This window comes from Heliconius melpomene, chromosome 10, assembly GCF_056956725.1.
Source record: "Heliconius melpomene rosina isolate 202511_hmr_F chromosome 10, ASM5695672v1, whole genome shotgun sequence".
Lineage (NCBI taxonomy): Eukaryota > Metazoa > Arthropoda > Insecta > Lepidoptera > Nymphalidae > Heliconius > Heliconius melpomene.
The window spans coordinates 7311145-7383233 of NC_140398.1; the positions used below are offsets into that span (position 1 = coordinate 7311145).

General features: G+C 33.7%; 7 protein-coding genes across 8 annotated transcripts in view; 4 read left to right on the forward strand and 3 right to left on the reverse strand.

The window, feature by feature from the left end:
- The first annotated feature begins 3549 nt into the window (after window positions 1-3549).
- shop (sulfite oxidase) lies at window positions 3550-9241 on the forward strand. 2 transcript variants are annotated; one of them, XM_085191938.1, is made up of 11 exons: window positions 3550-3799; window positions 4009-4169; window positions 4381-4489; window positions 4691-4869; window positions 5092-5245; window positions 5438-5639; window positions 5837-5977; window positions 6374-6566; window positions 6949-7149; window positions 7687-7856; window positions 8636-9241. In XM_085191938.1, exons 1-11 carry the CDS (start codon window positions 3774-3776, stop codon window positions 8762-8764), a joined length of 1665 nt encoding a protein of 554 aa, XP_085048064.1. In that variant the 5' UTR covers window positions 3550-3773; the 3' UTR covers window positions 8765-9241. The 2 variants fall into 2 exon arrangements, with proteins under 2 accessions (XP_085048064.1, XP_085048065.1); XM_085191939.1 differs by having other exon boundaries at window positions 5840-5977.
- A 243-nt stretch (window positions 9242-9484) lies between these two features.
- LOC146535371 (gamma-butyrobetaine dioxygenase-like) lies at window positions 9485-18234 on the forward strand. Its single transcript, XM_085191940.1, has one exon. The coding sequence runs from the start codon at window positions 9890-9892 to the stop codon at window positions 11126-11128; it is 1239 nt and encodes a 412-aa protein (XP_085048066.1). The 5' UTR covers window positions 9485-9889; the 3' UTR covers window positions 11129-18234.
- On the reverse strand, window positions 11227-11863 carry PolZ2 (DNA polymerase zeta subunit 2). Its single transcript, XM_085191944.1, has one exon. It carries the CDS (start codon window positions 11861-11863, stop codon window positions 11267-11269), a length of 597 nt encoding a protein of 198 aa, XP_085048070.1. The 3' UTR covers window positions 11227-11266.
- LOC146535373 (uncharacterized) lies at window positions 12361-17352 on the reverse strand. The gene is made up of 2 exons (XM_085191943.1): window positions 16714-17352; window positions 12361-12923 (listed from the first exon to the last, which is right to left on the reverse strand). The coding sequence occupies exon 1, from the start codon at window positions 17350-17352 to the stop codon at window positions 16726-16728; it is 627 nt and encodes a 208-aa protein (XP_085048069.1). The 3' UTR covers window positions 12361-12923; window positions 16714-16725.
- On the reverse strand, window positions 12361-20095 carry ND-MWFE (NADH dehydrogenase (ubiquinone) MWFE subunit). The gene is made up of 3 exons (XM_085191945.1): window positions 19925-20095; window positions 19586-19672; window positions 12361-18949 (listed from the first exon to the last, which is right to left on the reverse strand). The coding sequence occupies exons 1-3, from the start codon at window positions 20021-20023 to the stop codon at window positions 18923-18925; spliced, it is 213 nt and encodes a 70-aa protein (XP_085048071.1). The 5' UTR covers window positions 20024-20095; the 3' UTR covers window positions 12361-18922.
- A 345-nt stretch (window positions 20096-20440) lies between these two features.
- On the forward strand, window positions 20441-41413 carry TppII (Tripeptidyl-peptidase II). Its single transcript, XM_085191937.1, has 24 exons — window positions 20441-20644; window positions 20726-20857; window positions 21304-21490; window positions 22388-22535; window positions 23355-23518; window positions 23896-24139; window positions 24285-24415; window positions 24572-24805; window positions 25305-25444; window positions 26028-26205; window positions 26694-26859; window positions 27374-27534; window positions 32759-32937; window positions 33222-33436; window positions 33830-33941; window positions 34305-34427; window positions 34810-34965; window positions 35197-35285; window positions 36241-36458; window positions 36681-36792; window positions 36964-37036; window positions 37141-37226; window positions 37574-37742; window positions 38075-41413. The coding sequence occupies exons 1-24, from the start codon at window positions 20480-20482 to the stop codon at window positions 38282-38284; spliced, it is 3792 nt and encodes a 1263-aa protein (XP_085048063.1). The 5' UTR covers window positions 20441-20479; the 3' UTR covers window positions 38285-41413.
- Window positions 41414-70200: 28787 nt separating this feature from the next.
- The window catches only part of LOC146535376 (uncharacterized), a 2119-nt gene continuing 230 nt past the window's right edge, over window positions 70201-72089 (forward strand). Inside the window, exons 1-2 of the mRNA XM_085191979.1 lie at window positions 70201-70673; window positions 71629-72089. The exon at window positions 71629-72089 is cut by the window's right edge and continues 230 nt beyond it. Of these exons, the coding sequence (XP_085048105.1) occupies window positions 70553-70673; window positions 71629-71861 (354 nt within the window). The 5' untranslated portion in view covers window positions 70201-70552 and the 3' untranslated portion in view covers window positions 71862-72089. The remainder of the gene's footprint in view (window positions 70674-71628) is intronic.

Here is a 72089-nt window from a genome sequence, read left to right on the forward strand (position 1 = left end):
CTTTTTGAAAAGTTCTTTTAATTTTTGGCACTACTTGGTGCAGCGGCAAAGCGTTTCAAAACTCGGGGGAGCTAATCGTGGATTTTCTTTTCCTCGCTCTGGTAACAACACCGAGCGCGGCGTTGAGTTCTGCCGCTTAACACGCTGTGACTCGAGAATAAAATGGACAATGGAGAACCGAATGTTTATCTCCGCTTAACGAAAGGAAAAACCCAGTATAATATATTAAAATACTTATTTATTTACTATACTTATTGAGATCACTGCGGTGGGGTCTGACTGTAAACGCTACGGTTGTGGGTTCGATTCCGATTAAATGAATTATTTCATTTTCCTTTATCAGTTAACAAGATAAGCCGGGGCTTTGAATTCAGCCATTGTCTCAACATTGTATTTCCTCTGCCTACCTTTTTATAAGAAAACAAACGTAAAGCTGTTTTTTATACCTTTATATCTATAGAAATATAATAATATAATAAGAATATGTTTTATGCATTAATTCAGCCTTGTCGTTAACTTTTTCAATAACCAAAATCCCGGGATGCGGGCTCATGATGCCCGGGAATGGGAGCGCGGTGGCAGTGATAGCGGGGAAAATGTTAAATTAATAATCTTAGGTATTTTAATCAATAATATTATACACTAATAATGGTCGTTTTCAGACCATTGCGACGGATTAATACAGCGTCTGATTGCCTCGCTTAGGTAACAGAACAAAACGCGGCGTTGAGTTCCGCGACTAAACATGTAATATTGCAAATTGGGCGGGAAGTAGGGGAAGAAGTGTATTAACAATGTCCCTACCCTCTTATGTCCTCCTTAATTTACAAAAAAAAATATTTTTTATATATCAATAAGTAATATGTACATAAACGTGTATATGTAAAGTTACTTCAATGATTTACTAAATATACTACTCTACGTAAATTTGGTAAATAATTTAAAAACTTCGTCCCTACTGGGGCCACGCTACAAACTAATAAATAAGAGTTCGTTACCGAGCCGATTTATTCGTAACTCGAGGACTCGTGACTGAATTTTCTTAGACCTTCTATCGCGCCTTTAGCACAACTTTCCGCTAGTTACTTATTTACTAGACTTTTCTAACTTTAAGAACATTTTTATTAATGCCATCTTGGCGCAATGGAACAGTGTTTCATTGTAAACGCAACGGTTGTGGGATCGATTCCCACAAGGGAGAATGAATAATTTTCATTTATTTGCTCTAATAGACAAAATCTACGTTGAACTCCGCCACTCAACATACAATGCCCCGAATTTAGGCGGAAAGCGGAGAACGGAATGTGACAATAGGTTCTCTCTTATTGGCCAGCTATACTGAAATATTTAGTCTTGCCATAAATACTGTTACAATTAAAAATAAACAAAATATTACTTTTGACTCGGAATCTCTAATTTTTATACGATTTTTATATCATTGTCTTTTCTTATTTTCTCGCAAATATTTTGTGATATTAAAATGGAGTGGGAGAAAACCGAATCGCTGTAATGCATTACATTATATTATGTAGGTATGAAGCAAAATACAATTTTTAAAATCCTGCATACACTTGGTATTAGTCAAATGTTTGTGTACCGGGCTGTTGACAATGAAACCTCCTTTGTTTGTGGCAGAATAAGATCTGGTTGTCCACGTATAGTGTTAATACGAAAAAGGTAGTAAGAGAAAGAAAGAGAGACACTGTCCGAAAGCAAAGGATTTTATTATCTCGGGAGATAAAGATAGCATCACCATTTTGTGTATTTCAAAATATTACTTACGTAGACAGATGGACAAGAAAGTGATCCTCTAATCTTTCCGTTTTTTTCTTAAGTTACGTAGCCCTAAAAAACTACTTGTCGCACACGTAAAATAAATTCAGCCGTAGAATCATAAAAAAAATGTTATAAATCATAATAAAAATGTTATGTTTTCAATTTAACAGTGTTCAGTGATTGTTTATGGCGCTCTTAATTTCTCTTTTACGATCGCCGTCGACGGTTGGCGAAAGAATCTGTATTTTTTATATTATAAGCCTTAGAAATAATATAAAAGTGGTTATAATGTAACTTACATTATGACAAAGATAAGGTTAATTGCAAGTGTTTTTTAGCTTCACGATGTATTCCGCTTACATATACAGTGGTACACCATCTGACTGGTTATGGGTTCGATTCCCACTCCGGGAAATGAATTATTTTCATGTCCTCGCTCTAGTAACAAAACAAAACGCGGCGTAACACCACTCAACATCTAAGGACTCGAAAATTAAGACATAGAGTGTCTTGACACTAGGTTCCCTCTGCTTAACTAATGTAGGACCATTCGAAATACGACGTGATGCAATAGAGAGAAGGAAAGATAAAATGAAGAATTCAAAATACACCAGTTCCTTTATTTTATGCCATAAAAGATCCACTAGATTTCATAATAATTTTGATAATATATTCATGTTTGTTACTCTCATATGTATACGAATGTTGAAACTACAACTAATGCACTGAGTCTTTAAAAACTCATTAGGGTGAAAAAAGTACACAAGGTTTTTTTAATAAATGAGTCAAGGTAACTATTATATGTAAAACTTTTTTTCTAATATTCGAATAGTATTTTCATGTAGATAATTATACTATTTTTTTAAACAATATCCTGTACATCCAATATCCTGAGTATTTTTATGTTCACTACTTTAAATGAAAGCACAGTTGTAACTAATCTATGGAAGCCTAATACAATTAAAAAGAGAGCCAAAAATAAAAAAGTTGCCAAAGAGTTTGCCAAAAATAAAAAAGTGATTTTATGAAACAAAATAAATAATAAAATTTTCGTTGTAAAATAAAACGCCATTTGTACGTAAACAGTACTCTGTTCATGATGAGCGGACTCCTTTTTATCTTTTATGCCAGCAATGCTTGATTATATCTAAAAACAACTTAGATGTCAATGATATACCTTAATGTAATAGGCAAGATAAATGGCTGCTTAAAATTGATAAAACATCCAGAAATGATTCTTATGCATTTTGCTATTCATAGGGTAAATTTGGTAGCTCTAAATGCCGTTCTACATATAGTGTTTTAATGTGACCGTGAAAAAACGGTAGTTGCGCGGCAACAAAACGAAGACCAAGTGAGACTTTTACTTCGTATATTATGTATGTTACCATACATAATTTTTAACGTTAAAAAATATAACATAACGGGGAAATATTTTTTTTTAGAAAGGTTAAAAATGGGGCATGGCATAAAGGGGGATGGGAAACACTAGTGTATATGGCATTAAAATCTTTTGCATAATCGTAAGTAAGAAGAGGAGCTACATTGAGTGAGTGAGGAGGTACAGGTTGATCAATACAAACATAAATGTATTTAAATTTATATATATATGAATTTAAATATATTTCTTGTAATAATCCTTTTGTTTATTATCATGTAATAATTCGTTATCATATGTTCTCAGCTTATGGCGATCCGAAAGTTCAGAATGTTTTACGTTATAAAATATACTCCTACCTGACTGTCAATGTCAAACAATTACTCCAAAACGTCAAACATAAATGACAATTGACATTAGAAGGTCGATTTAAATAAACAATTATTTTATTTTATTGTTTTTATTAGATTGTTACTTAAAAATCGCTGAATATCGTCATTAATCAATATAAACATATGATAAGAAGAAATAACAAGGCCTCTTCAGACACATTACACTGTTACTACTGATGTAATCTATACATTATGCTTGTAAAATATAAAATTTAAACTTATACAATATGTACATAAAAAGTGTTTTGCTGAGGTATGTATAAATATTTTGGTTTAACACCTTATATATTTAATTAATTGAATTTGAAATTAAATATTATAAAAAATAAATTTGGTTACTCAATTTTTTCTGTATTTATTTCACGTAATTCTTGATAAAATTTATAGAACACGTTTGTCAATTCTCGATTTTTTTTAACTAGTAAATATACGAAGTATATATCGAAAAAAAAACTATTTCAGAAATGTAATTAAACAATGCAAAGTTACTACATCCTTTGCACCAATTATTGTTCAAAAATATGATTACAATAAGAGTAACCATACAAAAAATAAATGGAATGCTAGAAGAAATACTGCTGTGGCATTGTTGGGATCTGTTTTAATAGGGGCCTCTACCAAAGGTAAATTATTCAGTTAATTTAAATTATTAAGATTCATTATGGTAATGATAATCATGGTGTATCTTTTTGAAATCCTTGCATTGAGCTCTTGAATTTGGATGTTATACTAAACTGCATTTAGTAAATATTACTGATTAACATATTTCATTTTCATAGCAACAACCAAGTATTTTAATCTCTTATCAACTTAAACAATCATTAATGTTTATAGATAAGCAAAAGTCAAGTTCGGAAATACAAACGAAAATTATAGAGGCAGGGGAAAAGAGACCAGATTTACCTACTTACAGAGCGGAGGAAGTTAGTAAACATGATACTATGTAAGACATATTCATATAATTAATAATTATTTTATTTCATTTTTTTCGTTTTTTTCTTCAGTTTCACGCTATATCCCGCATATAGCAGGATAGATAGAGGGAACCTGAGAAGTTAGTGATAAGACACTTCCTTTCCCCACTTTTTGCCAAATCATTACCAGAGAGAAAAAAATAAATCTCTTTCAATACTTCCCTCCACAGACAAAGTTTTTGGGTAACCTATCGTCACGGAGTATACGATGTGACCTCCTTCCTACCGTCCCATCCGGGCAGAGAACAGATATTGAATGCCGGTGGACTCAGTATAGAACCATTTTGGAATGTATATGGAATGCATAAAACTGAGGAAATTTATAGCCTGCTTGAGTCTTATAGGATAGGTGAGGTTGTTTATATTGTAAGTCTTTTTTTTTTGTTAATTTGGCTCTATGTATTTTTATTTTGTAAAATAAATAGCATAAAGATTTTTTATAAAAAAAATATTTTTCTAAATTTGTAAAGATTATTAAAAGCTTTTTTTAAAAATATATTTATACCATACATTATAGTACTTTTGACATATATATTTTTAAAATATATTACTTATTATATTTTATTGCCAGGTAATCTCCACGATGATGATATAGTGGAACAAACTGATGACGAATTGTGGGCTAAAGAGCCATATCGAGATAAGAGGCTTCTTGTTAAAACAGCTAAACCGTTTAACGCCGAAATACCGCCTAAGTTACAAATTGAAAATTTTAATACACCTAAGTAAGTCAATCATAGTTTTTTTTTAAATTATGTTTATGAATTTCGTAATAAAAAAGTACTACTATGCTATGGAATAAGTCCTTAATGTATTATTTACTTAATTAAATTTACCGTTAAGTAGTTAACACATACTTCGCGCAGTATATTTATATCGCACAATAATATTGAATATATTTATAACCTTTTTCACAGTGAACTATTCTACGTACGCCAACACATGCCTGTACCAGACATAGATGTATCTACCCACAAACTGACCGTAATTATAGACGGAGAAGAAAACGGAGAAACCAAAGTGAAAGAATTCTCCTTGCAAGATTTGGAACAGTTTCGTAGTATCACTGTCAATGCGGCCCTCATGTGCGCCGGGAACAGACGGAGTGAGATGAATAAGGTTAGTATTAATTAATAGTGTGTTTGTGTTGTTTAATTAGTTAATAGTGTGTTTTCCCGGTATGATATATTGTAAAAAAAATTAAAAGCTTAACGCTGTCGCCCGTCTGCTTATTCTACTGTGTGTACATACAGCCGACCCATCTATATTGCGAGACTAAAACAACAGAAACTAAAAGAAATATCTATATTTCCAAGCAGGTAAAGCCAGTCAAAGGTCTGTCGTGGACGACTGGCGCTATTAGCAACGCGACATGGCGCGGCGTTTTGTTACGCGACGTGTTGTTACACTGCGGAGTCACACCAGAAATAGCTGATAGAGGGGACTTGCATGTGATTGTAAGTAGGTTTGAAGCCCACGCTTATTTATTTTATTATTAATTATTATTACCCTTAATTCATACTTTTAAATTCGATTCGATTCAATTCGAAAAATCGCATTTTTTACTTTAAATAAAAAAAAATGCAATTTTAACCTTTTAAATATTTTACCTAACCTGCTTTTACTTTTCACTTGAGCCTCGACGTGTCCAAGGGTCCACATGTCTTAAAACCTCACTGGATTTAGCTACAAACTACGGAATTGCTATACTTATGAATTTCCCATAATTAGATTAATATCCTGATGATTAGATCCATTAACACAATATTTTTTAGTCCTAAAAAGAGATGTTGCGTGAATTTTTGTCACGCGAAATTATAATAGTATTAAGCAAAATCATTATTATGAGCCAGCTAACGGGCGCGGACATGGACGCGACGGGCGTGCAGTTCTCGACGTCGTTCCCGCTGCACACGGCGCTAGACGGCAACGCGCGCGTTCTGCTCGCCACGCACATGAACGGAGCTGCGCTGCCGCCCGACCACGGGCATCCGTTGCGCGCGGTGGTGCCGGGCGCGCCCGCTGTGCGTAGCGTCAAGTGGCTACGTGAGTATGTTATACGCGCATACTGTGCATAGTACGGATGACAAGTCGTGGTCGCCCTGAACGTTAACTGTAAATGGCTGCGCTGACTTGAGTTTTGTTTTCATTTTTTTTTTGCTCAAAGTTCAGAAAACCTACCTGCAGGACCCAAAAAGCCTAATTGCAGTAACCAGGTACACAACAGATACGTACATACACACGTATGCGGCCATACACCTACATTCACACATATACACGCTCGCACGTACATTGAGCAGTCATTATTATTCAAAGAGTACCTTCTATCTTAATCTTTTTAATTTTCTTTAGTCACCTGTGGAGTCTAGTACAATATACATATACGTAAAAATAAATAAAACACTACTTCTTTAACCATTCTTAACAGAATCAATAAGGGTATCTAAAGAAGAGAGCTCATCACACTGGCACAAGAAGGACTATCGATCGTTCAATCCATCTAAGACTTGGGAGACTGCTGACTTTGAATCGGCACCTCCCGTCTACAGTCTGCCAGTTACGTCTGCTGTGTGCTCGCCTGAAGATGGAGATACTGTTGAACTTAAAGATGGATTTATTGAGCTTAAAGGTAACTACGTTATGATATTGAGATTTTAAGATAAAAATAATAATACATTTATGACTATTATTTTTGAAAAAGTCCAAAATATGCAAGGACCACGTGTTTAGTGTTTAATTCATTCATATATATTGTTAGCGTACTTGTGTAAAAGAAAAGAAAGATTTATGTGAAAAAGTCAATAAAAGCAGTGGTATTTTGTCAAACGGGTACAGTTGCTTGTAGATGGAAGCCCTGTTTGGAAGGTATCTAGTGTGTAGTGTTGTTATTAAGTGATACATGTCACTTATTGTAATTACGTGGAACCTCTGTCCGAGTACGTTGGAAACATATAGACGGTATGTATATATGGGTAGTTAATATTAGAGTCCAGGTCTGATTGGACACTCTCTGAGTAAGAAGATCAGAAACATAATTTATTCTAAAATAACAGATTTAAATCAATGAAAAATCTTAGGGATTTAATTTATCTGATTTTTCTTACAATGTTGTTTTTAATTTGGAAATACAAGAAATTATATTTAAATAAACATACACTATCTGCAGGGTACGCGTATTCAGGCGGGGGGGCGCGAGTATTACGTGTAGACGTTAGCTCTGATCGAGGAAAGACATGGCGTGAGGCAACACTCTATACAGACAAGGCACCGGCACCTATACATTATTCTTGGACTCTATGGACGTTAAAACTGCCCGTGGATAATGGTGATAATCAGGTAATAGGTTTTTTTAACTTCACGTTGTGTTGTGTGCAGTTAAGACACTCATCATCAACATCATCATCAGCCTGTCCTCGTCCACTGCTGGACATAGGCCTCTCCAATGGCACGCCACTAAGCTCGATCTTCTTCGCTCTTCGCATCCAGCCGCTACCCGCCACTTTGCGAATATCGTCACCCCATCTAGATGGAGGACGTCCTACATTACGCTTGCCGAGGCGTGGTTTCCACTCTAGAACGCGCTAAGACACTACGTTCCCTAATTTTTTAAATATCTCGAAAAGATTTTTTTTACATTTTTTTAAATATAGGTATTTAGATATTCTTACTAGAGAGGCGTAGGAACATTTTACTAACAAAAAATGTGCCCTGGAAAATGAATTGAAAATGAAAAACCCTTTACACGAACATGTCTGTTCAAAGCTAAGGTCAAAATCCTCTCAGAAAATATTTATAGATACGCTAATATGAGGACATGTTTAATATTTAACAAATATCTTTGCTCACTTGTTATATCAGGATTTTACCGAGTAATACATATAACTACTTATATTTAAATTTAGTACAGTTAGCGAGGCTTAAAGCTGAGCTGCGTTTGTGTAAGTGATTACTAAAAGTAGAGCTAGAAAAAAAGACATACTCACAAAATCCAAACAAGAGATGCGCCGCCGCTTACTGGCCTACGTCACACCTACACTGTATGAACACGCACACAAATGCAAAGCTCAGCTTATACCTACCAGGCCATAATATTTTTAGCAATCATTTTATTTCAGATGGAAATATGGGTTAAAGCGACAGACAGCAATTTTAATACACAACCAGAAAACTTTGACGATATATGGAACATACGAGGCATACTCAGCAACGCGTATCATAAGATCAAAGTAAATATTAAACATTAAATGTTTGCGAATATTAAGTTACTATGTATTATCTTTATCCTGACGAAATAAACAAATAATGTTGTTTTTATTACTCTATAAAACTACTACATCACTGAAGTAAAAAACAAAAAAGTCAACAAATTTCAATTTTAAGTATTATTAATAAACAGTATAAAAATGCATATTAATGTAGATAAAATACCTATTAAAATTCTATTTTACTATTTTCATATAGAAGGATAAAATCAGACTCATAAACCTTTTTTGCACAACGACTTAAGAATAACTGTATTTTAAATATAAACGTCAGTCTTATCTAAAGTAAGTACTTAAGTAAATTAGTAATAAACCAGGGGTTAAAACCTTAAAGTCATTACTTCTTAATGTTTAAAACATAAAATGTTTTTTAAAAAGTCAAAACTTAACTATATTATTTTATTAAAATTTTAATATTATGTTAGATCAAGAAATACATTTTTTTTATTTTAATTTGCAGTTTTATTTTTAAATCTGTCTTTTGATTACATTATAATTTATTGCACACAAATAAGAGAAAAAACAACCAGATAAATAAAAACATTTATGCGAAGGCGGCCTTATAGTTTCACGCAATCTCTTACAGGCAATCGTTGATAAAAACAAAGGACTTAAAATATAAAAAAGAGAAGAGTGAAATAACTACGTAACGTAAGTGCATCCAAGTTGTTCGATTCCCACTAGAGAAAATGAAATATTTAATTGGTATTTTCTTTCCCTCGCTGTGCTAACGACGCAAAGCGCTGCGTTGAGTTCTGCCGCTAACAAGCAATGCCTCTAGAATTCAGAGGAATATGGAGAACGGAAGTGTCTTAATGGGAACGGAGCGTCTTACCACTAGGTTCCTAGGCCTACCCTGCTATATGCGGGATACAGCGTGAAACAAAAAAAAATCTTATAGGACAACGACCGCTAACTTACACAATTACCAATTACGTCACCATGTCGATAAAATTACTTAAATTATTAAAACCGGGCCCATTATTCATTTAGGCATATACAAATAGTAAGAAGCGTTATCTAATAATATGTAAATTAGCGAATCTCACACAACCATATGAATACTTAATTCATCACATCACGTTTACAATACAAAGTCCACTCACTATGACCGCGATCAAACGCTTCTTAAGAAACTTTAAACCAATTTTGTATTTAAACAATGAAATTCAGAAAACTAATATAAATAAAGTATTTTCAAAAACGTATAGTGATTTTGTACAATTAGAAATTAGTGGGAAATCGTTGAAATTTCCTCATGTGTGGTTAAGAGACAATTGTCAGTGCGAACTTTGCTTCCATCGGTCGGCTAAGAGCCGAATTATCGATTGGAGTAAATTTAATTTGAATATTAAACCAAAAAATGTTGTTGAAAACGAAAATTCAATTGAACTTACGTGGGAAGACGGTCATGTGTCTAGATATGACTTGAAGTGGTTGGAATTTCGAAGTTTCTCATCAGAAAACAAGAGTAAATATGAAAAAGAATTGTATAAGCCAAATAAAATTACTTGGCATGGAGACGATTTTAACCAAATATTTAGTAAGCATCATTACAAAGAAATTTTAGAATCTGACGAAGCTCTTTACAATTGGTTAAAACAATTTTCAATATATGGTGTAGCATTAATACAAAACACACCTCATTCAGAAACAGCGATTGATAAAATCATTGAAAGAATTGGTTTCCCGAAGCAAACACACTATGGCAAAAAGTTTATTGTACAACATGTTACAAATACAAGTAATGTAGCTTATTTGTCTAGTAATTTGCAAATCCATACTGATTTACCATATTATGAATACTGTCCAGGAGTTAATTTATTACATTGTTTAGTTCAAACAAAGAGTACAGGAGGAGAAAATTTACTATCAGACTGTCATTATACTGCAGCTTACATTAAAGAACATTTTCCAGAAAAATATATACTATTAACTGAAGTGGATGTAGAATGGAGCGATATAGGTATTGAAAATGGCAATGAATTCTATAAACTATACAGATCACCTATTATTTGTTTAAATAAACATAAAGAAATTATAAGAATTAACTTTTCAATACCTCAAAGGGGTACTCATTTCGCTGATTCTATAGACAAAGTAAAGCCGTGGTATGAAGCTCATAGTTTATTCTTTGAATTGAATAAGAAATTTGCAGCCCAATTCAAAACTAAAGCAGGTGATATTCTTGTCTTTGATAATATAAGGCTTTTACATGGTAGAAACAGTTATGAAGACAAGAGTGGGAACATAAGGAAATTAATTGGAGCATATGTAGATTGGGATGAAATATATTCAAGATTGAGGTGCTTAAAAGTGAAACTATACCCAGAAGAGGGCATGTGAAGTTCAAATGTCTTTATCAAGTTTATAAAACATTTTTAAAATATTATATATATTTTTTTACAACTTACTAAAATAAAAGTGTATAAATAAAAAATATGTACTTTTGTAAATAAATATATTGTATGATAATTACAAATTCTAAGCTTGACTACCAATTATTTCAATATATGTATTTATATTACAATTTCTTACTGCAAATCTCCTTAAAGGAAGAATTTTATTTGATTCCTCAAATTTTTCCTCTACTTCTATTAAGGGAAAGTCTTCTAAATCAGGATTAGCTGCCATACAAATTGCTGTGGATTCATTTGTGTGAATGAAAATACTGAAACTTCTATCCTCTGGCAAGTTGTTTAATTTATAATTAATATTAGACAATTGTAGACAAAACGTACGAATATTTTGTTCAGTTTGTATTAAATAGGCATCTGCTGTTTCATCATAGCTATTAAAATAATCATAATCAAAGATAAATTTTACAAGTGGTCTATATTCACTATCAGTTATAGAAAATTCTAGTCGTTTCAACTGTCTACACTTAAGAGTTTCTGAGATTGCTTTTAAGCATAAATCAATGTATTGGTTAACTTCTGGATGTATGGAGCGGTAAACAACAATATTGTATTTTCTCCTACTTTCAAATATACTTTTTGGATAAACTGATGCGTAATACAGTATACTATGGAAGGCAACGGCTAAAAACTCCACTGTTACATCTACAAAACAACTGTCCATTTTATTTGGTTTTATTTTATTGAGAAAATTGCATTAATATAATAAGGCTCAATTCTTTAATTGTAAAACTGAGTGCGTTTTATTTACAAAATATTATAATTTATAATCAATTTCAATTATGGAATTGTTATTCTTATCTAAATTTTTTCTTATTTTATCTAATTTTCTAACACTCTCTGCGCGTTTTCAGAGATTCAAAATGACATTTTGACATTCATATTTCGTTACATTGATGACAGTTAGGTTCAGAATTGTGGGCCCTTTGGGTATATATGTTCTGTGATTGTGGTTCAGGACTTTAACCGAGCAAATTAAATAAGTTATTTTAATTAATTATTTCTACAGTATAGGGAAAAGTAAATGTTTTTTTTGTAATAAGATAATAAATAATAAGCTCATAACTTAAAAAAATGTTTTCAATTATAGTACATTGAGTACATCTATAATAGTATAATTAGGTTTCAGAAGTGAAATATGAAAATAAAACTATACAACACTAATGTTACAAATACAATCTTATTTATTAAAAATCTAAATAACTATAAACTGAAGTATAAATAACTAGAAACTTATATAAAACACCAACAACATTCGAAAACACATATAGGTATTTACTCAGTGTTAATTATAGCAGCTCTTTTAACCAATTCACATTATTTATTAATTGAAACATTTAAATTACTTTATAACTTGCTAATAATTATCTATTAACAACCTAGTAACAAATCACATCGACTACAACACGTGTAACCTCAAGTATATGAGGGCCAAATATGTCTTCCCGCTTAAATTAGTAACTTAATAACAAAATGAAAAGAGCGGGAGCGGAAGACATTGACAGTGACATTGACACATTGCAGTACTATATTTGACAGTTGACATTTGTAGCACAGAAGTCTCCTAAGTCGGCCATTCTGACCCTGCGTCGTCCCCGACGTAGCTGATCCAGTTGCCTGATCACATGCTGGTGCATCCCGATTAGCCCCAAAGTCATCGGCGTCGTTTCATGGCTGTATTGATGAAAATTCTACAGTAGTACCATATTCGCTGTCTTCATCATCTAAAATTTGAAGTTAATAAATGTCTAAACATTACAACATAAATGAATAGGCAATCAAAAGGTACAGACAAAAGATATAAAAATAAAAAGTTTTGAGAGCTCTCATTTTTAACCCTGTAAAATCTTCATATTCAAGTATGTTCAGTCCGGTGCAGCAAACTCCTGGAACCTGTGAACAGAACAGTCAGAAGGCGTCCCCTCTGTCTGCCAGGACCAAATGTCCACATAGACGTCACATGGTCCACAAAGACCAAACGTCAGCAAGGACCAAACGTCCACAAGGCCATAATGTCAGCAAGGACCAAATGTCCACCTTGACCACAAGGACCAAACGTCCTTCAGAGCCACATGCTCTTCACAAAATCTTTCAGGGCCACACACCCGTCAAAATTTCTCAGGCCATATGCCTCATCAGACCAAACGTCTGATACAAGTCAAAGTCAAAAGTCAAAGTCAAAACACCCAACCCAACCCCATGTCTGTGCCCAAAGGGACCACACATCCAATTGAACTCAATAAACAAACTGCCACATTACACCAGTATTGTACACTAAGCCCCACCTTGGTTGTCAGACAAAAATTAAACATTTAGAAAAAGAATTAATGGAGGAAGAGAAAAATAAAATGTCAGTCTGTATGTATGTAAGCATGTAATGATTTAGAAAGAAATTGTGCTAGACAACAAAGCAAGAATTAGTGCAATACAGTTAAAATAACTTGACAACGAAAAAGGCAGTACAAATTTCCAGTTATTAATCCCCATGCCATTGTACCATGTTAGAGCTCCTTGAGTGGTTTAACTACCACCACTCAATTATTAATTACCTCAGTCTTATAGGAGCTCGGCCTAACCTGACCTCTATTTATAATTCAACCAACATGTTCAATTTCCGTTGAAGTAATAAACATATTCGAAATTTTTAGAAAATCGGTTTTTTGTTTGAGTATTAATAGTAACTGAATCCCATCATAATGCATTATCAACACGTCATCAACATATTCTAAAACATGACCACATTCAATATGTGTTTACATAAAATATGACAACATTCAACACATGTTTACATAAAATATTCATAACCACCACCACCACCAAATTATCCGTGTGTGATCATCAATCAAAGGGAGAAGATAGCTTCCTCCGACATTCAACCCTTTCAGTGCCCCACAATCAACACATATCCAGTCATACACACTTTGGATTGCACCCTCCAACACACATACTACACTCCTCTCTTCAAGATAGCTGACAATTTCATGTACTTTAAGCTTTTCCCCACCCCATATAGAAGATAAGCATTTTCCCATATTTACCGTTGTTTGCACATTTAATGGCACCGGCGATCAAATAATGTGAAAATTTATTTATTATGTACATAAGAGAATCCAGCTAATAACTTAAGTGGTACATTAATATGTTGCCAAACGCTGAATTTGCTGACAGACACTTCAATACAGACACACACTTCAGACACACTTCACACTTCAGACCAGGACAGACACTTCAATAGACATTCCTAGGCATTGTTTCCTCCTCACTAATTAAGTTGTCTGAAATTGTCTCCTATATCATAAACAATAAATTATTATTTACTATAAACATTCTTCTGGTTTCAATTTCCCATTTTAATTTGTTTAAAATAATTCAAACTCTGTAACCTCATAATAGTAATACACAGAAATCTTTTGCTACAATAATCCCTCCCGCTAATTACTTATATAGCTATTAATAGAGGTAAGTCTAAATATTGTATCCTCAGTTATATAAGTAATAGTTGTAAACTTAGTCTTAGCAAAAATTATTTATGTAGTAATCTTAATGAACTTGATGTAATCGATAATCCTATTTGTGAAACTGAAATTATGTCTATGTACGTTATGGCTTTTAATTCACTTCCTACTATTTGTAAAACAAATTTTATTTTAGGAAATTTACATTTTTGTCAATCACTAGGTAATAACTGATGGGTCTTTATTTATTCAAATCTACTAAATTGCATGTTAATTGTAATAACAATGATTTCAATGTAACTTTATTTTACACTGGAATTTTAACTTTGAAGCTGAATTTATTTACTCAGAATGTTACCTACAACATATGTTACAGATGTAATTAATTAATTATTAATATTTAGTCTCCATATACATTCTACCATTAGGCATGAAAATATTACATTTGGTTTTATTAACATAAAATTTTCAATTTTTATATTTACTTGTTATGTAAAATTTATTAGTTCAATTAATCCAACAATTAAATTAAATTCTACTCATTCTGATTTCAATCTTATAGCAGACAATTGTTGCAATTGCACATAAATTAAAAATATTAATAATCCTAATTTGTTTAATTTAATAAATCCTAAGTTATATACAAGGTTTGCACCCTTATCTGCAGCATTGCATCACTTCAATACTATGTATGCATTAATAAGTCATTAGTATAAAACATAGTTAGTCTACCTGAAACTCTTCTAACAGCCACACATTTTTCTATTTCCACTGTGACTCAATTCTATTTGTTTTATGATTGAGACTAATTAATATGTTTTAAATTATTACCAAATCTCTTTTTGATTGATTAATCTTTTTTTTTTTTAAAACAACTTTAAGCCAAATGTACATAACAGCACACACATTCTACATACAATAACATCAGCATCTATAATAGCTAGAACAGGCATGCAAGATCTCGGAACACCTATCAAGTCAGTTCCAAGTGAGAACTCATCAATAGCCAAGGGCACAAAACCATTTCCTGCCAACAAAGTAACAATATTACTCACCCTCCAAGTGAGAGCTCATCAATAGCCAAGGAAACAAAACCATTTCCTTCCAACAAAGTAACAGTATTACTCACCCTCCAAGTGAGAGCTCATCAATAGCCAAGGAAACAAAACCATTTCCTTCCAACAAAGTAACAGTATTACTCACTCTCTAAGGTACAGTTTATTGGTTCTCCCTCACACAACTAATATTTCAAAACAAACAAAGGTTACAAGTCATACTGTTACCATTTCTAGGTTTCCTTATCCAATGTTACTCACACCCCCTTCACCAACCATAAAATTGTTCTAATCGAAAAGAATTGTGTAACGAATGCCCAATTATTAAGCTATGAATCTCTTCTTTCTTTTTTTTTTTTAGTCACTATGAATTATGCTCAACTGGCATGCTCGAAACGCCATATATCAAGAATCTAATTCAATTTCAAATTCACTAAGCCCTATATACATTGACAAGAATCATCTCAAGGCAAACTGGCACCCGTCTCTCCTCTAGCACACTAAGCACAACCACAGAACTCTTCAGAATCAGCCTGCATAAAACATCAACCACCTATGATCACCAGTAATCACTCACTCACTCATTCAACCATGAACATCACCCTTAAGGCGCCCAAAGTAATGTGATAAACATTCTGAATCATTCCAGTTATTAGCACTTCTAACCCTCTCCACCTCCTCACACTATAGCTCAATATTATTGATAACAGAGTCAGTTTGATATAAAATAGTTTTGTATTATTCAACTATTTAAAGATTTTATTGCATCAGAAAGATTATGGGCTAACTTGGTAACCCCTGAAGTACATTGAGAAGGTGATGAGGTATCAGAGGCTATACTTTCAGATAATGCACCTTTGGGAAAAGTATCAAATCTAACAGTTAATCATTTAAATTTGTTTTAAACAAACTAGCATGACAGGTTGAATTATGAGAAGAAATATTATTTTGTGTACCTTTTTCAAGTTTGTCTAATCTCCAAAGAAATGCATTGTAATGCTCACCAGTAGAGGCACTCAGATACCTGGAGACACACAGAGACGCGTCGCGCATTGCAAGCAGAAGCGCGCATGTGCAGCGCGCGCGCGCACACGTGCGGGGACGCGTCGCTCATTAGTATCAGAGGCGCGCAGACACGCTCGGGAACCGCATCGAGAACAGTAGCGCGCAGATATGCGCGGGGACCGCATCGAGAGCAGTGGCGCGCAGATATGCGCGGGGACCGCATCACAAGCAGTCTCGCAGACGCATCGCATATTGCGAGCAGAGGGTGTGCAGACGCACACCAAGATGCGCAGGAATGCGTCGCACATCGCTAGCTGAGGGCGTGCAGAGGCACACCAAGACGCCCAGGTAAGCGTCGCGCATCGCGAGCTGAGCGCGTGCAGAGGCACACCATGACGCGCAGGAAAGCGTCGCGCATCGCGAGCTGAGATCGTGCAGAGGCACACCAAGACGCTCAGGTAAGCGTCGCGCATCGCGAGCTGAGGGTGTGCAGAGGCACACCAAGACGCGAAGGAAAGCGTAGCGCATCGCGAGCTGAGGTCGTGCAGAGGCACACCAAGACGCTCAGGTAAGCGTCGCGCATCGCGAGCTGAGGGCGTGCAGAGGCACACCAAGACGCTCAGGTAAGCGTCGCGCATCGCGAGCTGAGGGCGTGCAGAGGCACACCAAGACGCTCAGGTAAGCGTCGCGCATCGCGAGCTGAGGGCGTGCAGAGGCACACCAAGACGCGCAGAAAAGCGTCGCACGTCGCCAGCAGAGGTACACAGAGACGCGCGGGAACGCGTCACTTGTCGTGGGAGCAGAAGCACCTCATAGCGGCACGGCGTCGGCATGAATGTCCTGCAACAGAACCATGAAAGCACCAGCACGAGCGCTTGAGACACCCTTAGCGCTCAAGCCTCGTAACATGGCTTTCAAATGACTTAACCTATCTCGCTAACCGCGACCACGTGTCGTGTCCGGTGATACGTGATTTGTTTTGTGATTTACTTTCAGCATCACCCATATTTAACACTGTATTTCTATATAGGCAATAAATAATTTAAGAAAAGAGAAATGATGAAACTGGTGTTTTATTTGCTTTCACAAAAATAACAAAATTATAAAGTACAAGGATCTGGCCTGATGGGCTTAGATAGGTATCCCACTTCTGAAATTAGGTTTCAGAAGTGAAATATGAAAATAAAACTATACAACACTAATGTTACAAATACAATCTTATTTATTAAAAATCTAAATAACTATAAACTGAAGTATAAATAACTAGAAACTTATATAAAACACCAACAACATTCGAAAACACATATAGGTATTTACTCAGTGTTAATTATAGCAGCTCTTTTAACCAATTCACATTATTTATTAATTGAAACATTTAAATTACTTTATAACTTGCTAATAATTATCTATTAACAACCTAGTAACAAATCACATCGACTACAACACGTGTAACCTCAAGTATATGAGGGCCAAATATGTCTTCCCGCTTAAATTAGTAACTTAATAACAAAATGAAAAGAGCGGGAGCGGAAGACATTGACAGTGACATTGACACATTGCAGTACTATATTTGACAGTTGACATTTGTAGCACAGAAGTCTCCTAAGTGTATATTTATTTTTAATTGGTTAAATTAGAAGCCCAAATTAGAGCCTGGATGATCATTTTCAATGAAGCTAACTATGGTAGCGTAAAGTGGTAGTTCTCCTAAAATTGTTTAGACAGGTCTAGGCAAAAAAAAATAGTTTTTGGTAACAGTCACATATATTTCATACTAAAGACTATAAAACTTCATCGACTATATCTTTGTGTTTCCCTGATAGCTCTCAAACTACAAACATATTTTTATATATTTAAAATGCTATTAACACTCAGGAAAGATTTTTTTTTGATAGATAATGTATATAAATTTTAACAATACACTATAAAATTTATACTATAAATGAACTGGAACAAGGGAATGACAATACCATGAGGCTTGATAAAATTGTAACGCTTCATGTATTGTTCAGAGCTTGGACTGTTTGCAAGAGGTATAGGCTGAAAATATTTTTTTAATCTCAGTTAATCTACCTGTGATGGTATTACTTAAATGTACGATTGAGAGAAGATTAAAGAAAAATATGAATAAAACAATTTTTAAATTTTTAACTTATGCAATCTATATTTTTAACAATATATTTTTATTAACAGAGCTAGTTTTTTTATTCATTTGTCTGGTAGAGCATCCAAACCCTGTAAAGAAACAAAAGTTATTAGTATTACAAAATATAAAAAATAAACAAATAAATATATATATTAAAAAAAATATATAGCACATTATAATAAAAATTTAAGAACTCAAAAGAATATTATAAGTCTACTTCTTACCTTTATATTTTTTACCTCTACTCTGTATCATGCATATAGCAGTATAGACGGAGAGAACCTAGTGTTAAGACACATGCTTTGCTCAATATCCAAGACATTGCATGTTGAGCGGTGGTGTGAGGAAATTAAAATAATTCATTCCCCCAAGTCATGATTGAATCCAATCTGTTGTAACAACTGTTGTTGTTGTTGAATATTTAAAATATTTAAAAAAAAAACTAAACTTTTTTTTTGTTGTATGTAAAGACAACTGTGTCAAGACACCTTGGTCTCCTCAAATTTGAGACATTGCATGTTGAGGCACAATATCATACCACTATTTATAAACATCAATTGTTAATTTTAACAATGATTGTGGGTTAAATCAATAGGGATGTGGTTACATTATTATTTTATTGTTTCCAATATTCAGGTAAGTTAAGGTGGGCTCCTTTTGCTTACCCGTGGCAGAAAGAAATAAAGTAAAGTATAGTATTATCACAAAATGACATAAACACATACATTAACATTGTAAGGATTTCCCGTTAACCTCATATCCCTTTGGTATGACATGCGGTCCCAGCGGTGATGGAGACTCCGTCTGAAATGCTAAAATAAAATAAAATAAAGTTACTAAATACTCATCTTATTATTTATCTTATAATACATGTAAATTATGAAGCACTTGAACTTATATGCAGAGTAAACCAGAGGGTAAGCAAAAAATTAAGAAAACCATAACAAGCAAATTATTTTTAGCATGAAATAGTGGAAGGATATTATTTTATCTATGGATTATTAGGCATCTTCAACACATAAGTGTATAAGTGTTACCTAATCAGTTTGTATTGTACAACTTACATTGCCTAAAGTCAAATTGTGAATGTGATAGAGACCCCATCCAGGCAATCCAAGACCAGCCGTGATAATGAAGAAACTTGGCAAAATTTCGTACCACATACTATTTAGTTTAAAAAGAAATTATACCCAAATAAGTTTAATCGATCACAAGAATGACAATGACATCTGCAACAGTGTTGTCTCAAGTTAATTATAAGTCTACAGAGAATATGGGATGTTTATGTATATGATTTTAGTATAATATTATTAAAACAATCAACGAAAACTTTATTCAATGAAATTTCGTGACAATAACATAAAATATATTTTTTAATATTTTATACATTAATATTTTTACGCCTAGTAGGTAAGGTAAATATTGGTATGGTATGGTTCTTTAAATCTGGCGTTCCGAGCATGCCAGTTGAGTACATATCACTTCTCCAATGTCGGTAAACGTTTACGGTAAATATTAGTAAAAAATATTTTTGACTTTTATGATGACATTAACCTTTCTCTGCAATTATCACTGATCACTATACTATAATCTGTACACAAGGTAAATGGTCATCAAATATGGCAGACGCACGGATCGATTGTGAATTCCCGGTTTGGGGTTTATTGCCGAAAAAAGAAACCGGGGTGGTTTCTTTTTTAAATAAATATCCTCATTACGATGGCAGCAATACTGTTATTGCAATATTTGATTCTGGCGTCGACCCAGCAGCTTCAGGGCTTAAGGTACAAAATTGACTTGTCACGATTTGTTTAGTTGCGTTTTTTTTTATATTTTTCATTATTAAACATAGACTTACATTTTAGGTGACAAGCACAGGAGAGACAAAGGTCATAGAAAGATTCGATTGCAGCGGTTGCGGAGATGTCGATACAAGTACCATTGTACGGAAAGTCGTCGATGGTTACATTACCGGCGCTTCAGGCCGAAAACTTAAAGTAATTCACCTAAATTATTAAAAACATAATATTTTCATATTTATCTCATACTTTTAATTCAGCAATTTCATGTTTATCTAATTCTAAATTTGGCGATGTCAACAAAGGTCATTGACTTTTTGTCATCTGGCTACAGCTGTTCTTTGTCATATTTTACCTTATTTGCTTTTTTTCTGTCAAATAATCTTTTATATGCGATTAAACTTAAATACCAATAATATAAATAAAAAAAGGCTTTCATATGACTATTCATAAAAAGTTTTAATATTTGAAATTTTTTCCACACTTAAAAAAGAAAAACCATTTCTTGAAAACATAAAAATATTAACATAGAGGAATTTCGATCCGGGCATCTGAAATCAATTTTATATGATGTTCCAAGAAGCATGGGTACTAATCCAGCCTTTTCAAATGATATTTATTACTGTTTTGTAAAAAAATTGTAGATTCCAGAATCATGGAAGAATCCTAGTGGGGAATGGAGGGTGGGTATTCTATACCCATTCAGTTTATATCCCACTAAAGTTAAAGAGAGAATGCAAGAGCATAGGAAGGAACATCTTTGGGATGTTGGATATAAACCAGCGTTAGCCGAGGCTACGAAGAAACTGCAAGATCTTGAAGATGAATTTGGTTAGATAACAAATAATTCTATTACTAATTTAAAAAGACTTATTTTTCTGCCGAATTCTAGAGGCACGGAATGTTAAGTGGTAGAACTGAATGCTGCACTTTGCTTTTTGAGCTGTTGTCCACAAGGCACAGTGGCATTACATCTCATTCTATATGTGATGAATTCATCTCTACTCTGAGGAAACAATTATTTTCATTTCCCGTTGATTTGGAAAGCATTCAGCTTCTGCCTGAATTCTAGGCATTGACAAATGCTGGGTCTAACATTAGGTTCATTCTCCAACTACCCTGCAATGTGCAGGATATAGGTTAAATATTTTGTACGGTTTTTTATTTTTTAATAAAAAAATATTTATTTACGAATAATAGAGGAAATATAGTAAGTAAATCTTGAATGTAGCAGGATTTGAATCTTCACTTGAATATTGTGCAAGTGCTCAACTTCAATCTCTTAGGCATGGGACCAAGTTCAATAACTTATTAACTCCAAGTTAGTGAATAATAAAAATATTATAAAGTAATTTAATATGTAGTTCTCAAGTAAACTATTATTATGTATCTTATACATATTATGCTATTTTATTTAAATTTATAACTAATAAAGAATAGTGTATGTGTAATTTATAGATAACTTTGTCATCTGTATTTTTAGAGATTGACATGTAAGTGTACATATGTAATTTGAGTGAAAACTACATTTAAATCGGTTAAGCTGTTTCTGATATAAATCCCACAGACAAACAGAAAAATATTTAAAAAAAAATTGTTCCCATAACAATTTTTTTTTAAATATTTTTTTTCTATTATATTAATAAATACCTCCAAAAATAAACAGCATTGAGCAGCATAAATTCCCTAAAATAGTTTAATTAAACTACTTTATAATATCATTTACAGCATCCAAATCGAATCTTAGTCCCGAGGAGAGACTGCAAAAAGAAGAGTTAGAAGCTAGAGTGGAAGTATTGAAAGAAACTGAAAAGAAATATAGTGATGTAGGACCCACTTATGACTGTGTATTGTTCCATGATGGTACAGTTTGGAGGTTAGTTTTTTATATTTAGGCTGAAATTTTTTGGCATTATTTGAAAAATAAGGAGTTTTATGAGGCAAAGCGTGGCGTTGCGTTCCGCTCAGAAAGTCGGGACTGAAAGTGTTCTAAATTAATGGAAATGCAGTGTCTTAACATATAAACAAAGAATTGTTATATATTGAGGCTGTCTTAGTGCAGTTAGACAATGTTTGTATATTTAATAGTTGTGAGTTCAATCTTAATGGGTTTATTTATATTTAAATTTACACAAAAATTTTCCTACTTAAACAAATGAAAAATTTTTAAAATGGAAAGTGAAAGACCAAAGTATATTAATACTATTTTCTTGTTGTCTAAGACACTAAAATAGTTTTCATAATTTTACCTGTATTTTACGACTTCATTCAACAGAAGCAATTAATAGCTTTATACCGTATCCTCCATATAACTAGTTAGGCAGAACAAACTTGGTGTTAAGACACTTCGTTCTCCACATACTGTAATTTTCATGACATTATGTGTTGAGTTACAGAACTTAACATTCCCTGTGTTTTCCCACTAGAGTGACAAAATGGAAATAATTAATTTTATTAAGTGGGAATACAACGCACAACTGTCGCATTTATGATGCTGTATTGCTGCACCATTAAAATAGGTATTTTTCTTAAAAAAAGGTTTATTTACCCTAGTCTCTTTAAAAATCTTTAAACATTTACACAATGTTTGAATTCCACCTTCATGCTGTATTCTGAAAACAGTAGGGTTAACAGGGGGAACACAGTGTTAAGGAGTTAAAATGGGTGTATAAATTCTGAATTCTTTACATTTCAGGGCATGTATAGACACATCAGAAACAGGAGATATATCAAGTGGACCTTTGCTAGGAGACTACACTATAACTCATGAACACTCCTACCTGACACCCATAGATGAAATGACAATTAGTATTAATGTACACGATAATGGCAATACTTTGGAAGTTGTTGGCATGTGTTGTAAGTAAAGTTTTGAAAGTAATATATAAGTTTGGTTGAATTTGTGCCTCATTGAGAACTATAGCAGTGTTGTTTTTTTTTACTTTTGGCAACGATGGCGGAACTGACCTTGCTTTGCCTTGTAACCAGTATAAGATAATCAATGTATATTTAATTTTCCTGAGTGGCCATTGAACCCATAATCGTCGCATTTACAATCATTTCCACTTGGATCAACATATTATTTTGATTTTATAAAAAAAAATGCTGTGTTGAGTTTCACCTCAATTTTATCACCAAAATTTTTACGTAGTACCAAAAAAACGTGCATAATACAACCATCGGAGCTCATTGTCTACTGCCCTACATAGTGCACTAAAACTGGTGTTCCTTTCCAGCATCCCACGGCACCCACGTAGCAGCTATAGCAGCAGGCTGCTTCCCTGATGAACCGGACAAGAACGGAGTTGCTCCTGGAGCTAAGATAGTGTCTCTTACCATTGGAGATAGCAGGCTTGGGTCCATGGAGACCGGCACTGCACTAGTGAGGGCCTGCATTAAGGTCATGGAGCTGTCTAAGAAAATGAAGATAGATGTGATCAATATGAGCTATGGAGAACACGCTCATTGGTCGAATGCTGGGTGAGTAGTGGGATCAAATTTTGTGTAATAGATTATTTGTAATAATGAATCTAATGAATCTATTACAACTGAATTGCTTCAGAAACTAAAAGAGTAGATAATATCATCAATATTAATACTTAGTGACCCATTTCTCTGTTCTTAGGCGTGTGGGCTCCATAATAAGCTCTGTGGTGAACCGCTATGCAGCTTCATGGGTAGTCTCTGCGGGGAACCATGGGCCGGCGCTCGCCACTGTGGGTGCTCCGCCTGATATAGCTCAGACTGTGCTGATAGGTGAGTGATTGTTTTATTTATGTGTCTGGGCAGCGCCTTGTACTCATTAATTGAATACAAATCATGTTTGATAACCTACATATAAATTTGTTTAGTTATATCCCAATTCCTATCATATTTCAAACTACATTCAACTTTTTAATTCTCTACCCACAGGCGTAGGAGCCTACATATCCCACGACATGATGCGGGCGTCATACTCCATGCGGTCGCCGACCCCGTCTGGCGCGTACAGCTGGAGCTCGCGCGGTCCATGCGCGGACGGCGCGGCGGGGCTGGCGGTGTGTGCGCCCGGCGGTGCCGTCGCGTCCGTGGCGCGCTTCACGCTGAGGGACGTGCACCTGATGAACGGGACCTCGATGGCAGCTCCGCATGTTGCCGGTGCTGTGGGTGAGTGATGTGTGCATATTATTGATACGTACATGGTAAATGCATGGATGGGTGAGTGACATTTGCATGTAACAAGGACATGTAGGTACAGGTACGACATTCCGTGCATCTTTTCGTGAGGTGCAGTAGGTAAGTAAAATATATGCATGTTGCAAGGGTTATTCAAAAAGGATTTAAAGGCCTCGTAACAGGTTTGATGTAAGTATATTGGTTTTTCATTTTCACTATATGAGAAAAAACTGAAATGATGCATTGCAAAAATAAAGGTCCAAGTCTGAATGCGAATAAGACAAGGGTTCTCGTATTCGTATTTATAAGAAATGAAGAAAGGACGGAAAACAATTTTAATAATGACGTTAATAGTTGTAGTCATCAAAATCAACCCACATTTAAAAATGTAAATTTCATTAAAATATATCACATATGGCGCATTGAAAAGTTAAATCAATTTCTGAAACAATATTTACCAAAATTTTATTATTTAATATCTATTTTCCAGCGGTACTAATATCTGGACTCAAAGCACAAGAACTGCCGTACTCCCCCTATTCTCTAAAGCGGGCTCTAGAAAATTCCGCAACTTATTTGGACAATGTGGAGCCATGGGCTCAAGGATGTGGATTGCTAAATGTTGAAAAGGTATTTCGTGTGTTAGTTTTATATTTTTTATTAGTTCAGCAATTGGGAGAATACATAGGGACAGTGCCTGATTGTAAATGTGGTAGTTGCAGGCTTGATCTCACTCAGGAAATTATTATTTTGCAAGTGTATATTTTTCCTTTTTTGCCAAGACAACGCTGCGTTCATTTCCGCCGCCCAATATATATAAGTCTTAGTGTTTAAAACAAATTAGTTTGTTTCATTTCTCTTTATTATGTGAAATAGATAGAAAGAACACAGTATACGCCAACTATCCATTCATTCATTTAAAAGACGTTGCAACAGTAGGTAAGTGGTTGCACCCCAACATGAGATTTTTATTTTCATTTATGCATGAATGAATATAAAAATTGAAATTATTTAAATGTTGTGTAAGTGTTTATCCACCCAAATAAAGATCAAACCTATAACCATCCCTGTACATGTTAATAATAAACATTTATGTTATTTAATAAAATAATGGTACTTTTAATATGTGTATAGTATTTTATGTTTAATAATTCCACATAAATATTCTCTTATGTTACAAATAATATATATTTATATTTCCCCACTTTTCTAGGCATTTGAAACCCTCACAAAATACCACGATCAACCAGAACGAGATATAACATTCAACATTAAATGCGGGAACAATAACGCAAAAGGCATCTTCTTAAGGCCCAAGCCCGGAGATCCATCAAAGGACATTGGTGTAACAGTTGAACCGCAGTTTTTGGAGAATTATATGGATGAGGAAAGTGAGTAATTATTTAATATTTTTTTTATTTATTGAAAGTAGTATTAAGAGATTCTGTTTTACATTTTTCGAATATTTCGAATGGAATCAAACTAGCAGCCATCAAAAAGAATCCTTCGTTGCAGCTTCTTATGTATTTATAATCAGACTTTCTAATTTCACCATGATGTGTTATATAACAGCAATAAATTTATTGTAAGATTGGTTTAAAGTTAATATTTAATATTAAATGTAGAACTACATATAAATTAACGTATATAATGCTTGTTTTTACCTAAATTTTAAAAGTAAGTGAGACGGCAACATTCCTATGTTTCTTCTCTTTTCTTCCAATAAAACCTTTCCCCTTATTCCTTCCTTCCTTTTTTCTTTCCATAAGAGTGAGTTCTTTCCATCTCCCTGATGCCAACAATCACATGTTCCTTCACTTTTCCTCCTATAAGTGTGAGCGAGACGGCGACAACAACGTAAACAGCTCGTGTCTTCCAGATAAAGAGATAATCACAAAGCAGATCTCATTCAGTATGCACCTCGCACTCTCGTGCAGCGCGTCGTGGGTGTGTCACCCGCAACACTTGCATTTGGCAAATGCACCAAGGACGTTGGCCTTGAGGCTGAGGACAGGGGATTTACCGCCAGGACCACATCACGCTAGGTGAGTTATTGTTTTATTTTTTTATTTCTTAGCTTCTCACTTTATTTGTAGTGATAGCCATAGAGTATGAACCGCTAAATACTATGGTCTCTGCAAAACCTTGTCCACGCACATACATTCTTTTTGATCTCCAGTATATTCGGTACTGTGTTCTCAAGAACAACCGATGTCTACTTACCTTGTTGTTATATCTCATTTCATTAGTGTATGTGAAAAAGTAAAGCTCAATTCCCACTCTGATCTCGTCATGAAATATTAAAAAAAATTATAATGAACTATTGTAGTCTGAACTATAATTTGTATTTTTCCAATAATATATTCTATACTCAGAATATAAATCTTGAAAAGAAATATACACACGCAGCTCTTAAAAATACTTTATGCTAGATAATTTTTATTTTGGATCGCCATAATTAAAGAACAACAACAACAATTTTTATTTTAAAAATGATTGATATATAGTATTTTATACTTCATTAAAAAAAATATACTCTATATCATGTGTTTTTTACAGTATAAACGCTTATGACGTTTCCTGTGTAGAAAAGGGTCCAGTGTTCCGTATTCCGATCACAGTGTTACAGCCGCAACCGTTAACAAGTATACACGCGCCACAGATAGACGAAAACGATGTGCTATTCAAGCCATCCACTATTAAACGACATATTGTTATTGGTAGGTATTTTCTTTCTTTATAAAAATGCTTTTGTTAGATTTGCTGTATGTCTGTTTTTCTTTTATTTATAAGCTTTTCTTGAGATATTTTTCAGGGGCGTTTTTCCAGTTGTTTTCATATACATGGATGACATTATGCAGAGGCCCTTTACCATGTATTGCTGGTTTTTGGGGCTTGTCTATGCATTTACTATATTTGGTACTCTCTCGATAACAATTCTGTCATTCCGGAATTTTTCTTTAACTAACCTCACTTCAGTGGGGAATATTAGTTAGCGCAGTCTGCATCTCTTTAAAGGCCAGATTTGGCATTCAAGTAAGAAAGAACATATTAATATTTGTGTACCGCCCATAAAGGTTGGAAGAGTAACAGCAGTCTTTACTTTCTTAACTTAAAAAGAAATTATAAACGACAAACCGCATAATGTTGCCATTATGATGTTTTAATTACTATCTACAAAAGTATAATGGTACTGCTAGAATCAAAGTGGTCAAGCACATTGTATCATTTCTTTTTAATTTATTCAATAAGTACCGTCAAATGATCTTCATTGATCTAAAAACTACCACATCTCAATAACTATGGTACGAAATTTCGCGGGCAGCAAGAACAAATGAATATTTTTGTAGTAGAATTATATAATATGAACGGACTTATGGACTAACCCTGTCAAAGGCCCGGGGCGGCGTAGTCGAATGAGGCCCCCCCAGCCCAGACAAGTTAAGTAATACTGCATTATAAGTGATATACCGGGCAAAGATTCGGTAAAATCCCATTTTATAATAAATTCAAGGACTGCTTGAGTCCTCCACTTGGTTGCAACATCCGCATTATTACCGGTAGCACACGTGCCTGCGATACCTTTTTACTTCTTTTAAAACCTGATTCTTTTTTAATTTTTCTTCGTCGTTTTTCGATGCTAACTTCCATATCGTTACATGTTTTAGTCCCAAAAGTTACTGCATTCTCTATAATTGTTGTTCGTTCGGTTATTAAATATTGATTCAGGGCTTTTATTTTGGCGAGTCCCTTATCCAGAGTCATTTTTGGAGACTAAATATTTTTGAACCAAATTGACTTCCTCCAGTATTGAGAACCAGAATTGTATATACGTCAAAAAGGTAAAATCACAAATAGCCGGCAGGAGCAAGCTTACTTCAGTTCTCGTATCCAAATTTGCTTTTAAGGGATCCTGAAAATTTTCAAGAACACTTACAATGGTTTCTATGTTTTTTTTGACTGCTTTTACTGATTCATAATGTGCGCTCCAGCGAGTATCAGGCAAATGTTTTAAATTATTTTTTTTTTTTTCTTTAATCACTTGGCTAATCTTTAATCACTATAGATTTTTTCTACTGTTCCAAAACATGTGACACTAGAAGGAACGCATGAAAATGCGTGGATTCCGCATAGATTTAGAGAGTGATTTGAACAAGGACTAAATAGAGCTTTCGGATTCACTTCTCGGATTTTTCGCTGCACACCTCCATAAATACCGGACATTGATGCTGCATTGTCATAACCTTGAGCCCTGCACAATTAAATATCAAGTCCATCTATTTCTAGCTGTTGTTGAATATCTTTCGAGATATTTTCAGCAGTTTTTCCAGACATCAAAATAAAACCCAAGAAAAATTCTCGTACTTCTACAACGTCATTCTCAATATGAACGTACATAATGATTTGGCTCATTTGGTCTGTTTTACTTTCGTCAGGAGTGCTGTCAAAAAGGATTCCGTAATACTTGGCCTTTTTTATACCTGCAATAATTGTTTTCCTTACATATTCACCCAAACATTGTATAAATTCATTTTGTATGCCTTTTGACAAATAAGAGGACAATCTCTTTGACCCACCAGCAGTATCTTCAAGTTTACAGCAATGCCCTTTCAACACTGGATCATATTTTGATAGTTTTACCAATTCAAGAAAATTTCCTCTATTTTCCGAAAAAATGTCTTCACGATGGCCTCGAAAAGCAAGATTTTGTTGGGCTAAAATAGTGTTATATCTAAAAGTCGATGTAGAATGTTTCTCCATCAATTTCTGTTGCTGAATATATTTCGACATATCCTGACCAGTTTTTGCCAAACATCAAAATAAAACCCAAGAATGATTCTCATATTTCCATAACGTCACTATCAATATGAACGTATCTAATGATTTGGTTCATTTGGTCTGTTTTACTTTCGTCAGGGATGCTGTCAAAAAGGATTCCGTAATACTTGGCCTTTTTTATACCTGCAATAATTGTTTTCCTTACATATTCACCCAAACATTGCATAAATTCATTTTGTATGCCTTTTGACAAATAAGAGGACAATCTCTTTGACCCACCAGCAGTATCTTCAAGTTTACAGCAATGCTCTTTCAACACTGGATCATATTTTGATAGTTTTACCAATTCTAGAAAATTTCCTCTATTTTCCGAAAAAATGTCTTCACGGTGGCCTCGAAAAGCAAGATTTTGTTGGGCTAAAATAGTGTTATATCTAAAAGTCGATGTAGAATGTTTCTCCATCAATTTCTGTTGCTGAATATTTTTCGACATATCCTGACCAATTTTTCCAAACATCGAAATAAAACCCAAGAATGATTCTCGTATTTCCATAACGTCACTATCAATATGAACGTATCTAATGATTTGGTTCATTTGGTCTGTTTTACTTTCGTCAAGGATTCCGCAAAACTTGGCCTTTTTTACATCTGCAATTTGAGACTGGTCTCTTTGACCCACTAACAGTATCTTCAATACTCTTTCAACACTGGATCATATTTCGATAATGCTGGCCCTGGCTAGCGCATCCCATTTGTGTCTGACTGGGGTGCTGAATGCGTTGTGGTCAGCGCGTATTATAGGTTTTTTTTTTTTTTTTTTAATAAAAGATCCAGTGACCCCCTGGCATTACCAAGGCCATTTTATATTTTAAATTTTTATTTAAACAAGGCTTTTTTTTTTGTGAAAGGATAAGCTGGCTATTTTTACTTTTTATTCTATACATACTTACTGTCTACTTTATACTTAATTTTTATAGGTTTTATTTTATTCATTAGGTACGGTTTTATTGTATACATTATTATTGATTAGTTTTCGTTGTGGGTCTTTTTTTTTTTTTTTTTTTATTTTTTATACGGTAACTGTACTCGCATTATTTTTCGAAACACTTTTCGTTATATGTATGCACATCTCAAGAAAATATTTACATTTGTGTTTACTAAGCATAATATTAGGAATCGTTTGTATACAAATTTTTTCATCCATGTATGTTTCGGTGTCAAGGCGTACTTTGGAGAATATCGGGCAATCAAGTATTAGGTGGAGTATAGTTTCATCTTCTGCGGAATCGTTTCTGCATCCCGGGTGGTTTTTTAGTTTGAACCTTGCCAGATACTCTCCAAAGCCGCCATGACCCGTCAGTGCCTGTGTTATTGTCGAGTTTAGGTTGTTATTTTTGATAAAGTTGAATGCTGTGTGTATGTTAGGTAGGTATACTTTTGTTGTTTTTCCAGTTTCCACTTCCCTGTATCTCCTATCCCACTCCTCAATTGTATTCGCCCTTATCGCTTTTTTAATAAAGGATATAGGGCACTCGTCGTAATCCGGCGCCTTTTTCTTGTTGGAGGCCGCCCACTTCGCCAGTTCGTCCGCTCTCTCGTTCCCCTGGATCCCAACATACCCCCCCCGTATTATAGGTTAGGTTAGGATAGGTTTTGAATAAATTTTAACACTTGTGATCTTTTATAATGAGATTTCTTGCCTACAAACTCACGATTCTGGCTGGATTTTTAATATATTAAGAATGTAAAAATAATAATAATAATAATAAAATAAAAAAAAAACACCTTATTACACCTTGAACCATTGGTTGCACAGACGGTTAGTACAGATGTAACACTTGGTGGTAAAAACACAAGTTTAATGCACTTAATTAGTAACGCCGGGTGAGCAGGGCCTTTATCAACCAAAAGTAGAGGTTTGTGTTTTCATACGTTAAAGGCAGTGAACGTATGTTTTTAAAGCATCTAGATTTCTTAGATTTTCCTATAACTAAAAGCTTCCTTTTACAGGATCCGGACATGTTTACTGCAACCATGATCGTCAGTCTCGTCTTAAACTATTTTCCTCCAGGACAATTAAACTTCATAGTCCTTTCTGTTGTCATATTATAGAAAACTCCAGTCTCGTCAGCGTTAAAAATGTTATCTGGACCGTACTCTTATAACATAGGCCACTTTCAACTTTACGGCCTGTTGAATCCAACTGGACGAGCAAACTAAATCTTCCCCAAAACGCTGAGCAAAATCGTTTACTTTTTGTTGAAGAAGTAGTCCATTTATTGGCATATTATTTGACCTTTTTATATTTAAACCACTATAGCTTTCTTGCTCGTTTCGTTCCAAAAAAATGTTCTCAAAAAGTGTTTAATTTTTTCCTCCCTTTCCAAATTGTTCCAAATTGTTGTTGTCGAGTGTAGTTGTGGAATTCTACTAAAAATGGCGTACTACACGCCATTTTCATATTAAGTTATTTTCTTTTTCTTTTCGACATTTTCAAAAATTCACGGATAATTCAACAATATTCGCTGCGTCTCGTCTACTAAGTTATAAACTGACTAAACACAAGATAAATGACAAAACCGGCTTTGTGCTTTCTTCATACTGCATACACGTGTATGTATTTTGTTTCTGGTAATTATAATAGACCCTAAGTCTGATTTCTATTAAGTCGGCATTCCTTTGTTTTCTTTGCGATCTTTATGACTTTAGTGTGCCAGGTGAGGATATTGTTACCGAGGCGTTATCTATTCAAATGTTTACAATACAGCTAGTCTTTCTAACAGATAAAGTTCTTCAAAAATATCAGTTAAATGTAGTCGTTTATAGAGATAAGTCGTAATAGGTAATGGCGTAAAAAGCAGTATTTTTTATAAGATTTTGGTTAATTGAACCTGTGTTATTCGAAAAGATGTCGTCGTAAACAAAGTAAATTGTGATGACGGGAATAGTGAGTGGTTCACTTATTTTTTATAAATTACATGGAAAAAATATTAAAACTGTTAATAAATAAATAAAAATACTTGATCTGGTTAGAAAAGAGTGGAAAATCCTGCACTTGTATCTTATTGCTTGTTGCACCGCGTTTGTTTGACCCGTGCGACATGTTGGCGGCGGGTCATTTCCAGTTTTTTCAATACGTCATCGAAGTTTTCTTCCCGCCCCCAGCTCCCCCTACCGCGACGTGGGGCGTTGTGCGCCTGTCGCGGCGCGCGGGCGAGAGCGGCGCGCGCTTCCTTATCCATGCGATGCAGCTGGCGCCGCGCCGCTCGTGCCGGGCGCACGACACGCAGCGCCTGCTCGCGCTGCCCGACCACGCCAGCGTCGCCGCGCCCTTCAAACTGCTCGTGAGTCTTACTGTTCATATGGATTTTTTTTTAAATACACTTACATAAAATTAAGTAAATAAATAATCGTATCGGTCAGGCGTTCGAAGCCGCGGGCGGGTCACTAGCATGCTATATCGTAGCGTTTGGCGCTCTGTTCTTTTGGCAATCTCGCTAGGTATAAAGTGTGAAATTAAAAAATATATATATATCAATGCTTGGGTATATTGTTTTTATCATGAACCTAATTACAGTCTTAAATATGTTTTAGATTAATTCTATACCTAAACCATACTAATTACCAGGGTGGTGTAACACTAGAAGTGGTAATCGCCAAGTACTGGGCTAACCTCGGCGACATATCAGTGGACTACACAATAGAGTTCCACGGCATCAAACCGGACTTCGGTTCCCGGTTGATGCTGAGTTCCGCCTCGCTAGGGTCGATACAAGTGTGCGCGCTACGACCGCAGGAGATACAGCCGCAAGCCCAGTTGAAATATATTGAGCCTGTCTATAGGTGGGTAGTTTTTTTTTATTTTATTAGTTTTGGTTTTGAGGATTTTTTTGTGCTGTATGTTTTTATTTAGTGATTAAATTTAAAATTTACTGTATTACTTACGAATTTAGGAATTTTAACCTATTAATTTTTTATTGTACCATCCATCAGCCTTTTAAGGTCCATTGCTGGACATAGGCCTCCCCCAATGCTCGCCACTCCGTCCGGTCCTGCGCTTTTTGAATCCAGCGGGTTCCGCGGGTTTATTGTACACCCAAGAACAATACAAACAAATATAATAAAGAAAACCATCGTCTACTTAAGTAGCTATCTCTGTAAATTAAATAGCAAAAAAGAATTGTTAGGATGTAATAAATATTACATTACGATTTTTTAGTTATCACTATTTTCCAGGCCATCAGAATCTAAGCTAATACCGCTAACACCACGTGACGTCATCCCGCCCAGCAGACAGATATACCAACTGATAAATGTATACACCTTCCACATACCTAAGGCTACTGAGGTAACTTGTGTTTAAATGTTTTCTCTTTTTTATATACTTTTTTTGAAAAGGAAAAGAAAATAACTAGTATATATTTAAGTACTACAAAAACGATAGCACTTTTATTAATGCTATTCGTCTTATAAATTAACGCTGACTGCACACAAGAAATAGCATGACTCATTGTCACGTTCCGCCTGAGCCGCGTGTGCAAGCGAGAGCGCGGTATAAGCGATAGAGAGGCGCGATCGCACTAAGCGTTCATTAATATATAAAATTTGATAAATAAATATTAGAATCAACAAGTGTTAATATATGTTAACTATATGCGGATACGGCATGAAGCTAAGTAGATAAAAATGTTTCAATAGAATTCTATTTCAGGTATCTCCAATCGTACCAATGCTATGTGATATGCTCTACGAGTCGGAGTTCGAGTCCCAGATGTGGATGTTGTATAATAGCAGTAAACAGCTTATATGCGTCGGCGATGCTTACCCATCTAAGGTATACAGGTTCGATTCTTGTTTCAATTTGAAGTTTTGTCGACTTTTTTTTAGAGATTAAGTAAGTTTGTAATCAGATTATTTTTTTTTTAAATTCTCTTTTTTGTAACTTTTAAAATGGAAAATATAAAATCTTTTTTTTTGAGTCCATTTGTGGCACATGGTCCTCTTTCCTCTGGTCCTCTCATTGTAAGTTTTATATTGTAAAAAGCAACATTAAAATTAAATTTAAAATATAAAATTTTAACTAAATTGGTTAATTTATAGAATTTATTGTTTGTTTTTTTTAATATCTGAATGCGCCCCTACAGTTGATAACAAAGAAACATTTTTTATAAAGAATATTTTGAATTTGAATATAATATTTTTTATAAAATTTTCAGTACTCGGCGAAAGTAGAAAAAGGTGAATACACACTACGCTTATCAGTGAGACATGAGAACCGGCTCCTATTGGAACGCTTCACGGACCTACCGCTAGCCGTGCAACAGCGCTTGACGCAGCCGCTGCAGCTGGACGCTTATTGTTCACAGCCTCAGGTGGGTGGAATGTAAAGCGCTTTTTGCGTTTTTGTTATTTCTGATAGTATGTGATTGTGATGTGTTTTGTTTGTGAAGTGGTATTTAAGCGCTTTTTTTCAATATGTCTTAGTTTTTTTTTGTATGGAAGTGTTTTTGTCATTGGGGTGAGTCTGAAACACTTTCGCGGCTGCGCCTTTTGTAATGTAATTTGTATGAAAATAAATACAATGTTATTTTTTTATTTCTTAGGCACTAACCGGCGGCAAGAAGTTCACGTCATCTTCTTTACTGAGTGGAGACCTACTACCTCTATACTTTACACCACCGCCTAGTGATAAGTAAGTCATGAAATATAATATTACTAGCGGACGCGCGCAGCTTCGCTTACTTATTAAAGGTGAATTCTAATAAACCACAAAACATGTGTTCAACGAAATATTTTTAAGAGCCTAAAATTCAAATTTTATAATAATCGGTGGCATTTAAAGATTTTTCCATACAAACTTTCAACCCCTTATTTGCACCCTTAGGGGGAGAATTCTAGAAAACGATGAAACACGTGCTTATTAAATACTTTTAAAAATCTAAATTTAAAATTTTATAAAAATCGGTACCGATTTAAAAATTTTTCCATACAAACTTTCAACCCCTATTTCACCCCTTTAGGGTTAACATTTTGCAAAATCCCTTCTTAGTGGATGTCCAGATTACGAAAGTAAACATCTGTCCAAAGTTCCCGTTTCTACGCACAGCGGTTACGGCTGTGCGTGCGTCTTACCTCAGTCAGTGAGGATAAGTCCTTTATAGATTAACCCTACTAAAACAATAACAATAAAAAATAATATCATATTAATTTAAGACTTTCATATTAAGTTTCGATAGGTTCTGGTGGAAAAGTGCGCGATTGTTGGTCATTAAATAACAACTAACAATACCTTTTTCAAGTCTTTGAGATCTCAATCTACAACAGCATTTGAGATAATATATTTTGCTTGATCCCAAATTTCTCCCAAACTTTCTTAATCTATATTAACATAATCATAATGCTTAATATCTGAAATAAATGAAAATAGAAGAAATGCTTCTTATTATTATTTTGTCATCTAAGTGTTGACAAAATAATGTCCATAATCAGTCATACTATTTCTGATACTGTTATGTTCTAAGATGGCCAATTTTCTAGGATTGAGGCACTAGCTACTAGCACTAGATTCCTTCTGTTTACTCTGCCATATCCATTATAAAAATTGAATCTAGGAAAAACATGTTTATATTTATTTTGTTTTGTTCTAGGATTAGCCGTTCATCCCTATCAGTAGGCGTAACTCTCACCGGCACGATTACCTTTGCCAAAGACGAGCTGGGCCACAAGGTGGACGCGTACGGCGTGTCTCTGGTGGCGTGCGAGGGGAGACGCGCGCCGCCCCGCGCGCCCGCCCGTGACCGCGACCGAGACGCGGACTACACCGACGCCGCCAGGGAGTTCGCGCACCTGTGGTTGCCCAAGCTGGGTGAGTCGCTGATTGTTTGTGGACAACAATGACTGTGGGTGTGGGTGGTGCAAGATGGGTCGTGAATGATTAACTGACTGAATGAATGCCTAATTAACTGTCTAACTGACTAAATAACTGAGCGAGTACCTCATGTACTCTCGGTAATTTTTATTGAATAGTAAAATATTTAATACAAAATCAAACTTTCCACTATATAAAATAAAATATAATTTGTTTCAGAGGGTGAAAAGTTAGAACAGTTGTATGAAGAGATGTTAGAAAAGTTCCCAGGTTACCTTGGTACCCATATTGCGTACCTTAATGCTATTGACCCACCGACTGACCCTAAAAAGTAAGTAATCTTATTTTAATTTGTTGTACAAATAAAATATGTTTTAATAGATTTTTACTGTACTGATTAATCAACTTTCAAAGTATGCAAATACCGTGAAGTTAAATCCATGGTTCGTCGTTGTTTTATGTATTTTTTATTTATTTATGTTTTTCTTTTTTATTATTTCAGATTACCTAACGCAAATGAAGATCCCGATGTGACAACCGCTTGGTGTGAACAATTAATAGCTACATCAGATAAGGTAGAGTTTCTATACAATATTATTTGTTTTTGTGGTTTTTAACTTTAAACGTTATTTTTTATGCTATAAATATATAAGGTTAATGAATAAATATTTTATTACAGGTCATAAAACAAATAGATCAAGATAAACTGTTAGCATATTTGGGAATGAAAAATGATTTGCGTAGCGACGCTAGTAAAATAAAACAGTGAGTACATATTTATATATAATAGTACAGTACAGTCGGTGAGTCGTGGCCGCTCTAAAGCTAGCTGTAGATGGCTGCGCAGATTTGATTTTAATTTTTTTTTGTCTTCACGTTGTATCTCGAATTCTCTAGGCATTGTGTGTTGAGTGATTGAACTCACTAGGAAATAAAAAAATAGAAATCGAACCTATAACCGTCGCGCTTACAGTCGCACGCTTGTGCCCCTGTGTCACGACAGCCCCAGGATCTTTTTACTTTTGATTATTTACTTCCCGAGTTTACAATGGGAGAAAATTTCTGAAAACCTAAGTTTAGGATGGCCACTTATATGATTTTGTTTTTCACAGAGAACACGATAAACAGAAAGGTTACATGATAGACGCGTTGTGTCGCCGCGGCACCGCCCTCTGTCGCTTACGAGCGCTCGCACGCGGCGCCTCCAAAGACTCCTTAGGAGAGGCGTTGGCGCTTAACGCCGTGGATCTCCTCAAGTTCACTGACTTTACTGATGCCAAGGTAATTTATCTTGCAACAGGATCTATATATGTATATATCTATCTTGATCTATAAGTAACTTAAATTTTTACACCAAAGTTAATGTTAATTTACACATGATAAAATATTTATAATATTTTCTACATGTCTATATTCCAAATAAATTGTGTATATTTATTCTGTAATTCAAAAATTGTTTTTATTTTTTGATTGACTATTTATCACAACAAATGTTTCCGTAGCTACCTCTCCGCGACTCTGGCTATCCCGCTTGAGAAAAGCGTATAAATAAAATATATATATTGTACTTAGCCATATCTAATAACTTAATACTTTCCTTTAATAACTTTCAGGCGATCCACTACGGAGTATGGCACTGTTTCACACTCCAACAGTGGGGCAAAGCCATAAGACTTTTAACAAAAATCCTTGAAGAAAGACCTTCAAAGGAAGTAGAAGAACGTCTGGTCCAAGCCTACAACCAACTTGGCTGGAACTTTCTGGCTGTACACACTACAGCCGCTTTGCCAGCCAAATATCCGGCTGTCTATAGACCGTTTTGATTCATTTGGCTGTATTTATTTTTATGTGTATATATGTATGTTTATTTATCTAGGTATAGGAATACATTTTTTTTCTGGCTGTACAGTACACGCTGCAGCCACTTTATCAGCAAATTATTCGGCTGTATGTAGACCTTATCGATTAACGAATTTTATTTGACTGTATTTATATTCATATTTTATGATTTTTTTTTATTGGAGGATTAAGGAGGGATAAGTATTTTTTTATTACAGTTTTCTTGCAAGAAATCTTGAAGTGTCTGCTTAAAGTGGTAGGTGGTGGGTTCGATTCCTACTAGGGGAAGTGATTGTATTTAAATGATTTTCATGTCTTCACCATTATAATAAAATATATCACCAAAAGGATTAAAAGTTAAGAACAAAAGTTTCTTTTCACTAGGTTGTCTGTGCCTGCCTTTCTGTATGCGGGACATACATGAAGAAAAATATTATATTTATATAAAACTAGGGGGGCGCGCGCAATTTCGCCCGCTTATTTGCATCCTTTGGGAGTGAATTCTAATAAACCATGAAACACATGTTGAATGAAGTGTTTTTAAGAGTATACATTTCAAATTTTATAAAAATCGGCGGTCATATAAAGATTTTTTCATACAAACATCTAACCTCTTATTTGCACCCTCATGAATGAATTGGGGGTGAATTCTAAAAAAACCTTGAAATACGTGTTCAACGAAATATTTTTAAGAGTTTGAGTATAAAATTTTATAAAAATCGGTGCCGATTTAATTTTTTTTCCATACAAACTTTGAACCCCTTTTTTATCCCTTTAGGGTTAAAATTTTTCAAAATCACTTCTTAGTGGATGTCCAGATTACGAAAATAAACATCTGTCCAAGTGTCATGTTTCTATCATCAGCGGTTACGGCTGTGCGTCTTACCTCAGTGAGTCAGTACATATCCTTTTATAGATGGATATATTATATAGATTATGTCAATTAAACTGTAATAATGAAATACATACATTAATTTACTTATATATTAATAAATATTTTTTTAATATGTATATTATATAATATTAGACTTTTATTTTAATGTTTCTTATATTTTTGTGTTTCTTACTCTATGGCCATATTTGACTTGCAGATATTTTTTATAATTATTGTCAAAGAGTAAAATGAAAAAATATAAAATTTATGACTCCTTTTTCCGTCTTCTTCCGTGTGAATATACTTTAAAACATTTTTTTAACAAATCAAATATCAGTACATTATAACAAATAAGTTGTTGAAGTAAATTTGAGTGATTTGCATAGCTTGTATGATATAACATTATTGTATGAATCGTTTTGTGATTGTCGGTTCATTTGTATGACCAATTCGCTTTTTTTTTTAACGTTATTTTATACTAATTTATGTTCTTTTGATAAAATAAAAAAAAAAAAGTAAGTTAATTGTTGTATATGTCACATTCTAAGTGTCCGAGGTAACTGACTGGCAGGTACGGTGGCGGTGGTTTACATCGAAGATATTAATATCCTAGCCTATAGTCTCCCTCGATAAATGGGCTATCCTATACATTTCTGAGATTAGCACATTCAACCAAACATCAGTTCAGCTTATAATATTAGCATAGTAACGAATTGATCATACAAATACTTAAACGCGGTTGTTTTGACTTGTATCGTCAATTATAAATAGTATTTTTCGTCTATATTATTATTATTTATTGTATTATATTTTTTTCATATATATTTTTGTATATATAATAAAAATGTTTGTCTGTTCGTTAAATAAATTCGCCATATATAGCTTTTTAGTGGTTGCATAATTATTAAATACAAGCGTAGACAGTATTAAATAGGAATTGTTGACTAGAAATCTTAAATTTTATTATATTTTTATTTTTTGGGTTTTACGCTTTATCCTGCATACAGTCAGTTAGTAAGTGATGAGTTCATTTGAGTTAAACGCGAATGTAATAATTATATGTCAACATTTTTATATTTAAAAAGTACTTTTTTTTAAATTAAGACTTGCTTTATTATTATAATATACTTATAGTTTATATATCCTTTGTAAAATATAAAAAAATAGTTTTCACTTTTTTTTATGTTAATCTCACGAATAACGAATATATACGAATGATAATGATTGAACATCCAAGTTACGTGTTAAGTTTCGAAGCAATTTAAAAATGAAATTTTATGTTTATAAGTATATATTTTATTAATTTAATTATTTTATCTGTAAGACTAATATTTAAAAAATTATATACAAAATAATAGAAAAGCTTTTCTTTTATAACAGCAATTTTTGAAAAAAAAATCATAATCGTAAATAAAATTAATAATATTAAGATAGAAGTCATTAATATAATATATGTACATTTATTTATTTATAAATATATATTTCACAATACAAAATGGCGATATACTTGTAATAGTTTCATATTTTACGTAACCGACTTTCAAAATGAACAATGTCTCAACATTTTTTGTTTGGTTTTTGTATTATTTTTTTATGTTACATATTGACATAACAATTGGGTGCTTAAAGCGTGCTCAAAATACTAGATAAATATTTTTTTTACGTTTTTTTTAATGATTTTTAGATTAATAAATGAGAATTTGCAAAATTTCATACTTGAAATTGTCTTTGATATTTTCACTTTTGTATGGGTAAATGCATTTTTTTTTCTAATTTGACAATTTCAAGTATGGAAATGTCAATGTCAACGTCAAAATACAGTACATAGAGTGGTATAGATTAAATATTAATAAATATTATTGTTATGATAGACGGCCAACTGTGCGTTTTTATGAATAAAAAGTAACATATTAATGAATTTTGAGTTCTTATTAGTTTTTAATATTTTGAATGTATTATTTGTATAAAAGTTTGAACGCACCAGAATTTTAAAATATATCTATCTACTCTTATGTGAAATTATCTATTATATTATATTTTAAAAGTAATAAGTCGTAATCATTTGAACACATCATACAAAATAATATTTTCTAATTAGTCATGCGGTGTTTGCGGGTTCAATGCCCGATCGAGATGAAGCACAGTTGGTCAGAAAGCTTTGTTCGTCCGCGAGCTTCGTGATTTTAAATAGATGTTTTAAATGAATTGTTAATTAAGATGAATAAATTGTGACAATCTTTTCTGTGTTTTATTGAAAATTCTGCGTTCTTCGGTAACTTACGTCTACTCTAGGTACCGTTTGATTATTAGAAATTACATTAAAATGAAGGCTAAAGTAAAAGTTCCACAGAATTATTTATACTTTGAAGAATAGGTCACATGGTGCACAAGAGTGCGACTGTAATCGTGACAGTTTGTGGGTTCAATTCCCACTCGGAGGAAATGAAATAGGTACTATTTTCATTTCTGCATCATAATTTGAAAAACAAAAGAAACTGGTGGACCCGTGACCGCTATTCAATATATATACCTAGGTATCCAAAAAACGTCATGTCTTAACACTCCGTTCCTGTCTACCCTTCAAAAATAAATTAAAATATACGTGACCTTTCGTCACTAAGATAGTATTCCTTAATAGATTTAAGTAAAGTAAGATTAATTATTGATTTAGAGTTTGGACATAGTCATTAGTCTATGAGCCATTAGATATGAAATCTCGAAATGTCGTTAGAGAGCTTCATAATATGTAAGTACCTAGGTATGTGGGTATACTCGTATGTATTCTAAGGCGGTCGCGGCACAGGGTCACACAGGTATAACTGTATCGCGACGGCTGTGGGTTCGGTCCCCACTCAGGTGAATAATTTATTATTTATTAATATTTTCATTGCTCCGGCACTAAAACCAAAAACCCGGCGTTGAGTTGCGCCACTTAACACGCAACGCCTCGAAAAATTCACCGGAAAGTGGAAAACGGAGTGTGTGCACGATATACCGAAGTGAAGCTGATAAATAAAATAATCAATAACGTAGTTTAACGCTAGTTTCCTATAATTTAGATAAGTTTTTCATGACTCCAGAGCTTTAATTTTAACACCTTGAACATTTTTCTGGCTTTGTGTCGACACTTGAGCGAAGAAATGAAAATATCAATTTAAATAAATATTAAATATCCTTGAGTGGGGATCGAACCCACAACCAGTCGCGTTTACAGCCACACTTTGTGCTTCTGCGCCACAAAAACTAAAACATAATATTACCTAATGAAAGTGAAGAAGTGAATAAATCAAACTAATACTGTCATTAACCCTTTGAAACTGACGAATGGTTACTCTCAGAGGCAAATTATTCATGTTTATGTATAATAGAGGCATTTCTCTATGTAATTAATGTAGTAACTTGTATGTAATTAATCGTTAAATCGTTTCGAGTCAAAGCGCGTCGTTGAGTTACGCCGAGTTTTTTTATATATTACTTTCTCACTATACTAACCCTGAGGAGTTTAATTACTTTCACACTTTCACACTAAGTACATGCTGTATTAATGTCACTTTAATACTAATTCACATCTCTGCGTGAGGATTTAATTTATTCACACATTGACGTACACTTTATATACGGTATTTGTATTTTCCGAGTCATCTATCAGGATTTAGCTTAAAATGTTACCACTTTGCTTAAAAATATACGCGTCAATGTTCCACTGCGATCCATTTCGTTGAAAATTGTAAAAGAGGTTTGATATTTTTAGTCTTTATAAATGTGTTGATTTTTCTATTGCAATAAATAAATATCGTTATTTATTCTGTGTTGGTTTTTAAATGGATCTGCCTTTTTAAAAGTGATCTAGGAGCAAAATAGGGCGACCGCCCAGGGGCGCCGGATAAAAAGGGCGCCGTAGATGCCCGTTTAGGGCGCTTTGCTTTGTGCAAAGATGTCTCCTCGCTGCAGTGGCGTAGCAAGGGTGTTTGCTGCCCGGTGCAGCATAGGACTTGATGCCCTTTAAAATGGTCTAAGATCTAAAAAAAAAAACGAAGTCATCGTCGTCTTTGATATCTAAAAAAAAAAAACAAAGTGATCTTAACAACTTTGAAAATAAAATTGCAGAAAACATAAACTTTGAATGCCTAATAAAAGAGTTCGCAGATAGAAAGGCTAGAAGAAGTGAAATTTGTTGTACCCATTCCCTTTTTTCTATATTATTGAAATGTAGTTAGGGGGCGCCGAAAAAATTTCGCCTAGGGCGCCGGTAGTGCTAAAACCGGCACTGCACTCAACACAACACAACAAAATTGAGGAAGTGTTGAATGAATATCGAATTGAATTGAATGAATCTCGAAATTAATGGTAAATGTTTTTAATTGAAAATGTTAAATTTCATTTTAAATTACTCAATTAAATGATAAATGTACTGTATGTAATTGTATAATAAGATTTAAAACCGCGAAACCGGTAAATTCGAACCTACGATATAGTTCATTTCAGGTCTTAATTTATAGCGATTCGAGCGTGCCAACCCGCGTTATATATAATTGCTATTAATTATTTACCATTAATTTTAAACTGCTGTCAGTACAGCGGTGCACGAATAAAAATTTACTACACAAAACCTCGAAAAGTGTGGATCAATTATTGAAAATGTGAATTTCACATCACTAGGTATTCAATTGATGAAACGAACGTTTAAAAATAAAATAGTAAAATATTATTTAAAAATATAAATTCACCTTTTATTTATTAAAAGTGGAGAGTAGACCATCTCTAAGCTTCTCTTATCTATTTCCGCTAAATAAATCAATTAAACTGCTTAGCAACACTAATTATGTGGAAAATATACTTATACGATAAGAAAAATTACTCTAATTAATGTAAAGATTAAACTAAACTAAAAGATGATACAATTTTTCAGCATCTTTTATCTTTTGGTTTTTAGTCTCAACCCCCAATCAGCAATAATTATTTTTACTGACAAGATGTGCCCCGCCAGCTGCTACTCAACATCTAATGTCTCGAATTCGGGCGAAAAACAGAGAACCTTGACATTACTCTTTCCCTACCCTATAATATCTCCAATGTCTGTCCCCCTCTATGCCTAATATTTTATACCTGAAGAGTTTGCTCGAATGAACGCCCTATTCTCGACAATTATTGGTTGAAATACTTAAATATTTTTTTGTTGTCCATTTATCGGGTAAAGGTTATAATATAGATATTAGCATTGGGCCACTAAAAGCTATATAAGCTATAACGTTTAAGAGTCTGAATTTCGAATTTTATAAAAATTGGTGACGATTTAAAAAAAACCTATACAAACTTTCAGCCCCTGATTTGCACCCTTTGGGGGAGAATTCTAGAAAACGATGAAACACGTGTTCAATTAAATACTTTTATAAATCTAAGTTTAAAATTTTATTAAAATCGGTGCCGATTTAATTTTTTTTCCATACAAACTTTGAACCCCTATTTCACCCCTTTAGGGTTAAATTTTTTAAAAATCCCTTCTTAGTGGATGTCCAGATTACGAAAGTAAACTTTTGTCCAAATTTCACGTTTCTACGCACAGCGGTTACGGCTGTGCGTGCGTCTTACCTCAGTCAGTGAGGACAAGTCCTTTTATATATATAGATAATAGTGGAAAATATATTTATATTTCAATATTCTCTCTATTGGCGCAGGGGCACAAAGTGTGACTGTAAACGCAACAGATTGTGGATTCAATCCCCACTCGAGAAAATGAAATATTTAATATTTTCATGTCTTCGCTCGGTGTCGAGGCAAAGCGCGGCGTTGAGATCTGCCACTCAACACGGAATGCTTCCAGAATGCCTCTGCCTACGCTGCTGTGTGCAGGACATAGCGTGAAGTCAGCTTCATAAGCATTATATGCATTTCCTTAACAAGTTACACGCGTAACAGCTGAGTAATTAAAATGAAGTACACAAGAGAGACGCGCGACATAATGTTGGTACAACGGTATCAGTTACTTTAAGATGTTAGAAGTTTTGAGCTTTGTCTGTTTGAGATGCATATAACGTTAGTTTCGTATAATGAAAGCTTAACGTCTAGCTTTTAAGATATTGGTTTAACATATAATTTAACGTTTAAATATACAGAGTACTTTTATCTTCAATCTTTGTTAAGAATGACGCAAATACATCGCACACGCCTCATTCACGAAATCGAATCGTAGATAGTGTCGGTGACGTTGAACTTGTTTAGGTTTATTATAGACACTAGGTAATTACCCCTTCCTCGTTCTGCACTCGAACCCGGGGTAAAATATTTCTTCAGCCCCCAGGCTTGTTAAGTTTAATGATGGCAGAGTGCCATTAGATCAGCCTAAATCTACTCCTACATATTACAGAAAGGTCCGAATAATTGTAAGACAATTGTCAGTTGGAGGGTATTTTATAGAAAAAATAATAATAATACCCACATAATTATTTATAAAAGTGACGTTTTGATGGATTGAGTCAGTACCTCCTTATTCTGCCTCTCGTAAGGTGTAAAATTGTGACGGTGTTCAAGTATTTAAAATCAGTGTCATTGTTGGAACTGTGCGTTTTAAAACGTGTATAAGTGTAAAGTGTTATATAGAAAGTGTTAAGTGTGCTGTGTAAAGTGTTAGAAGTGTGTACCAATATGTGAAAGAGGAACAATAAATTAAGGTTATTAAGTATTTTCTTATAAAACAAAATATTCTTTACACGGTTCTTAACATCTATAAGTTTATTACATCTACCATTGCTAAACCGTCGTTTGATAGTTTAAAATAACGTTTCAATATGGTAAAGTAAGCCACTACATATGACCACCTGCTTAACCTGTCCTGTAGCTCACAGAGGAATTCATCTGCATACCAATCAATATGTCATTAAAGGAAACATCGCTTAGTCCGAACAATATATGTGTTAATTTCGATCTCTGATATATATATACATATTGTTAGAAATAATCAAATAATGACCATAGAGGTTATATAAGAACGACTCTAATTACTGGCTGGCACTTTTATGGGCTGTCAACGATGACCGAAAGAAAAGGATCGCTAACGTCACTCTGCCCGATGGATTCTTTAGAACCAGATATTGTTATTAGACTGCTAGATAATTCCCTTTGGTTGTTTAATAATTATTTGAAGCCTTGTTTTAATTCATTACCTTTCCCACTTTATTTAATATTTCCAATAGTTTCTTACAATATATATATATATACAGAATTTCAATTTAAAAAATATATAAAATACAATCCAGTCGAGGTGTAGAGAAACGAGCGTGCGATTGTTAGCTTTACAGGTCGTGGGTTCGATTTCCACTATTGTAAATAAAAATTTAATATTTTGTAGGCTATTACAACCATGAGAAAAAAAATTCAAGAAAAAAAACTAAGAAAGTAAAACTTACACTCGCCTACATTATTATTTATTAGTGACCATGGGTTGATTTGAAATTAAATTAACCTACGACTATTTCTCAAAGCATTAAGATCCGCGACTAAACTGCAATGCCTTTAACGCCCGATGTTAATAATCAATCCTAATCCATAAATTGCAACCATAGATTGAAATAGACAGAGATGGAGGACGGCATGCAGGTTAGTGATTGGATAGACATGTCAAAAAATCCAAGATTGACGTTAACTGGAGATCGGAGATACATTATTAACATTGGGCGTTAATCGTGACGATAACGGGGTGTCTTGATTCTCTTTACCACCCTGCTATACGCTACTTTTTTTCCTTCGATGTCAAATTAGAACTCATAACCGCTTAGTAATTCATATTTTAATTGTGCCTTGATGGTATTTATATAAATATACAACTATATATAGAAAAATATTATAAAAATATAAGAAAAATACGTAATATAATAAATAAATTAAACCTCCAAGTTTTCTCAAAGACGTGGCGTGTGGAAAAATGTTAGAAATGCTGATTGAATTAGCAAACTGTAACAAGATGTCGTGTCTGCCATACCGATACATCTTCATTTTAATTTAAAATTGTAAAATTCAATTTAAACTTCAAGATATATGTTTGCGGGTACTTCATATATTTTACTTAAGATATTTTACGCTAGATTGAGAATAATATTCATTTTTACCTCATTGCAGTTTTCTTAGAATCTTTTTGTAGTTTCACGTTTAATTCCGCCAAGCAGGCGGAGCATATTTATTGTCCGGGCTCTCCATTTGTGCTTTCCGCATAATTTTCGAGATGCGTGTTAAGTGGCGAAACTCAACGCCGTGTTTTGTTGTTGATGGTACGAGAGCGAGAAAATAAAAAAAATCTTTACACTATGTGGGCAACTAACAAGCACTGTTGTTTACAGTAAGGCCTCACATATTTATAAATTGCAATTCTAAATTATAGCAATACTGATTTCTAGCCCGTCTCGTTTTAAAGGAATTCCGGCGAAGAAAATATTTTGGGTCACGTGGCACTGTCGTGACCAATTCTGTTTAGTTTTGAGGATTATTGTCATAATACCAACAAATATAATAATAATAATATAGCTGTTGGATCAAGAACCGGATACAGAAGGCAGTATTACTTGAGACGGCACGTATTGTGCGGCGGTTCCTCTCTCTGGAGCCCTAGCCACCGATGGCTTGGATCTTCGTCCCGCCCTCGGGAGAGTGGTTTTTTTATATTTTTAAATGTATTTTTTTTAATAATAATTTATATTTACAAATGTAAAATTGTTTCGCTAATTTAATAAAAGTATATTCTGATAATATAACAATAACAATATAACAATAATATTCTTTATAGTACACCCCAAATATAATACAAGAAAAAGAAACAAGTTAAGAAAGAAATGTACAAGAGGCGGCCTTATCGCTAAAACAGCGATCTCTACCAGGCAACCTTAAGGCATAGGACGTAAAGCGTAGGAAAAAGGGTTGGGGGTGTTAATAATAAATTTAATAAAATATATAAAATAATAAATATATATATATATATATATATTTATATATATACATACATATATGGCCACATAGTATATATATATAGCTTGTAGTATAAATAAAATCTATATAGATAAAAGATAAAGACGCTCGGAAACTATGAAAATATTGTTTTAATAATCGTTTAAAAATAGGTAATGATTTTGTCCGTCTGAATTTTGCAGAAAGTGTGGAAAGAAGAATCTTAACACTACCTCTGCCTATTCTGCTATGCGGTAAAAAAAATGTATGTTATAATATTTTTAATTCCTATTTCTTACATATCCAATTCACTTTTAATAATTGTCACCCTAGTACCAACTTGAGAAAGTTTTCTCACGAAGCTCTAGTGTCCGTGAGGGTATTACCATGCAGGTGCACCCACTACACTAAATTATTTTACACTTTCTGTATGTTGAAAATTTGTGGGAGCGTAATAAAATATCCCGTCAAAAACATAAATGTAAAATGAAAGCCAAGTTCAGTAATAAAACGTATGCTTTCAGCGATAAAAGAAGTGAGATGTAAATGTATGCCAAGTTCAATGGTCAGTCCTGAAATTTATTTTTAGCAATATAAAATATTTTATAACAACTGAAAATGCCCATTCTTCTTACAACTTGGAGACTTTATTTATGTGTAATATCTGACTTGGCTAGTTTTCATAAGAATTTACAATAGACTCTGAGTAGAATAGAATTTGAATACATTCATTTATATCGATGTAAATTAATTTGAAGACTAGCCAAGTCAGATATTACACATAAATAAAGTCTTCAAGTTGTAAGAAGAATGGGCATTTTCAGTTGTTATAAAATATTTTATATTGTTAAAAATAAATTTCAGGACTGACCATTGAACTTGGCATACATTTACATCTCACTTCTTTTATCGCTGAAAGCATACGTTTTATTACTGAACTTGGCTTTCATTTTACATTTATGTTTTTGACGGGATATCATTACTTTTTGTACAGAAATCATAAGTAGAAAGGTTCATAATGTAATCAAATTCAAAATATTCTTTAGTCAATTTGGCCATTATTAGTACTTTTCCTATAGGAAGCTACTGCGGCAAGAAACTCAATAGTTGCTCTTTTTAAAACATAGTTTAGAGTAAGCGCTTCATAGGACATTTCTCTTCGCCTAATAAACCAAGTAGGACACCATTGTGATAATACACTTCTATCTTAATATTGTACAAATCTACTGCAGCCTTTATTTCGGAAGTAGCTCCGTACGTAGTTAAGCAAAGCATGTCTTCTTTAGAAGAGTAAAGATTCCCGTTTGGAGCGCTAGTGTAGATACTTAAATCATTCCAGTTACGCCATACGTACTCTACTATAGTCTCGCGCAATTTATTACTTTGTTGTATATCAATACGCTCAAACAAAGAATATGCAATAGTATGGAAGAGACAGCTCCCATCGGGAGGCATTGGAACAATTCGGTGTAAGTTCTTGTTTCAACCACAAGCAAATCTATTGAACGACTCATTGTTCAACATGTCTTGGAAAAAATATGAACAATAAGTTTATTAAGTGCTGACGGTACAAATCTGAATTGATATGATCCCAAGGTCGACTTCATTCTCTGCTGTTTCCACAAGTGTTCCTAAAACCAGTAAAATCATGAAACCCAGGCCAAAAATACCATTAAAATATGAGCGCCTTCGTACAATACAATTAGGTATTTACTTTTTTTATTATAGTCAATAATATTATGTTTTATTACTCTTAAGATGATATTTAATTATATATGAAAATAGATTATATTTATCTATGAATCTCGACTATAGTTATTATTTTGTTGATTAAATGACAGTTGTCAGATTAGAAAGTAATTAATGTATGCTGCGTTTAGAAATCTGATATATTTATTATTATTATTTTCTAATTTTATAATTTTATCCTCATCCCTCCTCCTTTTATCTTATCCTCTTTCCCTTCATCTATGCAAGGCAAAAGTTAGTTTGTTTTTACGGGAGCAGGATTACAGAGAGACGGAGAGTTTTATAAAAATAAGTACATAGAATAAAATCCATACCTATATTATAAATTCGAAAGTAACTCTGTCTGTCTGTCTGTCTGTCTGTCTGTCTGTCTGTCTGTCTGTCTGTCTGTCTGTCTGTCTTTTCCGCAATCAGGGCCAAACCGCTAATTTAATTGTGATAAAATACTCATATAGAGATACTTGAGGGTCCCGGGATGAACATAGGATACTTTTTTTTCTCATATTTGTAATATTTTCGTTATATACCAATATATTAAAATAATTAATTTGACAAGGGATTTATTCCGCCATGTTAATAACAATCGTCGCTACGCGTTGCTAAGCAACGGCTTGCAAAGTTTGCTGTTTTAAGAAAACGTCACCCATAGTGAGTTTGCTTAATGCATACATGGTGCGCGCCGATATAGATTTATACAAATCTCTTTATACAAATCATTAACAAAAATTAGATGATTTCTATAATTTGATATTCATCGTTATGAAAATAAATATAATAGTCACTTTTAGCATTTCATCTAGATGGAAATTATAGTTTACTGTATAACATTCTAATAAATAATTAAGATGTGACTGATTCCAAATGACCTAGCATTCGGGCGGCATAGTATGATGAGTATGACCAACGCGAACGGGCAGATGACTTTGATGATTTTGTAAATTTTTATAGATTTTCGAATTACTATTATTTTTTATGTAATTATTTGCTGCTTATAATTAATTTATCTCAGTTCGGTTATCTATACCGATGTTATACACTTAAAATATCGTAATTTTAATCATTTGAGATTTTATTTAATATTGTTCGCAAAAATTAATAATTATTTAATATAGAAAAATGTTTAGTACGCGCGCACAGCAAACTTTAGGTTTTTTTTTCTAATATTAAGAATTTCCTTTAGTTACTTTTACTTCTTTGGTTTGTTCATTTCGGTTACTCAGATATTTTTTCTAATAATAAATCCCCACTTATTATTATTTTTTAACTTATTTTAATGATTTAGGCTTATATTTTCGCGGGCGTAGCCGCGTCCGGGCCCACTAGTATAGAATATGTTTTCATTTGATGAGGTTTTTGCTACAAATGTGCATTCATAAATTTTCTTACTTTTATTATTATTATTTTTTCTTTTGTATTGTGTTTTTCATACAATAATTATCCAACCAGACACTAGATATTTGATGGATCTACCGATTCCAAAATCATTTAAAAATTTGTAAGAGCACTGGTACCCATAACACAAGTTAAATCTTACAATGGGTACCAGAGTTCATATAACCAGAGTGAAATTATCAGAATGTTGTAATACTTAGGATTGATTTATTTGTATCTGGTTACTGTATTTTTGTCAATAAATTTTCATTTTCATTTATTGGAATAACTCAATACGCAATGCCTCCAGAATTCAATGGAAAGTGGAGTTACTGAGTGTCTTAACACTAAGTTCCCTCTGTCTACCCCGCTATGTGTGGGATACACCGTAAAGCGGATTTATTTATTTTTTATTATTTTATTTAAGTAATCTTTAATTTTCTCTTTTTTTTCTTATTTTTTTTTATTAACAATTACTTAAATTTTTACTGTTAATAATTACTTTATAATTACTTCTGTTAAGATAGCTGGTAGGCTGACAAGATATCAAAATAAAAATCAAATCAGCTTCACGCTGTATTCCGCACTAAGAAGAGTAGACAGAGAGAACCTAGTGTTAAAACACTCAGTAACTCCACTTTCCATCGGATTCTGTAGGCATTGCGTGTTGAGTGGCGGAAGTCTACACCGCGCCTTGCCTCGACACCAGAACGAAGAAATGGAAATATAAGTTTAAATAAATATTTCATTTCCTCGAGTGGGAATCGAACTCACAACTAGTCAGGTTTTACAGTCACACTTTGTGCCCCTGTGCCACGACTGACCTTACAGATAGTATATTATTATTAAATTTTATATACAGGGTGTCCCAGGAGCCAACGATAAAACGAAACCAGGTGATAGACCAAGTCGTGACAGTTATGAGAAAAATATAAAAAAAATTCTTTGTCATGTATTTTTCATATTATATTGATTTTAAAAAATATCGCAAAAACCGACACCCTGTGATGGTTTTTCACGTACCTGGACTACAAATATTACTCTTTCTTCATTTTTTTTTCTGTAATGTAATCATGAGTAACCCTTCTGTGAATTACAGTTTAAGATTTAAACATACCTGCATCAGTTTTCAATAAAATGTGGTGTTTTTGCCAAACATTAAATTCAAAATATTTACTACACCCAACTTTAACCGACTGTACTATAAAAAAAATGTACTACACTGTTTTTGCAAGTAACTTTAAAAGTTGGCGCATTTAATCTGGATTCCGAAATGGTACGACACTTGCTGGATTACTTCTTTGTTGAAGAGAGAAAAATCGAAATACACGATAATCGGGATGACGTTCAGCTTTTTGGTATCTTTTCCGATACATTCTAGCTGCAGCATTTGCATTACATAACCATTCTCCATGAATGAAATGCATATTGGCAACGTGCCAAAGACCGAGTATATGGCCTGCGAGAGCCCGGACTCGAGCACTGTTCTTATAAGTCCTGGGCCAGCCCCTAAGTCGGATAAGCGTTGCCTGGGCTAAGTGTTTAGTTTAGGGAGGTGACTGGTGTGGTCTGTGATCGCAGGATACCGTCCAAACTCTTATCCGTCTTATAGAGATCGTGATCGATGCCTTCAGACTCGTGCATGACGGATCCAAGGTACCTGAACTTTTCCAACTTAGGGGATGGGGACCCAGGACTTATAAGGACAGTGCTCGAGTCCGGGGTCTCGCAGGCGATATACTCGGTCTTTGACACATTGCCAATATGCATTTCATTCATGGAGAATGGTTATGTAACGCAAATGATGCAGCTAGAATGTATCGGAAAATATACCAAAAAGCTGAACGTCATCCCGATTATCGTGTATTTCGATTATTCTCTCTTCAACAAAGAAGTAATCCAGCAAGTGTCGTACCATTTCGGAATCCAGATTAAATGCGCCAACTTTTAAAGTTACTTGCAAAAACAGTGTAGTACATTTTTTTTATAGTACAGTCGGTTAAAGTTGGGTGTAGTAAATATTTTGAATTTAATGTTTGGCAAAAACACCACATTTTATTGAAAACTGATGCAGGTATGTTTAAATCTTAAACTGTAATTCACAGAAGGGTTACTCATGATTACATTACAGAAAAAAAAATGAAGAAAGAGTAATATTTGTAGTCCAGGGACGTGAAAAACCATCACAGGGTGTCGGTTTTTGCGATATTTTTTAAAATCAATATAATATGAAAAATACATGACAAAGAATTTTTTTTATATTTTTCTCATAACTGTCACGACTTGGTCTATCACCTGGTTTCGTTTTATCGTTGGCTCCTGGGACACCCTGTATATTTCTATCAATATAATTATTTTTTAAAAGCTTTTATTTATATAATTTTTTTTGTGTATTTTTTTTCTATTTTAGGATTATGTACCTTGAAAGCAATAAAATAGAACCCTTATAGGATCTTATATAGGACTTAGTACTTAAATATTGTAATAATAATTTAATATCAAATACGTTAATCGACTATGCAAATACTCTTAGTATAATAAGTACTAAAATGTTTAAATTATCTATATTTATAAAAGGACTTGTCCTCACTTACTGAGGTAAGACGCACGCACAGCCGTAACCGCTGATGGTAGAAACGTTAAATTTGGACAAATGTTTACTTTCGTAATCTGGACATCCACTAAGAAGGGATTTTGAAAAATTTTAACCCTAAAGGGGTGAAATAGGGGTTGAAAATTTGTATGGAAAAAAAATTAAATCGGCACCGATTTTAATAAAATTTCAAATTTAGATTTTTAAAAGTATTTAATTGAACACATGTTTCATCGATTTCTAGAATTCTCCCTCTAAGGGTGCAAATAAGGGATTGAAAGTTTGTATGGAAAAATATTTAAAACGCCACCGATTATTATAAAATTTGAAATTTAGACTTAAAAATATTTAATTGAACACATGTTTCATGGGTTATTAGAATAGGCAAGCGAAGCTGCGCGCGTCCGCTAGGAATAAATAATAATGAAGGATGTTAATCCATTTATTATATTTTTATATTTTTACGTGAAGCCCTTGAAGTCCACATGATGACAGGCTTTCTCAGGACATAAATTAGAGTCATTTTCAGCTACAAATTGGGACATATCTTATCTTAAAATATACTTGAAAGCATCATGTTGTTGTAGATGGCTTACGTAAGTAATAGTGAAGTTAGTCTACAAAACAAATAAAATATTTACTAACGTGTGACATAAATAAAAGCAACAATATATAAATAATGCATTGCTCTTATATTATGCCAGGCGCTACACTATAAGTAAATGTGCCTAATTGAATCTATTTATTGAAAAATTATAAGAAATTTCCGTTTCGGATTTTTCCCTTGATATACACCCAATTACTTAACCGGATGCTAAATTTCACTATTCTAGGTCATCTGGAACTTGGTTAACATTAAGGTCTGTAGGTCAGTCACCCCCCTAAAAATTTCCGCGCGTTTTAAATTTTTAGGATTTTCTATGAATTGTTAAAAGGTTAAGCTTTAATAAATACACGGTAGGTATCTAATAAAAATACAGCCTGATTAGTGCAAGTGGTGTCTATAAGCGAAATGGTTGTTATAATTGCTAATACGTTCTGACAAGACAAAACGAAGCGTTAATCTCCGCCACTAAACTCTCAACTCAATTCCACTTACCCTACTATTATTTTATGACATATATATGTCATTAATAGAATATCAGGCGAAATAAAAGAATATTTAGAAAATACAGTTTTCATATTTTCTGCTAAAAATGGTAGTAGAGTATCATCGTTTCAATGTAGACCAGCAAATAAAACTGAACTGCAACCGTCTACGCTTGGGAAACGAAGATATTAAAAAAAAAATTGTTCTACCAATCAAAATGTAATGAATGTCTCACTCACATTCAGATATAAAATTGAAAATGAAAGTATCTTGGTTTACTCACTAGGTACACTACACTAGGTTCCCTCAGCCAGTCCTGTTATACGCAAGATCAGCGCGTAGCTAAAAAAAAAGGAATAAACAATACCCCAACAGAAAATCCCAGTTAAATAAAAGCAACTATCGATACAAGTTTGACAAACTGTCGATACTCGTATAACTAAATTTCGAAATGCACCCGCAACTCCCCTAAGGCCTGCATTATCGGAGCTCGCTGACCTATTTGCAAGCATCGAATTATCTTAGTGGGTGAACTTTGGACGGAGTTTCCTACTGGTTTGATGATCGATTGTGGTAAATATCTAAGATATAGACAACACATCTGTATCTAGTTCTAGAACATATCCTAATGGTTCGTTTAAGATAATTTCTTAATATTAATTTGATGTTTTTTTATACAACATTTTAATTCTTTTAGCTTTCTTCTAGCTTACGCACATACCAGGGTACGAATAGGCAACCAGTACTTCGTTTCCCATTAAGATCCCCACTTTCTGCAGAATTCTAGAGGCATTGCGTGTTGTGTGGCGGAATGAGCGAAATTAAATATTTCATTCCCCCGAGTGCGATCGAACCGACTACCGTCCTACGTTTGTGCCCCTACGCCATGACGTCATCATCGACGTCATCAATATCAATGTTATGTTTATTTATTAAATACTATATCCACTCGTGGGAATGATTATGTTCAAATTATAGTTGTATGTTTAAATTAAGTTTAACGGCCATAATGTAAGTACTAAGTACAAAAAAAAATGACGTCCACATAACACGCCGTCCACAAAAATGTTCCTCGTGCCTTCGTGAACACGCGTCGCATGACTAAGTGGTACTGGGACCAGGTTTAATTTGATTTATGGGCACCCTTGTAGTGTAGTCTTAGGTATAGTGACTTCAATGCTAGTGACTTTATAGTGTACTGCATTATATTTAAAACTTTTATAATTAAAACGTAGAAATAATTTATTAAAAGCATATCTTAAGCAGCAATATTTATGACAAAGCATAATAAAAAAGATTATTTCATTTCTTTGTTCTAACACCTTGACTTTAATTTGGAATTCAGAAAGCGAAAAACTAATAAGCTGAATTACATAATACAAATATTTTCACAGAAAACCAATTTATTTTCTAATATCCTTTTGAAATTTGGTATTCAGAAAGATGCTATCGTTGCACTCGAGTTCTGGTGCCCGAAGCATTTCAAGTAGTTTAGTTCAATAACACTTTAAGGAAAGTAGCGGCTATTAAGATCCATTTGATGTTATTTAGTGAAACTTATTTTAGTGAAAATGAAAATTTTGCTGTATTCTTTTTATGGAAAAGGCTAGGTAACGAGCGTACGGGTCACCTAATGGTAAGTGAACCGTCAAGCTAATGCTGCAACAACCTTACTACAATATCTAATTACTAAGCCTGTTTGTTTTACTTGGCACCGACTTCAAAATTATAAAATCTTTCTTTAATTATTATTGCTTAACAAAATAAAAGTACGTCTTGCTCTATGTTAAGTAAATTTATTTTTTACTTTTTAGCTTATTGTTTGATGTCGGTTTGTTTTTTGTTAAAAAATAATTTATTTATGTAAATTGTAATCTGTGTCCAACTTCAGAAACTTTCATATTTTTAATATAAATAGGTTTTTTTATTAAAATTTTTTTGCTGAAATATTCTACTCATATAGAATACAGTACGAGTAAAATATTTCACGAAATTACCTCACGAAATAACCAGTAACTACGAGTACGTAGTGAATGCAAGGAGCAACGTAGCGACGCCGCGGGGACACTTAAATCAAAATTTATTTTACAGCTAAAATTACTGTGGAAGTTATATGTGAGATGAAATATTTTAGTTTCCCCTAGTTATTTAATGACATTTACCTGCCTGTAAACCCGATGATTCTGGGTTCGATGCTCTCTCGGAGCAATGAATTATTTTAATTTTCCCCGCTAGTGTTAGTTCGGCGTTACGACATATAACACACAATATCTCAACAAGTGTAGTGTCTCTGGAGTGTTTTAACATTAGTGTCCCTCAATCTACACGCTATATGCGGGATAGAGGTAAAAAAACAGGTTAGATGCGAGTTGGACTCGCCCACTGAGGCTACCACAGTAATTTCAGGAATGTATGTCAACGAGAAGTAAGTCAACTGATAAAAATTGACAAATCTAAGTTAAATTCATCTTGTATAAGTTAAATTCATTTTGTATGAAATTAACTACAAGGATAAGTTTGTAATGATATTTTTTCTATGAAAACCTATAAACTTTCAGTTCGTCAACTGAATTTTTTCCTTTATTTGTATTGTTATCCACGGTCCACGGGAAGTACTCTACAAGATAGGTTTTGATAACGCGAATTTCATAGAAAATGCAAGGAAATTAATACATAAATGCTCGCATATTTTGATTACGTTGACTTAGATGCTTAATTTTTTCTGTGCTCTACGAGACCGTAGACCTTTCATATTCTTTTCATATTTCATCTTTAATAATAATAATTTCAGCTTGATACCTCTAGGAAATCTCGAGATAAATGATCTTGATAGATGGACGAATGTACAAAAATAAAATCCTATAATAGCCATTTTTACCTTTCGAGATACGAAACCATAAAAAAACAACTATAAAATACAATTACATATACGTACATAAGTTACAAAACTATAAAGAAGCTAAGCTACGTTAAATAAATAGCGCTTCGACCACGACTCTCTATAGTGTCTTAAACATTTGAACTGTTATTCGATACCTACTTTACGAGTATGTTACTCTTGGGTACAATTTTTAATGTTGTCAAGAACTAACATATATTATGTATGAATTTCCTATATATATATTATATATATATATATATATATATATATATATATATACTAGCGGCCCGCTCGCGGTTTCACCCGCGTAAACTATGTTATTATTAGTTTCTGTCTCCATGACTACGTCCTAGTGACGTCTATGCAAAATTTGAGACTCCTAGCATTTGTAGTAACGAAGTTTCATACAAACTTTCGACCCCAAAAACAACCCCTTAACAGTCGAATATTGCAAATTCCCGTCTTAGCGAGCACCTGCGTCCTATAAGTAACTCCTATGCAAAATTTGAGATTTCTAGCACATGTAGTTTCTGAGATTTCGTGATGAGTGAGTGACCTTTCGATTTTATATTTATAGATATATATATATATAAGTACCAGTAATTTGCGGTACTAAATACCAATTATACTGGTACGCGATGGTAGTCGCTTTTAATATCAATGTTTTTAACCGACTTAGAAATCAGAGGTTATCATTTTGACATGTGCTGAAAATGAAAGGTATAATATTTGAATGTCGTAATATTAGAGGCCGTTGTTTCGCAGGGGCCCAAACCATATAGCGTGAAGGTAAAAAAACAAAGAAACCTAGTGTCAAGACATGCCGGTCCCATTAAGACACTTCCGTTTCCCACTTTCCGCGAATTCCGAATTTTGCAGGCATTGCGTGTTTAGTAACGGAAGTTAACGTCGCGGTTTGCCTCGTTACCAATACGAAGAAATGAAAATGTTAAATATTTGATGTCTTCGAGTGGGAATCGAACCAAGGGCCCCCATTTTTTGTGCCCTGGACCACATTTTCCTCCTTAAATGTTAATTAATATTAAAAAATACAATTTAACTTTGAACGACGCAAATAATGTATTTTGATCACAAATTGAGGCTTACGGCGTCCATCTTTCACTGGGAGCAATATAATTGGTTTCGAGTTACTGTAACATTTAGCTGTAGAAACTTACAATTCTATACTATATTATAAGTATGACTTTATTTCTTTTAAGTGACTTAACAATTTTTTTATAATAATTCTCTTTTTTTAGGTTCACGCCGTATCCCGCAGAAGGGAACTGGGGAATTAAGATAGTCCGTTTCCATTAACGCACTTCCGTTTCTCGCTTTTCGCCAAATTCTGGAAACATGCGTGTGTGTGTGGGTAAGTACTGAGTAAATTTTTATTATTCTTTGTAATATAAATAAATAAATAAAAAATGTTTGTGCTTAAGATGCGGTTGTAATAAATTCTATGTGCGTTTAAATTATAAAAGTTTTAAATATAATACAGTACATTATAAAGTCACTACCATTAAAGTCACTATACCTAAGACTACACTACAAGGGTGCCCATAAATCAAATTAAACCTGGTACCAATACCTCTTAGTCATGCGACGCGTGTTCACGAAGGCACGAGGAATATTTTTGTGGACGGCACGTTATGTGGACGTCATTTGACTTTTGTACTTAGAACTTACATAGTGTAAGCAACGTAGGCAACATAATGGATTCTGTTGTGATATTAGGAATATATTTAGAAATATATGTGTGGAAATGGTGAAAGAAGAACAAACACAATTAATAATATTTTCTTTCTTTTATTTATCCCAAAGGATGTCTCTCTATACTCGTCACAGTGTGTTTTTTATTCTCTCCTAATTCTGACATATACCATATTTTATCTTTTTAATTTAATAAAACCTCTCAAAGACTAATAAAATCTCTAAACTATCCCACATATATACGTTTTTTTTATTTTGTTATATGATTAGCTTTCTTGGATTCGAATCTTCAATGCAATATCGCTAGTTGAACAGAATGGAGAATGAGAAGGAATTGAACAGTAATTCACTCATCGTTAGACCGTTGCAGCTAAACTGTTAATGCGAAGGTTGTGGCTTCAATTTCCATTCGGAGAAATTAATTATTCTCATTTTCTCGTTCTGCATAGAAATAAGACAATAAATAGCATTGAGTTTCGTCACTTACGTCACGTGGACGACGGAGGGTTAGTAATAGGTTCCCTCGCTTACCCTGATATATACAGCATACAAAGCTAAATCTAGTTATTAAGGTTCCACATGTGCGATGACAACGTTAATGATGGTGGTGATTAATTGATTAATTAATGGTGTGTTGATTTAGACACGATATTGAATATTTACCTTAGTTAATTAGGCGTTTACTTTAATTTGGATAGCTGTATCGATCGGATAATAGTTAGAACGTTATCGGAGCTTTTAATGACTGACAGTACTCGTGATAATTGTTGCTCTGTTCCGTCTAATATTTTTTAAAATTAATTAATTATATTCATTAAATGAATGAAAATCGTTAATAAGGTAAGTTGCATATGCAAGTGCATGCATGAGTTTCGATAGAATTAAGTAAGATATATAGAGATAGATTCACTAAGGGAAGGGCCATTTTGTTCATCTGACAGTAAACGACAACACACATATTGAATTTGTCAAAAACTATCGTCTTTGTCTTTTATCTTTCAATGATCATGTCGATTTACGTACCCGAAGAAGAACATTTCCTGATAATTTTAGAATTATTAGATACCAATTAATATATTAACTAGCCTAACCAGTGAAAGACACCTTGAAATCTCATTAATTAACACATTCTTATCAGATATCCTTCTGCTTCCTCCTTACGTCCTGGTGCTATCGGACTATCGGAGGAATGCGCTCAGAGCAGCACTTTAACAAAATAGAAGAAATTTTAAAATGGTTAATGGTTAATGTTATTCGTCATGGTATTTATAAATTACCAGAAGGATGGGTGAAGCATATAGAAGTTAATATACAATATTTTGAATAAAAAGTATTTTCTTTTAAAATTTACTTTTTTTTGTTAATACACCTGGTATTACTTCTTCACGATGTATCCCGTTCATAGTAGGATCAGACAGAGGGAACAATATATTTTTCAATCTACACTGCCATATAAAAAAGTTCAAAATGTTCAGTATTATAGAAAGTTAAAAAGTAATATAACTATTTTCATAAATAGATATAAACGTAACATATAATATTCAAAGTAGAAGGTAAAATTGAAACGTTTATTCCAAGAGGCGGGTGGATCTTCGATAATTAAATCAGAGATTGGGCGGTCACCTGAATGGCAATTACGGAATACGGAAATAGTGATCCGTTGGAAATCGAGCCAAAAGGTAGAAAACAAGGTTATTTATGGATTGGAATTTGTTATATTAAGTCTATTGTGAAGAAGTTGGCAATATTCGTTTTTTTTTTGTTGAAATTGTTTAAATTTAAAATATTGTTTATTTAGATAAAGTGCGCCGTTTATTTATACGCTATATTATACTCATATTTTTTAGATATTTAGAAAAAATATTTAAAAATATTTTCTTTTCAATATTCTTATAGATACTAAGCTTTATCTAACATTATCTTTATAGTTTCTTTAAAATTTTATATTGACAGATATAATTTTTATATATTAGATTAAAACACAATTAAATAACATCTGTAATAGGTTCTATAATTAATAGATAAAGGGCGGCGTTGAGTTCCGCTACTGAATGCGCAATGTCATAAAAATTGCAAAAAGTAGACAACGGAATGAATTAACATTAATTATTATCTTCGAAATAAATAAATATCTAAAAATCCTTAACGTATCCATAATAAGCGGAAAGATATATTTCTCAGAACGTCAATTAGATAAAGATTCACACGATGTTGGTGCTAAATTGAAACAGATTACACAGATACGCCGCACTGAACGAGATACCAATATTTATGAAGATACCTACTAGCGACCCGCCCTGATTCCTGACTTCTTGGGTATAATATATATTAATAAAGGCAGCATAAAATTTATTTTATGCTTACTTTTTTCTTAGCTAGTGTTTAGACACTCCGTTCTTCACTCTTCGCCTCAATTCGTATTTTGTCATTGCGTATTGGATGCCGGAACTCAACTACGCGAGATGTAATAATAATAATCTTTATCTTTAATTATCTTTCAGTTCGGGGATCTTTTCGGAGAAACTGAAGGTTTTGTCTGTGCAATTATGGACGAAGTTATCAAGACACGGAACTACCAGAGACATATTATGAAAGATGGCACTATCGACATCTGCCGGGCGTGTCATCGACCTGGGGAGTCCCTCAGACATATTGTCTCTGGTTGTTCTCATCTTGCTAATGGTGAGTATTTGCATAGACACAATCAAGTAGCCAAGATAATACACCAGCAACTTGCTCTTCAATATGGCCTTGTAGAATTGGAGGTGCCTTACTACAGGTACAATCCCATGTCAGTTCTTGAAAATAGCTGTGCTTTGCTCTACTGGGATCGGTCTATTATTACTGACAGGTATATTGTTGCCAATAGACCTGATATAGTACTAGTAGACCGAGTGGCGCGCCGCGCAGTGATTGTTGACGTTACTATCCCACATGATGAAAATCTCGTGAAGGCCGAAAAAGAAAAACAATCTAAATATTTGGACCTAGCCCATGAGATTACCGCCATGTGGGATGTCAATGCGACTATCATTGTGCCGATAGTGGTTTCAGTTAACGGTTTAATAGCGAAAAGCCTCGACCAACACCTTAAGAGGCTATCGCTTAGCTGTTGGATCAAGAACCGGATACAGAAGGCAGTATTACTTGAGACGGCACGTATTGTGCGGAGGTTCCTCTCTCTGGAGCCCTAGCCACCGATGGCTTGGACCCTTGTCCCGCCCTCGGAAGAGTGGTTTTTTTTATATTTTTAAATGTATCTTTTTTTTTTTTTTTATAATAATTTATATTTAAAAATGTAAAAATAATTCGCTAATTTAATAAAAGTATATGCTGTTTTTATATAGTTAATGAAAATAATTTATTCTCCGGAGTAGGCATCGAACTCACAACCACCCTGTTTGCAGTCAAACGCTGCAATGTCATCTACTAATAAATCACTACTTTTAAATAATTTGCCAGGTATTTTGTAAGGAACATAAAGAAATCAAAAATATATCAGTTTTTAATCGATTCAAGCCTAATTAATCGCTCTAAATATTCACTCAGATATTTCTCAATTCTTCAATTCAAATTGAGAATGAAAGTAATTAAATGGGCACTGGTAGTATCTTAATCTGAAAGGAGTGTCTTAACACTTGGTTTGCTCTGCCTATCCTGTGGGACTTATAAGTGCGGGATACAAGTTACATATAAAAAAATAATATATGGACCGTTTATTTTGAAAGTGGTGTAAGTCCATTTTCTTTTGTTTCGAGAAAATTAAAGGTTAGTATGTCGATGATTATGCAATTTCATTTACCGACCGATTTTAAGTTGTTCAAAACATGGGTTTTTTTTGAGAAATTAAACACGGACTAGTTATATATAAAAAAATTACATTAAATTAAGCATGAATTACGTGATAGCTCATTTTTCTCAAAAATGGACTTACACCACTTTCAAAATAAACGGTCCATATGTCGGTTTACCTCTCTTGAAAAAAAATTGCTTCCAAGTTTCCATCATCCATCAACCTCATAATAAGTGATATACAGAGACCATTTGGCGCACTATTCTCTCTTCATACTCTGCTAGGCACAAAGCGTAAAACAAAAAAAGTGTTTACATGTATAATAATTCTTATATTGATAACTTTCAAACCAACAAATAACTTCAATTTCAAAATGTAATCTCAGTATATACAATAGTGGCAATATCAAAGTCGCTGTAGTAACGTAACCTAATTTTGAATTACATAGGCTTTCCATACAAAATAGTATTACGCCGCAATACACACTATCAATGCCGTTTATTCCCATATATATGAGACAGTTAGTGTGAAACTGGCCTATATTGTGTGATACGGATATTACAATGAATAAACTATTTTTGGCTCCCGACTATCACGAGGGCGGCGTCGACCGTCACGAGGCTGAGAGCGGCATTGAGTTCCGCCACTCAACACGCAACGTTCCAAAAAATGGGAAACGGAAGTCTTTTAAAGTGGAACGAAGTGCCTCTAGGTTCCTAGGTTCTTTCTGCATACCTTACCTTGCTATGTTTGTGAAGCTAAAAAAAACTTTTTTTATTATGAGGTCATTGCTACCCAGTGAGCCCGCATCTAACTTTAAAAGACAGGTTTGCATATTCCATCTGTTCTGGGAGGAATTCTTGTTATAACTATTTAAATGATCATTACCTCTCCATGGTAAACCTGTGCTGCGTAGTTCCACCGTTAAAGTCACCACGCAATGTGCCAAAGGTTGGGCGGGTTGGGATTGGAGCAACACAACACTAGGTTCTCATTGTCTATCCTATTATGCGGGAAAAGGGAAAACTGCTAAAAATAATCATTCATCAGCTTCACGCTGTATCCCGCATATAGCAGAGTAGGCAGAAGGAACCTAGTGTTAAGACACTCCGTTCCCCACTTTCCGCCGAATTCTGGAGTTGAGTAGCAGAACTGAGCGAAGAAATAAAATTATTAAATTACCTCCGAGTAGGAACCCACAATCATCATATTGCAACCAGATGCTGTTCCAATTTTTAGGACAATATTACTGAAAAATTAAAATCTGCTGAAAATGCCCGTATATCTCACAATAACTGTCCATTGAAACATAATACATTTGCATTTGGACGAGAATGTTCACTTGTCAATAATTATTACGTGGTTGACGCGATCGACATGTCACCCGTACTGAAATGGTATTAGCGTGACATGTATATAACCACGAATTTTTCAGCCTGAAAAAATCCTAGGATTTTGCTAAAAAAATGGCTATTCGAATGAAATATGAGCTAGATTGGTGATGTGACGATATGAATGTGGATTTATAAGTAAATTGACGACGACAGGCGTTCGTTGAATTTTGTATAATTTTATTTATTGTTTTTTTTAGAATCACGCTGTATCCCGCATACAGTAGGATAGGCAGTGGAAACCTAGTGTTTAGACTCTTGCATAGTTTCCACCGAATTCTGGACGCATTCTGGTTGAGTGGCGGTACTTGATGCCGCTCTTTGCCTCGACACCACTCTGTTAGGCGAGTGTTTTAACACTACGTTCCCTCCTTTATGCGAGATACAGCGTGAAACTAAGAAAAAAAAAAAAAATAATAATTTTTATCAAATATAATCGAACCCCCTACCATCACGCGTACAGCCCGACTATTCAGTGGGTTAAACATTGTTTTATCAACATTTTCTTTTATTCACAATCAATATAATACATTCAACGATATCCATTTGTTTAGGTGTTGATATAAATTCGTGGGTAACGCGTAATTTATTCATGAAAAACGCGAGTATCATCCGTTCGAATCAGTTACATGAAGGCGGATATAACATAAGTTGATTTTTACTTTTCTCAGTGTATTTTTCTATATAGAAATCGACACTTGTAATGTTTAGATTTTGATTTTTATGTGAGGCCATTGTTGCAATGAGGCTTGATTGTGAACGTGATGATTGTGGCTTCGTATCCCAATTGGGGGGATGTAATGTTTTTTTATTTCTTCGCTCTAGTAGAGAAACTGCGAAACCGCAACTCAACACGTAATGTCTCCAGGAGTTGGAAATGGTCTTCAAAATTCAGGAGAAAGTGGTGAACAAATTGTCTTAACACTAGGTTCCCAAGTTCCCTTTGCTTAGGCTTAAAAATATGTTATCGATTAGAATCCATCTAAAAAAACCTATACGTTTATAAAAAAACTCTTCCCACATGACCCATTATACCTCTTCATCCATATCACAGAACATTAGCCAACTCTGAAGCCTTGTCTAACAATGCTATGACTTATATAGATGTGCCTTGTCATTACTATCATTAATAATTATTATATTGACAGCCAGAACGGGTGGGTGGCTTATCCGCATTATACGAACATGTCCTTTATTCTGAATGACGAATTGTCAAAGAGATTTTGGACTATAATAGACAAGCTATTTATAAAGTTGACATAGTGAAATATTAGATTGGATACATAAATTATTAGATTTCGTGTATTATATATGTGTAACCAATCTACTCCTAATAAGAACAGGATATTTTATAATAATCAATGGAAAGAAGAAGAAAGAAGAATCTGAAGAAATTTCAGTTTTTATTGGTCTAGGAGTCCAATAAAAACTGAAATTTCGTCAGAGTCATTAAATGATTTAAATAAAATATTATTTCACATTAATTAACATTACACAATTATTATTATACTAGCGGACGCGCGCAGCTTCGCTTGCGTATTTTTTAGAATTCTAATAACCCATGAAACATGTGTTCAAAGAAATATTTTTAAGAGTCTAAATTTAAAATTTTATAAAAATCGGTGGCGATTTAAAAATTTTTCCATACAAACTTTCAACCCCTTATTTACACCCTTAGGGGGTGAATTCTAGAAAACCATGTAACACATGTTCAATTAAGTATTTTTAAGAGTCTAAATTTCTAATTTCATAAAAATCGGTGGCGATTTAAGAATTTGTCCATACACACTTTCAACCCCTTATTTGCACCCTTAGGAGGATAATTCTAGAAAACCATGAAATATGTGTTCAATTAAATACTTTTAAGAGTCTATCTTTTAAATTTTATAAAAATCGGTGGCCACTTAAAGATTTTTCCATACAAACTTTCAACCCCTTATTTGCACCCTTAGGAGGAGAATTCTAGAAAACGATGAAACACGTGTTCAATTAAATACTTTTAAAAATCTAAATTTCTAATTTTATAAAAATCGGTGCCGATTTAAAAATTTTTCCATACAAACTTTAAGCCCCTATTTCACCCCTTTAGGATTAAAATTTTTCAAAATCCCTTCTTAGTGGATGTCCAGATAACGAAAGAAAACATCTGTCTAAATTTCACGTTTCTATCATCAGCGGTTACGGCTGTGCGTGCGTCTTACCTCAGTCAGTGAGGACAAGTCCTTTTATATATATAGATAATTCTAACTGTAAAGCTTATGAATTACATAGGGTATGATTTTGAAGACTATAACACCTAATGTAGAAGTATCATCTTCCAGCTACACTGTAAGAAATAAAAAAAACCGTTAAGCGCGAGAATTCACCCACCATACAAAATGCAACAAAAATGATGCATAAATTCGTGTATCGTGTATAGCCTTAAAAGCTCGTTTCTCCTGTGTTTTAAGGAACTGTAAACCTGACACCTCCACGCAAGATAAGACGATCAACAAAATGATCCTGGGGATCAAGAATGGTTCAAGATTTTCCCGCCATATCCCGCACGATAGTAGTTCCTGAGACAATCAATCTCTACAGCTTTATAATAATAGAATTGATATGACTTTTATCTTTACCAGCTAAAGCGATATCCATTGACATATTGTATGAATCTCTTTTTTTATAGATAGAATAGGGATGATACGTAGAATATTTATTGTTTTATAATAATTGGATAACGAGATCAGATAAAACTGAATGGATATTTGTGTTTGTTCGCGTAAACAAAGGGGTGTACTGTAACTTCAGTAATTGAAATATGAAAATGTGTCAATCCTAGTATGTGATACTCAGAGTAGTGAGTAAACTAAGAAAATTGGTCTATCGGAAAGGAGATGGAAAGGTTTAATATAAGCTTTTCTGCCTTTTCTGCCTAAAATTTAATGTTTTACTAGTTGATACATGTAATGCACCAGCTTTATGTTTTACTTAGTATACATTTTCTCACTACCTAGAAGAAATTGCTTGTCTGGTCGTGGTACCTAATTGGTAAATATGTGTAAGAGCTAAATGTTACATTATTTATAAATTTTATTAAATTAATTTCACTGTCCGATTCTGGTAACGTAGCGCAGCGTTGAGTTCCGCCGTTCATTCAACAGAAAGCTAAATCCATTGTCTCTTGACATTACGTTTTTTGTACCTCGCTGTAAGTAAAAAAAAGGAAATGAATTATATATTTTTATACGAATTTATATATACAGAACCATAGATGTTTCAGTCACGTTGCAACTGCACTACGGTTGCAAAATATTTAAGCTTCAAGCCTACAAGTGACCTGTAAATAATATATGAAACAAATTATACTGTCAGTTTAAACCAATGCCAAATATGCGGTTGCCAAAGATTATATTATAGATATTGAGGATATTTGGAGAAATCGACTATTTTATTTATTTGATATATACTTCATACGTGATGCAGTTTATTGTTGTGTGGTTGTGGATTCGATTTCCATAAGAAAGATATTTTTTTTATATCTTCACAACGGAATCTATTTCCACTGTCCACCACAATCTATTTCCATTGTCAATTTACTGGACTTAGAAAGTTGAAATTTTGTTTGTACTATGTAGGTAAGAAAGTGTTGAGAGAGTCAAGTTCAACTAAGAATTGAATTCTCCAAATTCTTACGGGAAGTGAAAAAGCGGGATTTTTTATTTTACGTATTACAGTCGTCGCAAACAAACTTGTGGGAATAAGAATATTAGCTTTACATTGTATCTCGCACATATTAAAGAAGGCAGAGGATACCTGGCAACCTAGTGTTAAGGCTCTTCTTACCCTTTTTGAACGTTCCGTTGAACTTTGCGCTGATTTGTTAAAGTATTTCGTGTTGAATGGCGGAACACGGTGTCACGCTTTGCTATATTACCAGAGCAAAGAAATTAAATTTAATTGTTTTTAAAATGATAAATGGCGTTTCCCAGTTTATCGTATTTACATAGAACTACTTTGAACACTCGAAGCGAAGCGAGTGCTCTCCTGAACGCTCACCTGCAATACAGAATATTAAAATAATATTCTTTATAGGAAATCTTTGGGCGATTTAAAGCAGAGCTGGATTTATTTCTATTTTATGTAATATACTAGTTTTTTAACGCCGTTTTATTCCTGTGGGTTGTAGGTAATTTAGGGAATTTTAAGTTTAATCTTCCAAGTTATAAAACAATTAATTGTTTGTCATTAAAAATCCACGTATCCACAGTTTGGAAAGAAAATATTTTGTAGAAAAAGTAAAATGAAATATTTCATATTTTCATTTTCTTTCCTGGCGCCATTATCGGGCCAAAGCGTTCTGCTAATCAACATGCAATGCCACAAGAATTCGGCGGATAATGGAATGTGTCTTCTTAACATTAGGTTCCCAGGTTCCCTCTTACTACCCTGCTATATGCAGCATACAGTGTGAATTTACAAAAATAAAAACATATTTCAAGTAAATTTTTCTAAAAGGAAAACACAATCTAATATCTCCCAGCCATCCTATAACAGGATTGTGGACAGTAGCTCCGCTGGCTAATGAAGCCCTTCCCTCGAGACTGTCGTTAGATAAGCTCTAAGCCGTGTGAAATTAAAATATCTCAAATTCAAATATTCCGCAGACGTTAGGCCCTTGGGGCTCTTAGTCGTTGTCATTTTTAAGAAAAAACTTAAATAAAGAAACAAAATTGTAAAAGCTATTTATTATTTTTTATTTGCATAAAAGATATTATTAAATTCAAATTCCTCGGCGTTAATTTTTAAATAACACACAATGTTTCGAAAATTGGGCCAAACACTAGGTTCCCTCTGCGTACTCACCAGACTAAATAGAAGGAACCTGCGAACAGCATGAAGATTATAAAAACCGGTAAAGTGCGAATCAGAACGGTGGACTACACCGTAACTTCCGTTCCAATTTCATGATCAACGGTAAGAATAACTTAAAAGTAAAAGTTGATAGGTCTAAGTTTGTGAGCATATTCATTCATTTATGAAATTAACTAAAAAATCTAACTTTGTAATGATTTTGTTCTCTGAAATACTTATATTTTTTTGGACTTTTTTCTTTATTTGCATTATAAATTCTCACTTTGTGCCAAATTTCATAAGTGTAGTCTCTTGTAATCTACTTGATTACGCGGCGAATTTCTATGCATAAATGCTCATAACATTTGATTGTATTGACTTAGAGGCTTGATTTTTTCTATGCTCCACGAGACCTTATCTTAATTTTTAATAAGAAAAGCTGTTAAAATTTTAAATTGTTCTATTCTACAATTTTTCATTCAAATCTATTTTCTAAAGTTAAATTCCCAAAGATTGATTGACAAGCATGCGCAATTGTACTGTGTCCAAAATGAGAAGATACAAATCTTGCATGTACACAACATTTATATTTATATTTATATTTATATTATATACTCCGTTCTCCAGTGGCGGAAATTAACACTGCACCTTGTCTTTTCCAGAGCGAGAAAATGAGAAAGATATGAATCATAAATCAACATTCTTTAGAGCGAGGTATTCACAACCATCGATCAATGAAAGTCGCTTATGGATACATAATAGAAAAATTTCAACAAAAACTTACACAATATTTAAAACATTTTCTCTTCTATATCATTTTAACGATATTACAAATTTTTTTCGCATGTAACTTTGTTAGCACTACCGTGCAATATAAACACTTTCTTTCAATTAACACGTTTAGTAAAGCACTGAAGGAATGGCTTCTTTAAAACTATAAACATCAAACGTATCTATTTCATACTGTTGAATACACGTGGTTATATTTGAAACAAAAAATATTTTTAAAAATACTTTAAAATTTATTTTGGAAATGCTTATAATGTCCAAAAATTGTATAATACTATCTCTAGTTCTTTTCTGTTGTTTGTTTGTGGACGCCTCACAAAATGAAATTGAAGCTAGAGGAAAGAAGAAAAAGATTGCTTTACTAGGTGAGTTTTTAACTTTGACTTTTTAATGACATTTTTGAAGAAAAAACCTTTATTAAATTCAAGGTCGCGCTTTGTCTTATTGCCACGTCGAAGAAATGTAAATAATTCAACGGGAATTGAACCCACTACCGTCGAGGTTACAGTCAGATGCTGTGCTCTATTTTCTTATTTATTTACTAAAATCAAAACTATTACACTTCCACAACACTTTCGTACCTAATTTGACTAAGAACTTTGAAAGCTGGAAAATTGAAATTAAGTTCACCAAGTAACAGAAAGTCTACGAAGTAAGCACTAGGAATTAAGTAATTATGTAATGCAACGTCAGATCCAAAAACAAGTTTAATATTAACTTTACTTGAAAATAAGATAAAATTGTTATTAAAATTAAAGCCGTGGTGCGTGTAACGTTGTTGTACCGACTTCAAAATTATAAAATATATTTTTTTAGTTATTGTTTGAAGTCGGTTTGATTTTTGTTAAAAAATAATTTATTTTTTCTTACGCTGTATTCCGTATATATAATATAGGGCCTAGTGTTAAGACATTTCGATTACCCCGATCCATACAAAACGTATTTGATACATGTTTTTAGCTTATACGCTAAAACGAGAAATAACCAAGTAATCATAATTATTCATGTGAGTGCAACCGCGGGTATAGGACTAGTCTTAAAATAAAACAAAAGAGTAAACTAACACCCAGCTAACGCTTCAGGAACAAAATTAACTTAAATGTTTCCTGTTTCTTGCCAAAGTTATTCACTTTAATAGCAGTTAAATGAGTTTAAGTAGTTATTTAGCTCAAAGTAATTAATTACTTTAGTCATATTAGCTCGTAGATTAGGGAACGGAGTGCTTTGACACTAGTTTCTTGCTAGATGTGGGATATAGCGTTAAATTAAAAAAATATATATAATAATAAAAGTATAATATTTTTTTTTCCATTTTTACAGTCTACGTCGCTGATTTGGTCCTGAAGAAATTCTTCATACTAAAGCTCATATACGCGTTCGTTTTCTGGGTGGTGCTGCATAAGGCTGGGTACTTCTTAAGTTGGTTCATCAGCTATATGAAGGAACGGAAAACGACCCACCACTCACACGGGCAAGAGTATTACGTGCCACATGGTCACTATGACTATGGATCCCACGGACCTTATAGGAAAGAAAGTCATGGAATATATTAGTATTAAAATGGAGAACGGAAGTGTCTAAATGGGGACGGAGTTTCTTAACACTATGTTTACAGGTTCCCTTTGCCTCTGCTGCTATGTGCGGGATACAGCGTGAAGCTAAAAAAATATTTCTCATTATAATAAACTAGTTGTAGTCCACGACTCTATTTGCGTGAATTACAAAAGGTAAAAAAAGTCAGAGGAAGCCTAGTGTAAGACACTCCGCTCCCCACTTTTCGC

What these genes read in the sequence shown, in the direction of transcription:
- shop (XM_085191938.1), top strand. Translation starts at nt 3,774, where the DNA reads ATGTACATAAAAAGTGTTTTGCTGAG. An exon ending in GAGGGGACTTGCATGTGATT is followed by an intron (nt 5,978 to 6,373) that starts GTAAGTAGGTTT and finishes ATTATGAGCCAG; the next exon opens with CTAACGGGCGCGGACATGGA. An exon ending in TGGATAATGGTGATAATCAG is followed by an intron (nt 7,857 to 8,635) that starts GTAATAGGTTTT and finishes ATTTTATTTCAG; the next exon opens with ATGGAAATATGGGTTAAAGC.
- LOC146535371 (XM_085191940.1), top strand. Translation starts at nt 9,890, where the DNA reads ATGACCGCGATCAAACGCTTCTTAAGAAACTTTAAACCAATTTTGTAT.
- PolZ2 (XM_085191944.1), bottom strand. Translation starts at nt 11,863, where the DNA reads ATGGACAGTTGTTTTGTAGATGTAACAGTGGAGTTTTTAGCCGTTGCC.
- LOC146535373 (XM_085191943.1), bottom strand. Translation starts at nt 17,352, where the DNA reads ATGCGCGACGCTTACCTGAGCGTCTTGGTGTGCCTCTGCACGCCCTCA.
- ND-MWFE (XM_085191945.1), bottom strand. Translation starts at nt 20,023, where the DNA reads ATGTGGTACGAAATTTTGCCAAGTTTCTTCATTATCACGGCTGGTCTT. An exon ending in ACAATTTGACTTTAGGCAAT is followed by an intron (nt 19,673 to 19,924) that starts GTAAGTTGTACA and finishes ATTTTATTTTAG; the next exon opens with CATTTCAGACGGAGTCTCCA. An exon ending in GAAATCCTTACAATGTTAAT is followed by an intron (nt 18,950 to 19,585) that starts GTATGTGTTTAT and finishes GTTTCTTTACAG; the next exon opens with GGTTTGGATGCTCTACCAGA.
- TppII (XM_085191937.1), top strand. Translation starts at nt 20,480, where the DNA reads ATGGCAGACGCACGGATCGATTGTGAATTCCCGGTTTGGGGTTTATTG. An exon ending in TAAACGACATATTGTTATTG is followed by an intron (nt 27,535 to 32,758) that starts GTAGGTATTTTC and finishes TCCCGCCCCCAG; the next exon opens with CTCCCCCTACCGCGACGTGG. An exon ending in GACGCTAGTAAAATAAAACA is followed by an intron (nt 37,227 to 37,573) that starts GTGAGTACATAT and finishes TGTTTTTCACAG; the next exon opens with AGAACACGATAAACAGAAAG.